Source organism: Colobus angolensis, unplaced genomic scaffold, assembly GCF_000951035.1.
Source record: "Colobus angolensis palliatus isolate OR3802 unplaced genomic scaffold, Cang.pa_1.0 Scaffold41, whole genome shotgun sequence".
Taxonomy (NCBI): domain Eukaryota; kingdom Metazoa; phylum Chordata; class Mammalia; order Primates; family Cercopithecidae; genus Colobus; species Colobus angolensis.
The window spans coordinates 1,464,603-1,531,017 of record NW_012117488.1 but is presented as its reverse complement, the minus strand read 5'-3'; the positions used below and the strand labels follow the sequence as shown (position 1 = coordinate 1,531,017).

Sequence of the window (66,415 nt, the reverse complement as noted above, 5' to 3'; positions counted from 1 at the left end):
AGGATGGTCTCGATCTCCTGACCTCGTGATCCGCCCGTCTCGGCCTCCCAAAGTGCTGGGATTACAGGCTTGAGCCACCGCGCCCGGCCGGTTCATTTCTTTTTAATGCTGCATAGTATTCTCTTGTACAGATGGATCACTATTTATTTATCCATTCACTCATTGATGGATATGTATATTGTTTCCATTTTGATAACATATAAAGTTGCTATGAACATTTGTGCAGAAGACTTTGTGTAGACATACGTGTTCATTTGTCTTCCCTATGAACTTTATAAGAAACTGACAAATTGTTTTCAATGTGGTTGTACCATTTACATTCCTATCAGCAGTGTGTTAGAGTTCCAGCTATTATATATTTCTAGTTTTAGTCATTCTATTGGATGCATGGTAATATATCATTGTGGCTTTAATTTTCATATCATTGATGACTAATGATGTTGAGTGTCTCTTCAAGAGCTTTTGACCATTGGTATGTCTTATTTTATGATGTATCTGTTCAAATATGTTGCCATTTAAAAACAGTAGGTTGTTGTCATCTTATTACTGAGTGGTAAGAGTTCTTTTTCTTTTTTATATTTTAATGTTTGATTTTTATTAATATGATTTTATTTATTTATTTATTTTTGAGACAGAGTTTCACTCTTTCACCCATGCTGGAGTGAAGTGGCACGATTTTGGCTCATGGCAACCTCTGCCCCTGGGTTCAAGCGATTCTCCTGCCTCAGCCCCCTGAGTAGCTGGGATTATAGGTGCCTACCACCACGCCTCGCTAATTTTTGTATTTTTGGTAGAGACAGGGTTTCACCATGTTGGCCAGTCTGGTCTTGAACTCCTGACCTCAGGTGATCCACCATCCTTGGCCTCCCAAACTGCTAGGATTACAGGTGTGAGCTACTGCACCAGCCCATATGATTTTCGTTTATAGTTTTTCTCCAGGTGGAAAGAGGTCTTTATATAATCTAGATACAAGTACCTTGTCAGATGAGTGCATTGCAAATGTTTTTCTCAATCTGTGGCTTGCCTTTTAATTTTCTTAACAATGTTTTCCAAAGAGCAACGTTTTTAATTTTAATAAGGTCCATGAATTATTTTTGGAAACATCTAAAAAGAGAGAGAGAGAGAGAGCATGATAGGTTAAATAGTGGTCTGTCTAGTTTTAATATTGAGCACATACAAAATTTCAATTCCTTGAAAATTGTCAACTATGTATTAATTAAAGTGTTGGATCAATCAAAACTTTACTTTTTCTTATTGCCTTTGATAACACAATTTGCCGTATTTATGTGTCCTCATGTAATGACTCTGAAATTTAAACGGTATCTTAAACCTTTTTTTGTTTGTTTTAAGATGGAGTCTCACACTGTTGCCTGGGCTAGAGTGCAGTGGTGTGATCTCCGCTCAGTGCAACCTCTGCCTCCCAGGTTCAAGCAATTCTCCTCGCTTTAGCCTCCAACGTAGCTAGGATTACAGATGCCTGCCACCATGCCCGGCTAATTTTTTTTTTGTATTTTTAGTAGAGACAGGGTTTCACTATGTTGCCCCAGGCTGGTCTTGAACTCCTGACCTCATGATCCACCCACCTTGGCCTCCCAAAGTGCTGGGATTATAGGCATGAACCTCCAATATTAGCCTCCCAACGTGCTAAGATTACACCTGGCCTCCAATATTTTTTAATGCCAATGTTTTATGCTATTAATAGATGTATAGTAACCAGATATTTCATCTCAACCACATTTATTTTTAAGTAGTTTTTATGTGGATGTCTCATTATCCTTATCTAGGCATTCACTGATTTTGAGGGCAAACTATTTTGAGATTTTTAAAATATTTCATTGTAGCCTCAATAAGAATTTTCTCAATGTAGGGACTGAAGTTTTAAATTCATATTTTGCCAATATTCTCAAGTAAAAAATTAGAAAATTCTAGTATTGAACCTTTTAATTCACTGGCAATGTACAGCTCTCAAGACAAAAATCTGGGAGGATGGAGAGAAGCTGCTTAAGGGAGACGAGGTGTATCCCTCATAAATAAGAAATATTGCTAAGTCACAGCTGTCCTTTGTTTTCAGATAAATTAATGAGAATCAATGGAAGCTCTCAGTGCAGCACAGGGTTGCCTCCTAGGAAGGGGTGTATTTTCAACACAGGATCCAAAGAAATGGTTTATAGCACATTAGTGCCATGGTTTTTGAAGGTTGAATACGGCTTTGTTATTCGACTCTCCAGTTACATCCTCTAGAGGATACTCTCACTGTTGCCCTGGGGGAATATCTCAGTAGAGTTACAGAAGGCAATTGTAGGATATGGAGGAGGAAGGACCTCTCCCTCATTACTTTATGCTTTAAAAATTAAATAAACAGTCACGTGTACTGTTAGCATGTTTCTTTTTCTTCTCCAGTTTCTGGAAGCAAAAAACAATAACGAATTAAAGATTACGGGAAAAAATTCATTTTGCTTAGTAGATATGATTTTTTTTCTTTTTTTTCTTTGGACGGAGTCTCACTCTGTCTCCCGGGCTGGAGTGCAGTGGCACAATCTCAGCTCACTGCAACTTCTGCCTCCCGGGTTCAAGCAATTCTCCTGCCTCAGCCTCCTGCGTAGCTGGACTACAGGAGCCATGCCTGGCTAATGTTTTTGTATTTCACTCATCATGTTGCCCAGGCTGGTCTCAAACTCCTGAGCTCAGGCAATCCACCCGCCTCGGCCTCCCAAAGTGCTAGGATTAACAGGCGTGAGCCACCATACCTGGCCCCTTTTGCCTAATATTAATTTACTGCACTAAACATCATACACTTATGGCCTTCCTTCTTTTAGTAATTCATATCAGCATGAATATTTAGGAATAAGAAAACTTTGAGGAGAAAGATTTAGTATGTAAATATGAACACCTGCTATCCACCTGAAGAGAGATATTTAATTCTAAAGCCAGGACATATATTTTGTAAAAACAAGTAGAGCCAGGCCTGCTGTCTGTATCAGCCCTACCCAGGCAGGTTTGGGATAAGGGAGGGAGTGAAGAAGGAAGGTAAGTCCCCAGAGTTCTCTTATCTCAGCCACAGCAAGTAAATCCCTGGAAAAAGCAGGAGACACTTTCCCGGCTAGTTCTCCTAGCTTCCCACCCTACCCCGCCCTCTCTCTAGGCCTCTTTTTAGAATTTCTGAAAAAAGGATATGGTCAGAGAGAAGAAGGCTGGAGAGAAACAAATGGGAAACAGCGATTCCAGGCTCAGTATGGGGTGTGTGTCAGAAAACTCCTCAGGTCACCCTTTTTTTTTTTTTTTGAGACGGAGTCTCGCTCTGTCTGCCAGGCTGGAGTGCAGTGGCGCTATCTCGGCCCACTGCAACCTCCACCCCTCCAGGTTTTAAGCAATTCTCTGCCTCAGCCTCCGGAGTAGCTGGGATTACAGGAGCGTGCCACCATGCCTGGCTAATTTTTTTTGTATTTTTAGTAGGGACGGGGTTTCATCATCTTGGCCAGGCTGGTCTTGAACTCCTGACCTCATGATCCATCCGCCTCAGCCTCCCAAAGTACTGGGATTACAGGCATGAGCCACCGCGCCCGGCTACCATTGTTTGTTTTCTAGTCATAATGCTTTCACTTATTTTATTAGCTGAACGACCTTGGACAAGTACTTTCACCCTTTCTGTTAAAACAACTCATTTTCCTACCATCATGTGCCTCTTTAAAAACAAGTAAGAGAATTGTATTGATCAGAATAACTTGCTTCTAGAAATATCTGGGGCAGGAAGGTCACTAACTGATGGAAAGTACTATTTCTTTTTCCTTGAGTACTAGAACTAGCCCAGTATAACACTACATACACTTTTTCTTTCTTTGAGTCAGATCTCAGCTAGTATACTCTAGTAAGTATTGATGAAATTGTATGAAAGGTGAAGTAAATTTCTCTTTTGAGACAGGAGAGTGAACCTATGTGCACTCACCTTCCCCCATGACCTCACAGAAATAAAAGTAAATAAGCACAGGGGGGGGGGAAAAAAAAAAGCATGTAGTAGGGAGAAGTAAAAAGCAATAAACTGGAAATTTCAACAAATTCCTAAAATAAAGTGAAAGGGGAGAGTTAATGGTTAAAATGGGTAGAAAATGCCACAGGCTAGAATACACAAGATAAAATGACAATTGGAAACTTGAGAGAAACAATTCTGAACAATAAAGTCACAGACCACACATGAAGCAAACTACAATTGGACAGGAATATAAGCAGTTAACTGAGTGTACGAAAAAGCAATTCATTTGACCTTCATGCTAGAAATAGCCTCATTTGAGAGACCCAGGGGTTATAACATTAAGTCCATGGAAAAGAAAATATCCTAGCACATTAACATTGAACAATGTTTATATTAATCATAATTGAGTATGTGTAGTATATTGGATTCTTTTTTTCTTTTTCTTTTGGAGACAGAGTCTCTCTCTGTCACCCAGGTTGGAGTGCAGTGGCACAATATTGGCTCATGGCAACCTCCATCTCCCAAGTTCAAGGGTTCTCCTGCCTCAGCCTTCCAACTAGCTGGGACTACAGGCGTGCACCACCATGCCCAGCTAATTTTTTTGTATTTTTAGTAGAGGCAGCGTTTCACCATGTTGCCCAGGCTGATCTCAAACTCCTGAGCACAGGTAATCACCTGCCTTGGCCTCCCACAGTGCTAGGATTACAGGAGTGAGCCACCTTGCTCAGCCTGTTTCTATTTTTAAAAAAATATTTTAAATAACTTTATTTTTTAGAACTATTTTAAATTTACAGAAAAATTGCACAATAGTACAGAGAGTTGCTATATACCCTGTAGTTATTAACATTATTAACATCTAACATTAGTATAGCCCATTTGTTACAATTAATGAATGAGTACTGATATGTTATTAATAACTAAAGTTCATAACTTATGCAAATTTTTAAATTTTCTCCCTCATGTCTTTTTTCTATTCTAGAATCCCATTGCATCCAGGTTATCACATTTCATTTCGTTGTCATGTCTTCTTAGGCTCCTCTAGGCTACAGCAGTTTCTCAGGCTTTTCTTGTTTTTGATGATTTTGAGTTTTGAGGAGTACTGATTAGGGTTTTGTAGACTGTCTCTCACTTGGGATTTTTTTATTATTTTTTTCTTATTATTGGACTGGCGTGATTGGTTTTATGAGGAGGACCGCAAAGGTAAGGTGCCATTTTTATCACATGAAATCAAGAGCACATTCATACTATGTATGGATAGTACATACTATCAGTATGACTGTTGGTCCTGACCTCAATCACCTGATTGAACTAGAGTTTACCAGGTTTCTCCAATGTATGGTTACTTGTCCTCTCCCCCTTTCCTTACTATACTTTTTGGAAGGAATTATATAGATTTTTAACTTTTAAAGTCAACCTATAAAACAAGTAGAAAATAGTTTTTTATGATGGCAGTACACAATGCAAATATTAACCATTTCATTAGTTGTAAAGGATAGCGGACAAAAATGGAAGAGAGAAGAAAAGTTCAGGAATGGGAAGGGGAGCCACTACAATTTATAGAACAGAAAGCCCACAGATATGCTATTAAGAAGAAATAGAAATTTGAGTACTTATTGAAAAATATAAAAAAGTAGTTCCAAAAGAGGAAATAAAATAAATGATTACTGTTATTAAACATTGGGAAGAGGAGGATAATATGAGAGACGTGCTCATTTTTATACTGTGGAATTAACTGCTATTGACTAAAGTTGGTAAACTAAGAAGAGCAATATATAGTGCAATGGAAGTAAACACCACGTGATCTCATACCAGATGAAACAAGGAAGTTTTTCTCTGCAGAAGAACTGGAGCTGAGCAAGAAGGGGAGGGAGGAAAGGCTATTGCTTTTCAATGGAAATTCTTTTATACAATGTGATTTATTACCACATGCACAAATTATTTGCTTTAAACAAAAGATGATGTATAGGGTAGTACCAGGACTCCTACTGGACAACCTGGTATGACCCCTTTTTTGGGCAGCACCCACCCAGCTTCAGTTATACAAGCAAACCGGCGAACTGCCTAACCCTTCATCCACATTACAATGTGGTGTTTTGTTGGAACCTCACTTGTGAGATAGTGAAAGGAGCAACCGTCTTAGGTTTTTGATTTGTAGGAAAGGCATTAAAAAAAAGAACTTCCTTTGTTTCCCTGGGATTAAAGATTAGGAAGATTTCAGTTGCAAAAAAAAAAAAAAAAGAAATTGGCTGAAAGATGTGTCCAGTTGTCTCTGGTTGCAAAGTATTGGCAATCAGTGGAAATCCTCTGTGTGTTTCCTGTGTTTAGCATTTATATAACATGTTTCAAGTTTAAAAGCCCTTTACTGTCATTAGCTAATTATCTCCCAAGGGCTGCAGGGTAGTTAGAGGAAATGCTGGAACCAAGCCAGTTTTTAGAGCTGTAAGTTGTATACACACATACAACTGTAGCAGCCCTGATTCAGGGTGTAGTTGTTACACCATTTCCCACACATAGATCAATCAGTTAGTGTGTGGATATTCAATCTCTGAAGTTCTTTTTCTAGACTTCACATTTTCTTCTTAAGAAGTACAACTTACTGAAACAGAAGAGCACTCATTCTAATAGCACCGCTCCTAAGTGTCTTGAAAATAAACATTGTTGATAGTTTTAGGTTCATCATCAAATCAGAATCCCTGAAGTGAGACCTGAGTTTGGCACTGGAGATGTGCCCTGGGTGATTCCAGCGAAGAGCCACTATCAAGAACCACGGACTTAAATGGCCAATAGAGGTTCCCCACACCCACCATCAATAAGTATATCGCCAAAAAGAATGAAACACAATATGTGGCTGCAGAGAACTTTTTATACACGCTAATCATTAATAAATATTAAATCTTATTTTATGCCAAATATATATATTTTACATTATCAAAGTGCTCAAGAAATTTGGAGGATACAGAAAAATAAATATGCATGTATATCTAAAAAGTCATCACAAAGAGAATCATTGTTCATGTTTTGGAATTATTCTTTCCATCATTTTATTTCAATGCTTTGTCTTTTTTTTTTTTTTTGAGACAGAGTCTCGCTCTGTCTCCCAGGTTGGAGTGCAGTGGCCTGACCTTGGCTCACTGCAACCTCCACCTCCTGGGTTCAAGCAATTCTCCTGCCTCAGCCTCCCGAGTAACTGTGACTAAAGGGATCTGCCACCACGCCCGGCTACTTTTTGTATTTTTAGTAGAGATGGGGTTTCACCATATTGGCCAGGCTGATCTCAAACTCCTGACCTTGTGATCTGCCCGCCTTGGCCTCCCAAAGTGCTGGGATTACAGGTGTGAGCCACGGCGCCCGGCCTTTTCTTTCTTTCTTTCTTTTCTTTTTTTTTTTTTTTGAGACAGGATCTCACTCTGTCATCCAGGCTGGAGTGCAGTTGCGTGTTCACAGTTCACTGCCACCTCGAGCTCACAGACTCAAGTGATCCTCCCGCCTTAGCTTCCCAAGTAGAATAGCTGGGCACACACCATCATGCCAGACTTGCTTTGTCTTTTAAGAAAATTTATTGACATAGCAGTTATCAGATTCCATATTGGCTCCATACACCAATAGACCTAAGCAGTTTTGTATCTTGCTTTTCAAATTTGCCATTATAATAAGCATTTTTCACTGTTTCATGCTTTAAAAGTCATCTCTGAAAATGAAATGAGGCAAACAGGAAAAATTATATCCGTGATTACACCAAAATAGAAATACAGGTACTTGCAGAGCACAGGCCAACAATATTCTCTGCTTTGGTGTCCATTTAGAATCCTTCAGATCAGCAGAAACTAGAACTTGAACTCAATTTCTGTAGCCACATTCTGACTATATTTGGTGTGTGATGCCCTCTACTGGCTGTTCTAGGATGGTGCCTTTTCCGTTTGTAAACTGTTGTAAGGACTCTAAAGAAAGGGGGTTTAGATTATGTCCGTGCTTGTTTGAATGTTCTGTGGCTGTATTTTTATTTATAGGTGTCGCCTTCATGTAGAATTGAAGCTATATGAATACAGGAGCTGGCTGTGTGTCTGTTTCATTTTTTTCTTTCAAGAAACGTTTTTAAAGAATCTACCACATGCCAGGTATGGTGCTAGGAGGCTGGAGACACAAAGATGAAATCTCCTCCTTCAAGTGGCTCATTATCTTAACTACTGGGAGAGACACAGTCAGGCAGCGGAACCTACTCAACATGCCTTGAGTATTCCAGCAGAAGAACTTGATTCTCTGTAGACAGTGGTCTTTATCTAGAAAAATCATCCTCTCCAATGAAGTGTCCAGCTTTTGGAAAAACACACGTGGCAGAGTCAGGAAGAAATGGGACACCGTCTTAGCAGGACAGATCCAGCAAATCAATTCTGGCAATCAGTGGGGTTGACAGATGTCACAACCAGCTTGCTCTCAATATACTTGGTAAATTAAAATTTATGATGGAGTGCGACGCAAGAGTAAGATAAAATGAATGGCAATAAGTCAGAGTTGTAATTGAATTCCTATAGGGAAATAGACTTCATTTTCCAGAAAAGTGTACTTTATATAATATGTAACCAATGAAGGAAGGTATAATTACATTTTGAAAGCACTTTGTATTTAGAACTTTACCTTGCTTTCTTGGAAAACAAATTCATATAAAATTAACCAGTTTTTTTTTTTTTTTTCAAATCTGAGGAAGACCTGGAGCATAGGACCAAGCATTCATGATCACTTACATAGTTACCTGATATGTATTAATAGTTCTGTTTGACTGCATTATGCACAATTATATAAAAATCCTCTATAGATTAGCAAGGTCTCTCTCTCTCTCTCTTTTTTTTTTTTTTTTTTTTTTTAAACCTGAGGACCCTGATGATGGTATTGACTCCACAAGGTTGGCTCCATACACCAATAGACCTAAGCATGACTAAACGGTATCATAAATACGAAGCCAGAATTGCTGATTGTGTGGTCTTGGGTGAGTTACTTAACTTCTCTTCAGTTTTCCTTGTTTGGGAAAGGATATAACCTACCTTATTGTAAAGAAATAGGCTTGTAAAGTATCCATCAAAATTCCTAGTAGAGCACAGTAGGTACGTCAAAATGACAGAGATGCAAGCTTAAGCTCTGGAGCCAAGCTGACTGGGTTTGAATCTTGGTGCTACGCTTTATTCGCTTTGTGACTTTGAACAAATCTTTACCTTTCTGGGTCAGTTTCCTTGTTGATAAATTGAGGGTGATAATAATACCTACAATCATAGCATTGTTGAGCAGATAAAACGAGTTAACACCGGTAAAGTGCTTTGGAACATTTATGAACATATAGGGCTTAATAAGAGTTAATTATAATTTATATTGCTATTCCTTTCAGCTTTTAGAGACACTTGCATCTTTTTGTAGTCTATATTAACACCAGGGAGAGACATCTTCCCATGTATAAAATAACATTTCACTCAATGCTGTCACACCAGCTGTTTTCAGCAGTTTCCCACTATTGTGACTCTGTAACTAGCTCTCCTTTGATATGACCTCAGATCCTCAGTAGAAATTAAGTTTGGCTGTTTGGTTATACAACAGTAATAGTTAGCTCTTGACTTCCCTCTCTGAGCGTCTATGGATTCTCTAAAGAACACGGAGGAAGATGGCTGGGCGCGTTAATCTCAGCACTTTGGGAGGCCGAGATGGGCGGATCACGAGGTCAGTAGATCGAGACCATCCTGGCTAACACGGTGAAACCCCGTCTCTACTAAAAATACAAAAAATTAGCTGGGTGTGGTGGCGGGAGCCTGTAGTCCCAGCTACTCGGGAGGCTGAGGCAGGAGAATGGCGTGAACCCGGGAGGCGGAGCTTGCAGTGAGCCAAGATCTCCACTGCACTCCAGCCTGGGCGACAGAGCGAGACTCCATCTCAGAAAAAAAAAAAAAAAAAAGAACATGGTCTGGTGGCAAATTAGGAAAGCATCGTGTAATCAAGACTCTCCTTTGCAACTCTATTGTCACCTTCTCTCCAAAGTAATTGTATGACACAGTGATTTTCTGCAGAAGAAGTTCTGAGACCTCATTTCAGTCTAAGTTTTTTCATCATTTCATTGATGCTCCTCCCCTTCAACATACATAGTGACAATTTGCTATGTACAGGCCATACAAAGGGTTGCAAAGAAGGGTCGCCACACTCAAAGAGTGTGAACAAGGAGCAAGGCAAGGATGTAACTAATTCATTCACTAATTATAGCAAAAATCCAACTGTGAGAACCACTTATAACGTTACACAGAGTGAAGGGGATTCTGATTAAGAACTTTGGAAGAGGTTTACAAAGAGGCAACACTTACATTGAGCCTGAAGAATGGCAAAGCTTTGAAGAGGGGAAACATGGTAGAGGCAGAGTTCAACAGGAGCGAAGGCCGGGAAATGTGAAATACACAGCTTGTTCGGGGAACAGCAGATGGGCCTGTGTTGTTAGAGCGGAAGGAATGTAGGCGGAAGGTTAGGAGATAAGGAACAAAGGTCCCTGGCTCCTCAGGGAGTCCACTCACCTAGCTCTTCTGAGGTTCCAGGGTGGGGCTTCTCTGACAACTCCCTCAGGATCAGGTCCTAGGTGTAACCTCACGTTTCCTCCTTCTCCCAGACGTATTCTCTTGACCTCAGACCTATGTTCTTTTACAGCTTCACATAAAAACCCTATGTTTTATTTTACATCGGACCTTTCTGGTCTGGCATTATTTACCTGCCACCTGTTGTAAAATATATATATGGAAGATGAAATGGCATGAGACTTTGTACAAAGCATTGGCCCTTTAAGATAAAAATCTGAGCCTAACAAAGTAAGAGCAGGTCAGGCAGCCTAGCTAGACTGTGGGGGGTGGGGGGCAGTGGGTGGGAGAGAGATAACTATGAAGTAAGAAAATGATGCTTGGTACATTGTTGGTGTTCAGTCAATATTCATTGAATAAATGAATTAGGAGACAGCTTGATAGACTCTCAAGTATTGTGGGGTGTCTCTGCAGTATGGCCATCTGCCTCTGGAACAGCACCTCCTATTTGGGAAAGAGGAAGGAAAGAGGAAGGAAGGGGAGAAAATATATGTGTATTCTGGCTCTCCATGCATTTGTGCCAAGGTTAGGTTTGTTCTTGAGTTAGGAATCCCTTGTCTGGCAGTCTTCTCTTTTAGGGAAGAAGGGCGTGTGTGTGTGTGTGCACAAAATCATTTCTTTGCCAGAAGGTAAACTGGGAGAAAATGATAAGAAAAAAAAGCTAAGAACATTCAGTGAGAACTCAGTTTTCTTGGTAAACATATATATATGGCAATTAAGATGCAAAGAAGTCTTGATTCTAATCCCAAAGAGCTTTTAATGTGGGAAGACATAAAGCCAGAGTATTTAATGCATGTGAGATAGTGCAGGCACAGAACCCAAGGCCTTGTTACTCCACATGTGGCTCCACGAGTGGCAGCACCTCCTGGAAGTTTGTTAGAAATGCAGTCTCTCAGCTGGGTGCAGGGGCTCATGCCTGTAATCCCAGCACTTTGGGAGGCCGAGGCGGGCAGATCACGCGGTCAGGAAATCGAGACCATCCTGGCTAACACAGTGAAACCGCATCTTTACTAAAAATACAAAAAAATTAGCCGGGTGTGGTGGTGCGGGCCTGTAGTCCCAGCTACTGGGGAGGTTGAGGCAGGAGAATGGCGTGAACCCAGGAGGCGGAGCTTGCAGTGAGCCGAGATTGCACCACTGCACTCCAGCCTGGGCGACAGAGCGAGACTCTGTCTCAAAAAAAAAAAAAAAAAAATGGAAAAAGAAATGCAGACTCTCCAGTTCCATTCAAGATTGACTGAATGTGATTTTGTTGTAACAAGTCCCTAAGTGAATCATATGCATATTAATATTTGAGAAGTACTGACCTAGGGGGTGGGGATGGGATCTGGGACTGTTTCTTAGAGGAAATAAATCCTGAGCTGTGTTTTGAAGATGAGTACGGTTAACCAGGTGGTGTTCCAAGTAGAGGAAAACAACATAAGCAAAAGTTCAGTGGTATGAAAAAGCACAGGGGCGTTTTGGGAACCTGTCGCCTAAAACTGCTAATCAAAAAAGAGAGTGTGGGAGAGAGGAGGCGAGGGAAATGCAGAGAGATGACGCAGTTCAGGCAGTGGCCAAATCCTGCTGCATGTGTTCTAGGGTAAGGAGCTTTGATTAGACTTAATCCTTGATAGAGATGCATGATGACATGTTCAGATTTGCATTTAGATCACTGCAACCCTGAGGAGGCTGAAAGGCAGAGAGATTAATTAGGAAGCTGAGGCAATAGTTTTGGAGAGAGATAATGAGAGTCTAAACTTAGGTTGTGGCAGTGGGGATGAAGAGGAGGGGGCAGGTTTAGGACATTTTAGGAGCTAATAAACAGATGAAAGGCTTCAGAATGGATTGGAGGTGGGAGAATGAGGGAGGGCTGAGTCTTGACTAGATGACTCGTAAGCTGGGATTAGTGCATGGCTGTTCATGATGCCACTAACAGAGATGAAAGGATACAGGAGGATGAACAGGTTTGAAATTATGAGTTCGGTTTTCAAAATGTTCAGCTCAGGTGAATAGAAAACATGTATAGATGGTCTCTGACTTACTATGGTTTGACTTTATAGCTGTGTGAAAGTGACATGCATTTAGTAGAAACTATAGTCCAATTTTGAATTTTGATCTTTTTCCAGGCTAGTGACATGAAGTAGGATACTCTTTTGAAAGGCTGGGCAGCGTCTCCCAGTCACCGACGTAATCACAAGGGTAAACAACTGATACTCTACAATGTACTGTGCTGCCAGATGACTTTGCCCAACTGTAGGCTAATGTAAATGTTCTAAACACATTTAAGGTAGGTTAGGTGAAGCTATGATGTTCAATAGGTTAGGCATATTAAATGCATTTTTGAATTGTGATATTTTCAATTTATGAAGGGCTTATTGGGATGTAACCCCATGTAAGCGGAGGAGTATCTGCATAGAAGGGAAAAAAGGAGGAAACAAGAAAAGGATGGAGAACAGGGTGAATCAATCAGGATGGAGGAGGAAAAAATGCCCTGCCCATTTTTGGGGCAACACAAATACACGTAGTGTATCTGTGAGCTTTTCTTGTAGTTGTATTTCCAGAGGTTGCCTTCGTGGTTCCAGCAACTGGGTGGACCCTGAAAAAAAGTAAATAATTTGATTCATGGTTTCCTATCTGGTGATCAACTCATTGTTGCCACTGTTTGCTCTATGAAAAAAAAAAGTCTTTTGATCTGTGGTTCAAACTGCTCCAATGTCAGTTTGTCTTTTTCCAGATTCCTGAATGTATAAATAACTTTGTCCATGTCGCAAACACTGTTTCCAAAGTGGCAATAATACAATCCAGTATGTGTGTGTGTGTTTCTAGAGGTCATCCTTCAAGCTCTGGATGACTCTTCTGCCACAAATCTCACCCATCTGTGAATGTTACAGCTCTTTTATTTGCACCTTAAAATTCAGAACTAGATCATAGCCTGTCTCTAAAGTTATTTTTTCTAGACTTGACATTTTCTCAAGGAGTACAGGTTACTGAAACAGAAGAGAAATTAGTCCAATAACATCTCTTGTAAATGTCTTAAAAATAAACATTGGTGACAGTTTTATCAAATTCATTATCAAATCAGAAACCCTGAAGTGAAACCTGAGTATTGGCACTTACTAAAAGTGCACTGGAGGATTCCAGAGTAGAGTCACAATCAACAACCACTAACTTAAATGGTCAAGGGAGACCCCACCTCCGCATCACTAAGCATATCTTCAAAGAAAATGAAACATAATATTTGGCTAAAGAGAACTTTTAATAAACACTAATCATTAATAAATATTAAGTCTTGTTTTATGCCAAATATATATTTTACATTATGAAAGTGCTCGAGAATTTGGAGAATATAGAAGAATACATAATCATGTGTATATAAAAAGTCATCACAAAAAGAATCATCGTTGGTGCTTTAGAATTCTTTCTTTTTCTCTAGGCAAGAACTTTAATGAATTGAACTGTTACCGACAACATAAAAAACCAGTATAATATATTAAAAATTATCATTTTATTTCAGGATAAAATTTATCATGTTGGCAACAGAATATGTCCTGCCGACCTCTAAGTGGCTGGCATAGTATATCCACCCCATGACAGGCCCACTGGGACTGTGGTGAACATGCCTGTACCTCAGTACAAAGTCCCCTTTCCCTGAGAAATGTACAGGAGAGATGAAGAGCGTGTATCCAAAAGGAAGAGGCAGAAGCTGGGTGCTCTGTGCCCTGAGCTCAGAACTTCAGGGGGATGGCCCACTGCTTTGGGTCACAGTGCGTGTCAAAGCTCAGCTGCACCGTAGCCTCCATGGCCTGAATCTTGGCGGCGCTGTCCCAGCACAAACGCTTCATCTCGGCCTGGCGCCGCTCACCAGGCCTCTCAGTTGGGGCCTCTACCGACCGGCGGGTGTTGCAGTACAGGTCGTGGTCAGCGTTCACAAGCTGTCCAGGCGCTTTGCATCCAGCTGCCGCCGCCGCCGTCGTTCTTCTCTGTGCCTCTCGGTGTCTGCAAAGCACTGGCGGAGCTCTTCGGCGATTTCCACGTTGCTCAGGTCACATTCTACCTCTGCATCTGACTCGATCTCCATCTCTTCCTCTTTGGACAAAGCTTGGTCTTGTCTTGTGGATGCCTGGATCCTACTGCTGCCATGTGGATGCTGCCCAGACCCTCTGAAAAGTGAAGAACTGCAGGGGGAGTCCCGCTAGGCCACATGATGGTCACAGAAGGACTGACGATACGCAGCCTGGTTATCGTAAGAGCTTTGGGGAAGAAGTGCAGGAAGGAAGTACCATGGAAGACTGAAACAGGATTCCGCCGCCTTCCTGTAGGCATTGTGGTGGCTTTGCATCCAAGCCATTGCTTGATGGTAATGTTGCCAGTATCTTGCATATACTGGATGAGGATACCAAGGCCTGGTAGCTTTTGATGCTGATGCCTTCACCGCTGCCATCTCCGATTGTTAAAGTCCAAATGGGTGCCAAAACTTGTGGGCATGCAGCTTGCAGATCCTGCGTGGTGGCCAAGCAGGCCATATTTTAGAAATCTTTCCAGGCAGGTCGCGTTGGCTCACGCCCGTGATCCTAACACTTTGGGAGGCCGAGACGGGGCTGGGAGTGGGGGGATTGCTTGAGCCCAGGAGTTGGAGACCTGCTTGGGCAACATGGCAAAACCCCCATCTCTATAAAAATAATTTAAATTTTTTTAAAAGAATTATTATTTCCATTTATTTCAATGCTTTGTCTTTTAAGAAAATTTATTGACATAGCGATAATCAGACTCCATATGCAATTTTGTATCTTGCTTTTCAAATTTGCCACAGGGTTCTAAAAACGTCTCAGACTTCTGTGTCTCCATGGAGGAAACTCCGCAAGTACTTACAAATGTTATGATTAGTCATCTGTAGCCAATACAAAGCAAAAGGTAGGCTTGCAGTTTTATTAGTTAGGGCAGGAAGAAGGCATTCCAACCGGCTTCTTTCGCTATTGCCAGGTTCAAACATGGCGGGCCGCAGCCGGCCCTTCCCGTACACTCGGCTTGCTTTCCCACAACCCCTGCCAATCTTTTGCGCTCCTTTTTCACCTTCCGTCCCCATCAGCGGCTCCAGAGGGTCAGCACCTCCGATCATGACAGCGGACCTGCTTCCCGCCCCCACGCGAGGGCCCGCCCACCAGCCCGCGCCAGCCAATAGCAGGCCGCGCCGGGAGCACTGGTAGCGCCGGTCGGCCCCGCCTCCCCAGCCTCGCTGTGGCCTGCGGCTCCCGGGCTGGTAGCGCCTCTCTCGGTCGCGCGGACTGATCGTGTGGAATCGCGGGTCGCGGACGCTCGCCGCCGGCCATAGCTCAGCCTAGCGCCTCCAAGGCCGACGGTCCCCAGCCTCTGCCATGGACTTCGAGGACGGTAAGCACTGCCTCTGGCTGGTCGGCGCGGCTGGCGGGAGGCGGGGTGGCCTGCGCTGGGGGTCTGTTTACCGTCTCAAGATGGCCGTGTGGGCTTTGTTCTGCGGGCCCGGAGGCCGCCGGCCCGCCCGCCCCGGGCCCAGCGCCCGGAGTCGGCCTCTTTGGGGACCCGCGCTCCCCGATTCGGCCCGCTCGGCGCCCGCTGCCGACGGAGACAGGAGAACTCGGTGCCCGGTAGGACGCGCCTAGAGCGCGAGAACCTCCGGGCTGGAGCCCCAGACTCGCCTTGGCCCCTGGTAGTGGAAATTGCCCCGACGTCTCCAACTTCCCGGTCTCGGCCAGACGGGCGAGTGCGGCCTCACCCACCTAGTCTCGCGTTCGCCCCGCAGGGCAGCGACCCAGACCGTCCGCTTAGTTAATCCTCAGCCTCGGGTTACTTCTTGCCAGATAGAATTTTCAGAGGCTTGTTCACAGTGATGTTTCTGGTTGTCCCGGTTTAAGATGAGTGTCTTTAAGTGATGTGTATAGATAAATATTTATGCAAATGGAAAGCAAGATGTTTCCTGGTTAGCAAACTGGGGTGTTTATCATCAAAAATTAGCTGCTTGTTAATCCCAAATTTGAAAAATTTATGTGAACCAAAGCACTTTTCTTTGGATCGTGTGTAGATGGGATTTAAGTTAGTCAGAATTTTGGCACAGCAAGCATCAAATGTCCTTCACATTTGGACCTGTACACAGCCTTGTAAGTGTTCGACCTATGAATTAAATAAACTGTATTTTAGCAGTACCTTTCAGTTGTCTCAGATACTAATTCTTTAAACCACTTTTACAGGGTCACAAAGTAATATTCATTTGGTCTTCACTTTTATTTTCAAACCTTGCTAGGAATTGGTGTCAAAATAAAGTGGTATGTAGTGACAGCATTAGGGAGACATGGGAAAGGACTTGTATGATTAAACTGGATTTAATCCTGAGTAACCAGGCATGCTTAAGTAAAACCAGTTCGCTAAGTAGGCTGTAAACCTTTGACCCCACCAAAAAAAATGATCTTTAAATGAGGTGTGATCTCAGCATATGTCTTACTCAATGAGCTTTTGATTTTTCATAAGATTTCATGCAACAAAGAATTAAAGCTTTCACATCTAGGTACAGATTTTTGAAAGGGGACTGGAATCGCCCTCTTGTAGATACTTTTCAGTTACTTTGAAATAGTAAATTTAGCTCTTAAGAGTAGCACACTCTTGTGGTTTTGTTTGTTTTAGTTGGACTTTGACCCATTTTGATGTAGATACCTTTAAACTGTGACTCTTTGGGCCGGGCGCCGCTGTAGCTCACGCCTGTAATCTCAGCACTTTGGGAGGCCGAGGCAGAAGAATCACTTGAACCTGGGAGGCAGAGGTTGCAGTGAGCCGAGATCACGAGCCTGGGCAACAAGAGCCAAACTCCGTCTCAAAAAAAAACACAAAAAACAAAACAAAACAAAAAAACCCAACAACAAAACAAAAAACTCCGAATACTTGAAGTGGCCAGAGTTGGGAGTGAAAATAAGGAATATATTATTGTATTTTCATGCTAAAGTTTGATGATAATGCCAACACCCAAGGTATAGCAGAAGCTAACAAAGTGGAAATGGGGCAGTGCAAACAGTTCTTTCCCCTCCCCACCCAAGGCAATAAGGGAATCCATTTTCTATAGAGAATTGAAAAACAATAATGAAACGTAGTATGTTTGCTTTCTATTAGTGCCATATGCCTACAGTTCTAAATAGTGTCAGTGAAAAAAATGCTAAACAATATTAGTGATGAAATATTCCCTCTCTCACTGTCCAAATACACCACTGCTGTATTTGGAAGATGGAATTTGACTAACGCCATATATGAATCTATTCCGGCGTAGTGTAGCAGGATTCTGTTGTATCCAGATGACCGCTATATTAAATTCTGTTCTTCCAGTATATATTTGTAAAATTAACTAAGTATGTATTTGTAAAATTAACTAAATAATTTAACAGTTGTTAAATTAGTTTTGACGAGGAAATTGGCAATATGGTTTTCAGTGATGACACATTCTGGATGAATATAGAACACAGTCATATACGTATATGCATATGCATGTCTCAGATGAGATCTTGAAATCTTTTTTTTTTTTTTTTTTGAGACAGAGTCACTCTGTCGCCCAGGCTAGAATGCAGTGGTGCAATCTTGGCTCACTGCAACTTCCGCCTCCTGGGTTCAAGTGATTCTTCTGCCTCAGCCTCGCTCATAGCTGGGACTACTGGCGCGCACCACTATGCCCGGCTAATTTTTGTATTTTCAGTAGAGAAAGGGTTTCACCGTAATGGATAGGCTGGTCTTGAACTCCTGACCTCGTGATCTGCCCACCTCGCCTTCCCAAAGTGCTGGGATTACAGGAGTGAGCCACCTTGCTCAGCCAAGATCTTGAAATCTTTAAAGAGCAAATTAAATGGTGAAAGAAATTAACTTAGCAAAAATGTCATGTTAGGTACAGTTCTCATGTCTTTGCTTTTGCATTATTTGATACATAATTTAATCTTTCTTCCTTTTGTTACTTGGTACAAATCAGTGCTGAATCCCCTCTTTTGGCTATTACTATGTATCAGGTGTTGTAAACTAATGTTTACCATACTTTGGATAATAAACCTACCATTTGGGGAGACAGTGAAAAAAATAGAGATACTTTTTCCCAAATGGAGTATTGGTAATTATTTGTTTTAATTATTCTCAATTTTGCAGATAATTGGGTTAATGTCATTTTAAAAATTGTACTTGTTTTTGACTAGATGGGTATATACTTTTGAACTATTGCTAATATCACACTAATTCCTTTTTGTTAAATGTGTCTTCATAGATTACACACACTCCTGCAGGAATACTTATCAGGGTTTTAATGGTAAGTATCCTCTTTCAGCTTTTCTCTTCATGCCCATAAAAATATAGTATCAATGTAAAAAGCCAGTTCTACCTATTTCAGTCCTTGTTTTGGTTCTTGATATATCACTTATGTGTTAATATTGTCTTACCATATATAGTATTTGAATTGGGGAATTTGCTATCAGAAAATGTTAGGGGTTATTCACGTTAGTTTAATATATTTTTTTTTTTTGGTCCATTTTGTTTGAATTGTGATCATTTTAATGTGTTCCAAAGGGCCTAACTACATTCTGTGTGATGAATCACAAGACACTGGTTGAGTTATTTTGGTTGAATTAGAGGCTTTGATATTGAGTAATGTAGACTAAATGGATTATTGGCTTGGTTCTATGTAGCTTGTATTGTAATGTATTTTGACCTTGTTTTTGAGGTCATTTTCTTCAGTGTGTCCAAATGTGTTAGTATATAAAGAGCTGTCTAGAGGAGCACATAAAGAAGCTTGATTGTTTATTGACATGAGCATGACATTAGACTTGTGACTATAGAGCTAGATAGAATCATGAGAGGTATGTAGAATACAATTGGATGTCATTTTGATAGTTATTAGAGTTAGGGCCCTGCCACACAAGATAATAATACGAAAAAGATCAAAGAACAATTAATACAGGTTAAAAAACATATGAAGGACTTGAGGGAGTGGCATTAAATATCCTGAGTGCCAGAGATGTAAAATCCAACTTTCGTACAGAATAGAATATATTCGCAAAGTAAAACTGAAGCAAATGTACTACTAAAGACTATGCCATTGATGGGAATAATCACTGAACAGTTGATTTTTATTTTACCGTCTTTGAAGATTAAGTTTGGATTTCATGTGGGCTAAAAGGGCTTAGCATATAGGGAGTTAGTACTGAAGAATATATTTGTGAGCTGGAAATTGAAAATTACCAAAGGAAGTTTAATTTGCATCCACATGTAGGTTATATTGAAAACTGGAAAATTAACGAGAAAGCCGTTTCATAAGTTTTGATATAAAGATTTTAAGGCCTTGAACTTGGGAGGTGATAGTAGTAATCTTAAAAATGAAGAGCAAATTAGCAGAACTTGCAGGCTGACTAGTAATGGGCAGAAAATTGAGAGGGTTGAATAAAGACGAATCCAGAATTTTAAACTGGAATGTAGGACTAGTGCTTTTACAAGGGAGAGGGGGAGGGGAAGGGGAAGTGGGAGATAATTTGTAATGATAAAAGGCCATCTAGGATTTACTGGACAGTTGGATTTAATGTCTAAACATAGGACTTGAAATGCAGACTCATGCAGGGCTAGACATTTATTTATTATACGGTGTTGCAAAAAGATCTAATATTATGACTTTTATTTTTTTCTCCTAATTTTAGTTATAATAGTGATTCTCATCTGAGGGTGATTGTTGGAATCTCCTGGGGAGCTTTTTCAAAGTCTCTGTGTTCAGACATAGCCTATACCTCTTGAATCTTAATTTCAGTGCAAGTGGTCTTTGGCTGTGTATGTTGTGTAAAACCACTCTGATTTTGGAAGGCACCTCTGATTAAAGGCCAATGCTTGACAGTACTTCTAGGTCTAGATTATTTATATTTTACAAATGAGGAACTTAATTTCAGGGATTTTATTTGACATTGTTCAGCGAATATTTATTTAGTGCCTGCTGGGCATCAGATATCGTTCTAGGAGGTGGGAATATAGCAGTGAACAAAATGGACAAATATTCCTGCCTTTGTGAGGCTTTCAGTCTAGTGGGATGAAATAGTAAACAAGATAAGAAATAATATATATGTCATAATTTAGTCCACAGGGGAAAAAAGGAGTAATATATATTGTATGTTAGATGATGATCATTGCTAGGGAGAATAACAGAGAAGGAGGATAAATGTGTGTGTGTACTTGTATGTGTTGCAATTTTAAAGTCTCTGGGGAAGGACTCACCAAAAAGATGACATTTGAGCATAGATTTAAGATAGGTGAGTATGTAAGCCATGAAGCTATTTTTTTTTTTTTTTTTTTTTTTGAGACGGAGTCTTGCTCTGTCTCCCGGGCTGGAGTGCAGTGGCTGGATCTCAGCTCACTGCAAGCTCCGCCTCCCGGGCTTACGCCATTCTCCTGCCTCAGCCTCCCGAGTAGCTGGGACTACAGGCGCCCGCCACCTCGCCCGGCTAGTCTTTTGTATTTTTTAGTAGAGATGGGGTTTCACTGTGTTAGCCAGGATGGTCTCGATCTCCTGACCTCGTGATCCACCCGTCTCGGCCTCCCAAAGTGCTGGGATTACAGGCTTGAGCCACCGCACCCGGCCGTAAGCCATGAAGCTATTTAGAGGAAGACTTACAGGCTTTAAGAAATAAACAATGCGTAGGTACCAAAAAGCCAAAAATATATTTTATTGTTAGCACTGTATTTTCTAGGAAGTGAAATGAAGTAGAAGGCATTGGAAAACATGGCACGATACAGGTTTTCCCCACACTATTTCTTGGAAGGAATATGTGTTTCCAGTGTCTCCATATTTTCCTTCTTGCTTCATAATACTTTTTATATAAATAGCATATAGAAAAAGGGGAGAGAAAAGGGTGCGCTAGCTCATGCCTGTAATCCTAGTGCTTTGGGAGCCTGAGGTAGGAGCACTGCTTGAGGCCAGGTGATTGAAACCAGCCTGGGCAACATAGTGAGACCCTGTCTCTACAAAAAAATTTTTTAAAAAAATTAGCCAGGCATGGTGGTGCCCCCCCTATAGTTCCAGTTACTCCAGAGGCTGAGATGGGAGGATTGATTGAGCCCAGGAGGTGAAGGCTGCAGTGAGCTATGATTGTGCCACTGCAGTCCAGCCTGGGTGACAGAGCAAGACCTTAACACTGGCTTGACTAGAACAGATGATTTTTTGCTGAGCAATCTTAAGACAAGGTTAGAGTGTTGAGGTGTAGCCAGAAAGCATTGAAAATCAAAGATAATTTGCTTATATATCAGAAGCAATAGCAAGTGAAGACCTGAAAAAGTTGAGGGAGTAAACAGTGCAGGTTCAGGGGAATGAGCATTCCAGGCAGAGGGAACAGCAGCTGCCAAAATGGGTATACACCTTGTGTTCTAGAAACATCAAGGGACCTGGTGTTGTAGGAGTGGAGTAAACAGGGGTGTATAAAATTGATAATGAAGTTAAGAGGTGATGAGGCAGATCATGTAGGGCAGGGTTTCTCAAATTTCTTACATTTTGGACTGGGTAATTTTTTGTTGTAGGGGGATGTCCTGTGCATTGTAGAACTTTTGACAGCCTCCTTGGCCTCTATATGCTAGATGTCAGTAGCATCTGCCCCCTAGTTGTGACATCCAAAAATGTTTCAGACATTGCCAATGTCCCCAGGGGGTGCAAAATCTCCCCTAGTTAAAACCACTGGTATAGGTTCTTATATGTTATTTTAAGCTTTGGCTTTTACTTGGAATAAGAGGAAGCCATTGGAGGTTACTGAGCATTGAACATGATTAAACTTACATTTTATCAGAATTATTCTGGCTATTGTCTTCAGAATAAACAGCAAAGGAGCAAAAGTGGAGCAGGAAAACCAGTTAGGAGACTTTTGCAATAACCTAGGTGGTAGATGCTGGTATCTTGTATGTAGGGTGCTGGTAGTGTAGACTTGCTAAAAAGTAGTCCCACTCAAGACTTAATGTCACATAGCTAGTTATTTTGGTCATAGGTCAGTTTTTAATTTTTTTTTTTTTTTTTTTGAGACGGAGTTTCTCTCTTGTGGCCCAGGCTAGAGTGTAGTGGCGCCATCTCAGCTGACTGCAACCTCCGCCTCCTGGGTTCAGGCGATTCTCCTGACTCAGCCTCCTGAGTAGCTGGGATTACAGGCTCCCACCACCACGCCTGGCTAATTTTTTTTGTATTTTTTAGTAGAGACGGAGTTTTACTATGTTGGTCAGACTGGTCTTGAACTCCTGACTTCAGCTGATCCACCCACCTTGGCCTCCCAAAGGGTTGGGATTACAGGTGTGAGCCACCTTGCCCAGCCCATAGGTCAGTTTTTTCCCCCCAGTATTTTGCAGCTGCTTCTTTGTGTTTAAATTAAAAATGAGTTTTAGCATTTTTGAGCATGTGTTTGATTTAAATTATTAGGTCAGTTTTATTTTTGTTGGTGAATTATTTTCATTTAAGAGCTACTACTATGTTCTCACAGTTTTATTTATTTATTTATTTTTTGGAGACGGAGTCTAGCTCTGTCGCCCAGGCTGGAGTGCAGTGGCGCGATCTCGGCTCACTGCAAGCTCCGCCTCCCGGGTTTACGCCATTCTCCTGCCTCAGCCTCCTGAGTAGCTGGGACTACAGGCGCCCGCCCTCTCGCCCGGCTAGTTTTTTGTATTTTTTAGTAGAGATAGGGTTTCACCGTGTAGCTCAGGATGGTCTCGATCTCCTGACCTCGTGATCCACCCGTCTCGGCCTCCCAAAGTGCTGGGATTACAGGCTTGAGCCACCGCGCCCGGCCCACAGTTTTATTTTTAAAAGTGATTTTAAAATTCATTTTGGTGACTGGAAGAAAAATTTATATAAAAGCAGTCATCTTACAGAATCTATAGCTGTATAACTACACTGTATACAATATAAAGACTTTTCCTCCTGTTTAAATGAGTAGTAACAGTTCTATGAGCAATCAACCAGAATCATTGCTATATAAAGGTACCTTTATTAATTTTTGTACATTTCAGAGTATCTAACACATGCATGGTTAGTGTGCAATAAATGTTAATAATTTTGATTATAGTGAAATAAAAATAGAATAAAAAACTGAAGGTTTTAGTGTTCAAAGGCAGCCAATGCTAACTCAAAATAGAAACTAGCAGAAATAAAACATAAGATTTTTTTCTCTGTGTACCTGACTAAACATAATCTTATTTTTAAATATGAGGCCTTAGAGGAAAACTTTCCATTTTTAAAACTTTATTTTAATCTTAGAATTATCCTCTAATGTATGAGCATATATTTTACTATATACTTACCAACTTTATCACAAAAAATTAACGATTTTATTAATCTGGAACTGTGTTGTCCAGTTTGGTAGCTGCTAGCCACGTTACTATTTAGCACTTAAAACATGGATCGTCTGAATTGAGATGCTCTGTAAGTGTAAATTACACACCAGATTTGAAGTCTTCAAATGAAAAAAGCAGTAAAATATCTCCATATGTTTTGTGTATTGATGCACTTTTTGTACTGTTATATTAAAACCCATTAGTATGTCTTGTACTTTGAATGGATCTTTTTTAGCATATATTATTTTGTAATATCGACATTATTTGGAATGCAGATTTTCCAAATATTGATAAGTTTTATGGCACAATATTTAAAAAATCATATTCAGTAATACCACCACCAACCTTATCAGAAAGTCTTTAAGTATTGGGAAGCTGTCAAGCTCAAGGTGGTAGATACAACTTTTAAAAAATTCTCATGTTCACTTAAAAGCATGAATTTTATCATTGACAACAAATAATGTCAGCTGTTTTCGTTAAAACAATGGTTTCACTTAGTTCATTTTTTTTTTTTCCTTTGAGACGAGTCTTGCTCTGTTGCCCAGTCTGGAGTGCAGTGGCATGATCTTGGCTCCCTGCAAGCTCCGCCTCCCGTGTTCACGCCATTCTCCTGCCTCAGCCTCCCAAGTAGCTGGGACTACAGGCGCCCACCACCACGCCCGGCTAATTTTTTGTATTTTTAGTAGAGACGAGGTTTCACTGTGTTAGCCAGGATGGTCTCGATCTCCTGACCTCGTGATCCACCCGCTTCGGCCTCCCAAAGTGCTGGGATTACAGGCGTGGGCCACCATGCCAGGTCACACTTAGTTCATTTTTAAGAAAATATCTGCCAAATGCCCAAATCTGAAAACCATCGTATTTGTCTGTCAGTCTTTCTAGTAAAAAGAGTGTTCCTTGTAAAAAGTGGCTAATTCACAAACCAAACACTTGCACAGTAGCTTTTCCTGGGAGAGCTATGGTACTTTGGTAGGCAGCCAAATTGCTTGATATGTTCTTCCCTTTCATTACAGAGAATATAAAAAAAGGTGTACTTAAAGGTCATGTTTTAATAAAATTGATAATTCTTACTGCTTCATCAAGGACATTCTGAGGAGAAATTGGCATTTGTATTTTAATATTTTTACTGTGAGCATGTAATGTTAAAGAATGTAATGACTACCAGTACAATCTGTTGCCACTGCCTTGATCTGTGCTAGGTCACCAGCAGTTTTATCCACCAGTGCTTTTGCACCTTCTGTGCAAGTGTCAACTCTGTGAAAAAGGCAAATAATGTTCAGGTGTTATTTATAAAAATATTTTGACCTTGTGGATCCCCAGAAAGGTTCTCAGCAACTCCCAGTGGTCAGCAGCTGCCTTGACAACTGCTGTTCTAAGATAAAAATTGGACTTTACCACAGGACCAGTAAATTTAAGATGAGACCACAAATGGCAGAGTAAGGCAGAGTATCACAAGCACCACGTGAGAGTTATAGGCTTTTGTGAATATTCAGAAGAAAGATGACACTCAGCTGAGAGAGTATCAGTAAAAGTTTTCTTGAATGTATTAGTATTTGAAATGGACTTTAAAAGATTAGAAAGTTTCAATAGGCCACTATTTAGGGTAGTAGAGGAAAATATTTCATGTAGAAGCCATAGCATGAGACTAGACAAGAGGGATATCTATGGAATTTTGGGAAAATCATTTCATCTCTTTGGACTTCAGTTCCCCATATCTATAAAATTAGAGGATTCATTTTGAACATTTAGGTTGCTGCCAGGTTTAAAGTTGGATGACTTTGAGTACTATTTTTATAAAGTTGTTATTGTTGTCATTATTGTTAGGACTAGAGATATTTAAATGATTATATAAAATTTAATGTTTTAAAAATATAAAATTAAGGTATTTACTCTGTGTGTACCATTGTATTTATTTGTGTATCGCATTTGGGGAGGATAGTAATGAGGGATTTTTAAAGTACTTTATAGAAAACAAATTGTAAATGTTTGTTTTACTTTATGATTTTTATAGTCATCCTGAATTGATTTTGTTACCTCTTTTGTTGTATTTATTTTTCATATCAGAGGTTGGTATATAGGCAGAATTGCAGTGTAATAAAATAGACAATATGCTTATTGTGTATTAGTTATTTTTTTTTTTTTTTAGTGTTCACATTGCTAGAATTTGCATTCATTTGTTGAGTCATCATTTATAGGCACCGTGCCATAGATTGGTCTCACTCTGTGATTTTACTGTTTAAAAATGTCTATTTCAATTACTGTGAACAAGGCTAATTGGAAACGTGGCTGCTTCTGAGTTTTCAGACATTTAGAGAGGAGTTAGATGCATAAAACAAGTATAGTCTACTGCTGTCATATAGGACAAAAATTTCCCCTTTGACATTATTAAATGCTGACTTTTCTTAAGAATAGGAATGATGTATCATTAATTATATATGCTATAGTGCTTAATACAAGGCCTTATAGTAGTCCCCTAGTCAAATAAATATTGGTTAAATTGAAAATAATTCTGTGGCCAGGTGCAGTGACTCATGCCTGTAATCCCAGCACTTTCGGAGGCCAAGGCGGGTGGATTGCTTGAGCCCAGAAGCTCAAAACCAGCCTGGGCAACACGGTGAAAGCCCATCTCTATCAAAAACACAGAACTTAGCCAGTCTCATAACCAGTCTCAAAAGAAAATCAAAAAAGAAAATAATCCTAATGTAGAACTTTTAGTTGAAAATATGTTTTTCTTTGAAATATCAGGCTTTTTTTTTTTTTAAGCAAATTTGATTTAGTAGCTTCTCATCTTTGTGTTTTTCCTTTCAGCATTTAGTGTGAATTTAGTTTAAATGTTAATGGTAAATTATTATCTCAGGAGATAGATAAGAATATCTTGTGTTTTGTGCAAAGATCCCTGAAGAAAATGGTGTATTTTACTGACAATTTCTTATTGACTCTCTTTTAGGAATGGATCGTGATTATGGCCCTGGATCTTACGGAGGTCTGGCATTCAAGGATATTTATCTAAAAATTCTTCTTTTGAGTGCCAGTAAAGGTGAGCATCATATAACTTTTTTCTTTTTAAACTCTTATAGGGATGGATCGTGACTATGGCCATGGATCCTATGGGGGTCAGAGATCCATGGAGTCCTACCTAAACCAGTCATATGGCATGGACAATCACAGTGGTGGTGGTGGGGGTAGCAGGTAAATTGCTTAATCATTTGGCCAAATAATTAGACAACTATAAGATTCTGGATATATTAAGTATTCTTTAGGCATGTTATGATACTTGAACTTCACTGTTTGCTATTGAATCATCACCTTAAATGTTTAAAGGTGTTAATTAATGGGATAAAATTTAAATCAGGATTACTGGCAGACATTATTTTAGGAAAACACCAGATAACTATATCATGTCAATACAATAGAGTAAGATACTCTGTTTTTAGCAGTGAACTTTTTAAAAATTCTTTTACTTCTAACTTCTTGTCAATCAAAATATCCTGAAAAATGATATAAAAATGTTATTGAAAATATTATTTATGAAGCTTTTTCTTAATAATTAAAAAAATATTTTCTAATGTGGGGTGCTGTGTAAATTAGCAAAGCAGTCTAACTAGAATGGATTTTACTGAAACAGTCTAACATTTGCTTTCTAAGAAACATTCAAGACATATTCCTTTAATTCTAATTTTAAAGGAAGAGCATATTGCAATAATATAACTATTTTTAAAATTATGTTCAGGTTATTTATTGGCAGGTACTACTTACACCAAAGCACTTGTGCTCTAGGCTAGGAGCGTTGTATTAAAGCCATGAATACTATACCTTTGACTAGTCTAGATTGTATTTATATTTTACTGTTACTACTGTATAAAGCTTAAACCTACTTAACTTTAAGTAGGTTTAAAGCTTTAAGGTTGACCATATTTCAGGAGAAGGGGTGTCTACTTTTTGAGGCACAAAGGTTCCTGCTGAATATAAGTAAAACTAGTTAGTAGACATGTGAAACAGTCATCCTTCTTCATAAATTGGAGGATCCGGATTCCTTAATGATGGACTGAATGATGCTTACTTTCCTCCTTTCTGCTTCCAGTGTGCCACTATGATTTATAGTAAAGAAAAATTAAGAAAGTGAACAGTTGCAACTGTTTTGCTTATGTGATAGATGTTCTGAAAAATGTAGTTGGAAATAGGAATAATTTTTATATGGTTACTAGGATTCAGAAGTAAATAGTACCTTCTATTTAGTGATCTGTAAATAATTGAAGTAATGTAACAATGTTTTAATATGTCAGTTATTGCCCTTTTATATTGTGAATGTAATGTGCATAAGCTATTTCTGTAGATGTTATTGTTTTATCTCATGTGTAATTGTGGGTCTTTATAAAATTGTGTTGTAAGATATCAAGCAACTTTTGTAATCCATGCTTTGGGTTTGTGAGAAGGAAGATGATTTATTTCTTCTGTTAACTCTCTTAAAACCTCGAGGAGACTGTGTGCTCCCTTTTTAAGGATAGTTTTATGTGATAATTTCCTGAAGGATATAATTTTTCAAATAATTGAGTATATTATAAGATGTATTCTTTTTCATCTGCCTTGAAAATTCATGTGCAGAGGGTATATGTTGGTGATCTTTTACTTTTATGTTTTATCTGTTTATCCTTCTAGATTTGTTAGATTTTCTAGTCTATAAGTAAAAAGTGATTGAGGATTGATTAATTGACCTTGGCTGAAGTTTGGCAGATTGTCAAATTTTTATAACCAGAGATAATTCCCCAAATTTTGACTCCTACAGACACAATGAAGCAGTTTGTGATATAGATTATTGGGAGTGCAAAAGGATCTCTCTGTGTCACAAATAACCTACATCTAAGTAGACTTCAATTTGTGTCCCTATTGAAAGCCAAAATATTGTAAATGTTTTGTAATTTTTAATAATAGAGATAGATTCAAAAAAGTTTGAATAGTTTGTGAACTTTAGCAAATGACCTTTTCCAAGACTAGGGCTGGGCTTAAATAATGACAGACAAATCTTTTCTTCTTCATAAAATAGAAAAGCTGCTAAGAAGCAGATTTTTAAGCTAAGTTTTACTAAACTCAATTCATGTTTAGAATCTGACTCAGATAGCTTTCTATCTGGTCTCACGTTGAACTGCCCAGCCCTAATCAAGTGTGAACAAAAGTAGAACTGTGCAAACCAGTATGATATAAATGAATTTTAGTTGATAAATGTCATCTGATAATTTGTCTTTTGAATTGTCTAACATTAGTAAGCTTACTTTTGTTTTTTCCCTCACTGTGCAACTTTTCCAGGTTTGGACCTTATGAGTCTTACGACTCCAGGTCTTCTCTGGGTGGGCGAGATCTGTACAGATCTGGCTATGGTTTTAATGAACCCGAACAAAGCCGCTTCGGAGGTAGTTATGGTGGTCGATTTGAGAGCTCCTACCGGAATAGCCTTGACTCTTTCGGAGGTAGAAACCAGGGCGGGTCTAGCTGGGAAGCACCTTACTCCCGTTCAAAATTGAGGCCTGGGTTTATGGAGGACAGAGGAAGAGAGAATTACTCTTCCTACAGCAGTTTTTCTTCACCCCATATGAAGCCTGCACCTGTAGGCTCTCGGGGGAGAGGAACGCCTGCTTATCCTGAAAGTACGTTTGGAAGCAGAAACTATGATGCTTTTGGAGGACCATCAACAGGCAGAGGCCGAGGCCGAGGAGTAAGTACAACAGAATCTTTTCAGATTCTTTTCACTAGTCACTCTTTTAAACCCTTTCAAGACCATCGCTTTCAACTAGAATAAACACTGTTCATCCCAGTGTATTTTGAAGCAAAAGCTGAGTCATAAACATAATTTTTAGGTTGACTGTAAAAGTTTTTCCAGCACCTCAGAAAATAAGTGGCAGTTTGAGATGATCTTAAAGTTGTGCCAAATCTCCCTTTATTAAAAAGGTGAGGCTGTTAGGTTTGGTCTAAAAGGGGTTAAAAGGAGTTGCATTTTTCCTTGTAAACACTAGCAGTTTTGCTGGTGGAATAGTTTGTGGATTATTGTGAAAGGTCACTGAACCCTTTTTGAGTTTTTGAGTAGGTTAAAGGTGCAATGTATGATAAAATGTTTATACTTTGTTGCTAAACTCTAGCAAGTAGAATTTCTTCAAAGCTCCATGTTTCACATTAAACACAAGAGACTAAAAGTTGATGATAGATCAGGATAGCTTAGCCATGTTTATGTGGTGAAGAAGTTGATGTGTATAATAGATTGTACTATGATTTGTGGTCAGTGTAATTTTGCTAACTCACTCTTACAATATGTCCAGTTGCTGGTTGTTTAATTTTCCCTCGTGTTACTAGTTTTACTCTTGAGAAATAATTTCCACCTGTACAGATACGTTTATGATTTCTTCTTAGGAAGTAATATTTTGTAAATTATTGCTTAAATGAGTAAATATACTAGTCCACAATTGTTTAACGTTAGGGTGCATAGTGTAAACATTATGCTTTATGTTCTTAGGTCACTTGATTGACATGAAATTTTACCTAGTGTGTGTAGATTGTGGGGTTGTTATATAGTCTGATCATTTAAAGAGTGTTGTATTTTTGTTATAATGTAAGAATCCTTTTAAGTCAGCTGCTCTTAATATTTTCTTTGCAGAGGAAAGTATTTCTAGTAAAAAATGTAGTAGGGTACATACACGTTTTTGACTGGTTATTAACCTTTGGTATGTCAGTGTAGCTTGTTATACTTGTGTAGAAATTTTGCATTTTTAACAGTTGCTCTTTACTTATGTAAAAATGCATTGCACCTTTAATGTGTAATTAAGGGAGATTTTCCTGATATGACTTTTTAAATTACCTGGAAACACAACTAGGTTAGATAGGCATTCCTAAGCATAGTATACAAATGTAAACACCTTATACATTACAGTCCCACTATATACTTCATGATCATAGGTTAATTGAAAATAGTTGGGATGACAGGCTTTGGGTTTTGAATTGAAAATCCATTCTAGTTTGAAAATTTGGAAAACACTTAATATTTTCCATGCTGTATATTATTTTAGGCAAAGTGTGTTTTCTTAATGAGGCTTCAAAAGTAAATTTCGTTTTCCTAATAGTAAAGCAAGTATTCTTGTACTTTGTATTTACCATTCTAGTCTGAATGGACTTTTCTTTCTTTCTCCTGTTAGTGAAGTAGATGAGCCAATAGGACCTACATTTTAAATCTTCACTTGTACAATTTCCCTTGGGTCCTTCTCTTCAGATTACTCCTCCATCTTTATCTTCTAAAAGTAAGAGTAGCAGAGTAAATTTCTGTGGACATGTGGCCTCTTGGTGTAGATTTGGATAATGACAAGAGAAGAGGAAGGGACACAAAGAGTCGTTTGGTTGCATGACTCTTCATCTGTAAACTTTTGTTTCTTGGGCTTCGGGGTCAGAAAATGTTTCTCTAGGTAAGAATGTGAATGGAACGTCAGATGCAATTCTTTATCTGAAGTGTGTCTTGGAAGTTGATGCATGGTTATGCTTTAACTCTCCTATTTCATACTAATGTTCCATCTCGCCTTCTCATTCCCTTTTTCAACAGGGAGAATACTAAATGATTTCTGGATCTTTTTTACTTCAAACTACAAATATGGTCTTCTTTGTGTATCTTAGTTTTAAGCCAGGTTTTAGTAAAATAAAGATTTCTTTTAGGGTCTTTTCATGGGAAAACATCAATTAGGAACTCTGAAGAGGAGTTGTCAGAGAGTTGTACAAGTGGTAACATTTGGACAGGCACATATGTTGTCTATAATCTCAAGTAATTTTGAAATGTAAAAGTAAAAACATAGGTAGCAAATATTCATTATTTGTTCTACTGGAAATAAAAATACTAATTCAATGGATTTGAGTTTATGTAATAATTTACAGAGTTTTTCAGTGTGTTTTTTCAGAATGGACATGTAAAATTTAGTTACATTCCAGGGAATTTTCAGGTGAAAATTAGTAGATAGTTAACATGAAAATTTTATATGAATTCATAGTTTTTCTTGGACAATATGCTAATACTTATTGATTTCACAAATTTACAGCATATGGGTGATTTTGGAAGCATTCATAGACCTGGAATTGTTGTTGACTATCAAAACAAATCCACCAATGTGACAGTTGCTGCTGCAAGAGGAATAAAGAGAAAAATGATGCAGCCATTTAATAAGCCCAGTGGAACCTTTATCAAGAAACCCAAACTAGCAAAACCTATGGAGAAGATAAGCCTCAGCAAATCACCCAGTAAGTAAGAAAACATAATTGCTATGATTCAGGATACTTTTTATTTTTTTTAATTCCATACTTTTAGGTAATTTTTTCATGTTTATATACCAAAACTACTTAACAGTTGTTTGTGATTGTAGAAATTAGATCTGTAAATTCCCTATTGCAGTTAATAATTGGTCATGAATACCCAAAGATCCTTTAAAAATGCACATACCCTGGTCCGTTCCTTTTTCCTGAATCCTGTGTGGTTGTGTATCAAACCCTCTACAGCCGAGAAAACAGGCATAGAATAGATAAATAATTTGCTGCCTAGGTCAAACAACCAGTAAGTGGTAATGCCAGGATATATTCCAGAGCAAGTAATGCTCTAGAAATCCTGTTCTTAAACCTCCCTATGATTGTAACAGAAATTTGCTTTGTATTCATTTTTCCCTTTTATTTTAAAATAACTTTTTTCCCTGATTATAACATTATAGACATTTTATTATGTAATATTTGAAAAAACTGAAATTGCAATGTTAGATTCTTTCCTCAACATATATTTTCTATAATATAAAATTTGAGAAAAGTTTAAAAATTGTACTTAAATTACTTTCTCATCATGCCTTATTGTTTAATAAGAAACAATATTCTGGAATTTCTGGAATTCCTGGAATTCTGGAAACCTGATACTAAGCCGAGTATGTGTTGTCGGGATACCTTTAACAGTGTGTCAGTTGATAGACTGTTATGTATCAAATTTGAAATTTTATTAGACGTTACTATAATAGAAAATTCAGTTGATTCTCTTGGGACCTATTTCAAAGATATATTTTCTGTGTATGGTTAAATATTGCAAAAGTTTGATAAAGAAACTGATTTGCCATTACAGCAGATAATATGTATCCCTCCCCCATACCCTCTTTTTTATATAACAAAACTTGAGAATAGTGTTATATAGCTAAGAATGAAACTCAGATTCTTTAGTTAAATTATGACTTCTCTGCCAGGTGTAAAATGGGCATTTAAAAAGATGATTGCTGAATTTTCCTCAATACAAGGTCTTGCTATGCTATAGTATAGACTATATGACTTTATAGAAAATTAGTAGGAAAGGAACCCTATTCTGTCACTTGGCTAGAAGTACAACATGTCATAGTTTTAGCATATGAAAGGAAGATTAAATTACTTATTTGAGGTAATATATAAATAAGTAGATTTTTCAAAGGCCATCCAAAAGGATAAGCAGGGCATAAAAGGAAAAATTTAAGGGCAAATAGTTTTTTTTTTTTAAGTATAAAGTTAAATGTATTACAAGAAAGAACCTGCTCACAATGAGATACCACTCCATACCCACTAGGATAGTCATAATAATAAAAGGAAAATAACAGGTGTTGACAAGGATATGGGGAAATTGGAACCTTCACACATTACTGATGGGAATGTAAAGCAGTGAAGCCACTGTGGGAAGCAGATTGGTGCTTCCTGAAACAATGAAACATAAACTGCCCATATAATCCAGCAATTCTACTTCTAGGTGGTGTTCTACTCCAAAGAATTTAAAATAGTATTCAAACAAAAATTTATTTATTTATTTATTTTTATTTTTGAGACAGGATCTCACTGTGTTGCCCAGGCTGGAATGCAGTGGCGCAGTCTTGGCTCGCTGCAACCTCTGCCCCTGGGTTCAAGCAATTCTCATTCCTCAGCCTCCTGAGTAACTAGGACTACAGATGTGCACCACCACGCCCAGTTAATTGTTGCATCTTGAGTAGAGATGGTTTTGCCATGTTGTCCAGGCTGGTCTCGAACTCCTGGCCTCAAGTGATCCATCCACCTCAGCCTCCCAAAGTGCTAAGATTACAGGCATGAGCCACTGTGCCTGGCCCAAACAAAAATTTGTATATGAATGTTTATAGTAGCATTATTCATAGTAGCCAAAAGGTAGAAACTATTGAAATATACATCAACAGATGAATGGTTTTAAAAATGTGGAATATTCATATAATGGAATATTATTAAACCATAAAAAAGAAGGTAGTACTTACTAATACATGGTACAACATGAGTGAGCTGTGAAAACATGCTAAATAAAAGTCAGACCAAAAAGGCAACAGGCAGGATGATTCAGGTATATGAAATACCTGGAGTAGGCAAATCCGTAGATCAGAAAGCAGATTAGTGGTTACCAGGGCCTTAGGGTAGGGTTGAAATGGGGAGTGACTGCTTTATGGGTTGATGAAAAGTTCTGCAACTAGATAGTGGAGATGGTTGCATAACTTTGTGAATGTACTTAATGCCATTGAATCGCACATTTTAAAATGGTTAAACTAGTAAATCTTATGTTTTGTGTATTTTATCACAATAGAGAATTTTTTTTTGAAACGGAGGCTCGCTCTGTCCCCCAGGCTAGAGTGCAGTGGCCAGATCTCAGCTCACTGCAAGCTCCGCCTCCTAGGTTTACGCCATTCTCCTGCCTCAGCCTCCCGAGTAGCTGGGACTACAGGCGCCCGCCACCTCACCCGGCTAGTTTTTTGTATTTTTTAGTAGAGACAGGGTTTCACCATGTTAGCCAGGATGGTCTCGATCTCCTGACCTTGTGATCCGCCCGTCTCGGCCTCCCAAAGTGCTGAGATTACAGGCTTGAGCCACCGCGCCTGGCCTACAATAGAGAATTTTTTTAAACAAAGAGAACAAATGTGCTTTCATTTTGGAGATTATAAATTTTAAGAAACTTTCCGAGAGCTCCTACAATATGAACATGAGTTCTTGCATCCAGGTCTCTGCAGTGTTTACTGGACTTCCATTTTCATTCTGGGGCAGGTTGCTTTAGTGTTTCCCAAAGTATGCGGTGCCCAAGATGATTTTAGGTGATAAGGATATTATTGCTTAGAATAAGGATAGGACAAATGAGCAGATTTAAAGAAAAATATGTAGCAAATAATCACATAGATGACAAGCAGATGTGACGGAATTCGTGATGATGGTATTCAAATGAATGAAGTTAATTTAGTGAAGTTTAAGAAATACTGGATAGTCTCCAACTCCGATTTTTTCAGTGAGTTCAATTTTAGATTACAATCACTAAGTAAACCTCATAAGTATGTACTTTATGAACTGATGATTGGAAAGAGAGAATGGAAAAATGAATTTTAGCTTTTACTTTTTTGTGTGATATCGTAGCAAAAACTGATCCTAAAAATGAAGAGGAAGAAAAGCGACGAATTGAGGCTCGGCGAGAGAAACAAAGGCGCAGAAGAGAAAAAAACAGTGAGAAATACGGAGATGGATACAGGTTTGTGCTTAGAGTCAGAAAATTAGGCTCATTAAAAAATGATTTCCTAGAAAAGGCAAACACATCAATTGTAATATGAAAAAGTTCTTAAGATTCAAATGAAAAGACTTGTTCAAAGATATAGAGGAATGCTTTTGATTTTTGATATTTATATGTAATCACTACTTAGAAAACATAAGAAAAAAGGCATTCTATTTATAATGGCAATTCAGAAATATAAAATATCCAGAAATAGCAGCATTCTTAAAAAGACGTACTTGTCATTGAGGTTTGACTATATGCAGACATAGTGATTTTCATGGTCAGGAACTAAATATTACAAATATGTAAGTTCTTTCCAGTCCAGATCCCAAAGGAAATTCTGAAGAAGAGTAAATGGGTAGGTACTGACTTTTTTTTTTTTTTTTTTTTTGAGACAGAGTCTTGTTCTGTCACCCAGGCTGGAGTGCAGTGGCAGGATGTCAGCCCACTGCAAGCTCCGCCTCCCGGGTTTATGCCATTCTCCTGCCTCAGCCTTCTGAGTAGCTGGGACTACAGGTGCCCGCCACCACACCTGGCTAGTTTTTTGTATTTTTTAGTAGAGACGGGGTTTCACGGTGTTAGCCAGGATGGTCTCAATCTCCTGACCTCGTGATCCGCCCGTCTTGGCCTCCCAAAGTGCTGGGATTACAGGCTTGAGCCACTGCGCCCGGCCGGTACTGACTTTTAAGATAATCTCATTCATTAAAAAGCTGTAATAGTTAAAAATACATGGTAATACACAAAACTAATTACTATACCAGAATTATTAGCCTGTGAGCAGACTGTCAGGAAGAATGTAATATTTAATAAAGAGGATATTAGAAATAAGAGGGGAATTGGTTGAACAATGAAATAATAAAAATAAGTTTAGAGCTTCCTCATATGACACCTGGAACGAATGTAGTTAAAAAAAAATGAAATTACAGAAAAACAAAATGTTCTGCAAGGAGATTTTTTTCCCAGGCTTAAAAGTTATAGAATAAATTACAAAGGAAATGATGAGCAGATTTGGCTAAATAAAAACTTAAAATTTGAAAGGAAAGGAAAGCAAACAGACTTGGAAAATATAAACTTGAGAAATGATTAATGTCCAAATTAGATTAAAACATCACCCAAATTATTTTAAAAAGTAAGAAAACTAAGATGTTTAATATTTAATATGATGAGGAAACAGCAGCTAGTAATAATTTTAAGGAAATTGTTTAAACTTAACAGTAATTTAAACTAAAAATTTAAATAATAGTATGCCATTTTATTACTAAGGAGAAATTTGATTTGCTGATTAAGGAATGATCAAAGGACACTTACAATTTCTTGGTGACGTTATAATATTATAACTACTAGAAAGCAATTTAGCAGTTTTTTAAAAAATGTCTTAATTTTTCTTAAAGCCTTGAGCCCTGAAGTTTGAGGCCAGCCTGGGCAACATGGCAAGACCTCATCTCTAAACAAAACAAAACAATCCATAAAAAGAAGAGTAGTTCTAGTTTTAAGAACTACTGCTATTTTTAGTCCTTGTGAGTTCTCTGTCCCACTCATTATCTCTTGTGATTCCTTCTTTTGGTAGAAGCAACAGTCATAGTTATATTTTGGTGTAGAAATGAATTTTAAATTATCAGCCTCTTGGAGTGTAAAAGTCATTTTACATTGTAAGATGCAATTTTTAAAATTGCCCTATGAATACTTTTCTCATTAAAAATTTCAGATCTGAATTACATTCATGTTGACATAATCTGGATTATGTTAATGTTAATATAATATATAAAATTGTGATTTGGAGAAAATGAAAGAACTGAACTTTCATTTAGCTATGTTCTCTAACTCTAAATATAAATCTGATGATATAACCAAAAAAATGTCAACTCATAAATTATCATTGTAGGATATAATTTCTTTAAAGTAGTCTAAATTATTTTCACTTATCAGAGCAGTTTTACTTTGAGTTATGAGGATTCGAGATTGAGTAAATCACTATTCTTGTGATAGGTTCCTTCCCTTGGATATTTGAATGCTTTCACCATAATAAAGAGCATGGAAAGATTTATACCTACCCTTAAGGGAACCTAGGGAGAAAGAGATGGATGTGTGAGAGATGTACATAAATAATAGTGTATGACGAAGGATACCAGAAGAGAAGTACAATGTAGTCTCATGAGAAATAACTTCTAAATAAGAGTGTAGGAGGCCAAGCGTGGTAGCTCATGCCTGTAATTCCAGCACTTTTGGAGGCCAAGGTGGGTGGATTGCTTGAGCCTAGGAGTTCAAAACTAGCTTGGGCAACATGGTGAAACCTTATTTCTACAAAAAATACAAAAATTGAGCCAGGTGTGGTGGCACGTGGCTGTGGTCCCAGCCACTTGGGAGGCTGAGGTTAGAGGATAGCTTGAGCTTGGGAGGTGGAGGTTGCAGTGAGTTGAGTTCGCACCACTACACTCTATGGCCTCGGCAACAGAGCAAGACTCCCTGTCTCAAAAAATAAGTAAATAAGGGTGCAGGGAAATCATGGGAGGTGACCATAATGGACGTGGTATTTGAATTGATCTGGGAATGGTAGGATTACAGGAGGAGTTGTGAGAGGCAGCCCAGGTAGAGGCCATGGCTTGCCATCAAAGCAAATAAATAGGAATGTGTTATTGTTATTTAGAAAATTGAAAGCAGTGTAGATTGAAGTGACTCTAATGAGGTGAAAGGTATAATCTAATTTAAACATTTAATGGAGACATGCTGTGCTGGATATTATTAAAGGTATTGGTGAGTAAGCCAAAAAGGAGAGATTAGGAAATTTCCTAGATGGCAGCAAAAACATTTTTGTCTTTGTTTTTTGAGCTTACAGAGCTAATGAAGCCCTTTGAGCAGTAATGTGCTCTTACCTGCTATAGGAAGTAACAATAATTAATTGAGTAATTGTGTGTTGGGAAATGTTCTAAGGGCTTTGTATGCATTAATTTTTAAAAATCCTCAGACACCTCTGTGAGCGTTCTCATCTCAATGTAAGAAAACCAAGGCCTAGAGAAGTCAAGTAACTTGCCCAAGATCACAGAATGGAATTAGGATATGAACTCAGCAGTTGGCTCCAGAGCTCATACTCTCAACCAGGAAAATAAATCTAGTAGCATTGCAAAGAATTAATTGGAAAATGGAGACTGGAGACAGAAACCAGTTACGTGACTGCTAGCATAATTCAAGGAAAAGCAAATAACGTAAGATAGAAACAGTTACGCTGGGCACAGTGGCTCACACCTGTAATCCCAGCACTTTGGGAGGCCGAGGCAGGCAGATCACCTGAGGTCAGGAGTTCAAGACCAGCCTGGCCAAGGTGGCAGAAACCCCATCTCTACTAAAAATAAACAGTTAGCCAGGTATGATGGTGCATGCCTGTAGTCCCAGGTACTTGGGAGGCTGATGTGGGAGAACCGCTTGAACCCAGCGGGTGGAGGTTGCAGTGAGCTGAGATTGCACCACTGCACTGCAGTCTGGGCAACAGAGCGAGGCTCCATCTCAAACAAACAAACAAACAAAAGAAACAATTAGGTGGGACTGTTCATTATGGAGTGGCTCTTGAGCTTACAGATGTATGCATTTGTCCAGTCCAGGCCTATTAATTATCCCAAAGTGAAGTAGTCTTTAGAAGGCAAGACTTTTATCACCCAAGAATTCCATAGGAGTGAGTCATGATTGTCTAGTGGTGTGCCACTTTGCTTTGTTGACACTACCATTGGTTTAGAAGCTTGAGGATGGAACAACATGTAAAATAAGTTGCAGAACTTCGGAACTTGATACTTCTTGAGGTTTGCTTTGGCTTTTTAATTGGTCCAGGCTTGAAGTGCATAATTTATAGATCCACTGGTTCCATTTTTCCTACCCGGAAGCTCCAAAGTGGGCCAGAAATGCAAAGTGGTGTATGGGTGCGGTCCGAAGAAGTACTTAAAGAAATAGTTTTTTTGGATTTAAGCTAAGTTTAATTCAGTCATAAAATGGAAGAAAGGAAATCATTTATGTTGGTAAAATTAGTTTCAATGGTATATTCTTATGAACTCTTTATAAGTGAATAAAGTAATATTTAAAGGAAAACTTTTTTTTCTCTTACAGAATGGCATTTACGTGTTCATTTTGTAAATTTCGAACATTTGAAGAAAAAGATATTGAACTGCATCTGGAAAGTTCTTCACATCAGGAAACATTAGATCATATACAGAAACAAACAAAATTTGATAAAGTAGTTATGGAGTTTTTGCATGTAAGTAGCTGTTTTTGAAGTGAGAAGCATTTTATTGATATGAATTTCTTATGATTTCATTTTTCACTTTCCCCATCTCTTGCATTTATGTTTCTAAAATTTTAATTTACTATTTAAAGAAAGAGTTGCTTTAAAATTAACTCAGAATTACTTGTGAATTCCTCTATAATAGAATTTGTATTCGTTATTTCAGAAATGATTACATTTTTCACAGTTGTTTCTGGAGGAGGTGTCCTTTAACAACTTTATTGATGTAGAGTCAGCTATCATCCATTAACTGGAGTTGTGCTGGTTACATTCATTCGTTATTTCAGTTGAGTCCTATAACAACTCAATTTTTATCATGAAAGATTATGCTCAGAGCAGTTAAATGATTGTCAAGTGCCAATGCCAGGAATTCAGAAGTACCGTAGGGGTTTGGCAAAGGGAAAGACGATTGGGAATGTTAAGGAATGCTTAAAGAAAGGGCTTGAGCTAGACTGCTAATTGTACATACATAGAATTAATTTGGACAGAAGAGATGGAATTATTAGAAAGTTAAAAATACAATGATCATCAAGTATACATATGTAACAAACCTGCACATTGTGCACATGTACCCTAGGACTTAAAGTATAATTTAAAAAAAAAAAAAAGGTCAAGAAACAATAAGTGCTGAAGAGGCCGTGAAGAAATAGTAACACTTTCACACTGTTGGTGGGAATGTAAATTAGTTAAATGATTGGGGAAGACAGCATGGAGATTCCTCAAGGATCTAGAATCAGAAATACCATTTGACAGAGCAATCTCATTACTGAGTATATATCCAAAGGAATATAAATCATTCTACTATAAAGACACATGCACACATATGTTTATTGGAGCACTATTTACAATAGCGAACTAATGGAATCAACCCAAATGTCCATCACTGATAAACTGGATAAAGAAAATGTGGTACATATACACCAGGGAATATTATGCAGCCACAAAAAGGAATGAGATTATGTTCTTTGCAGGGACATGGATGAAGCTGGAAGCCATCATCCTCAGCAAACTAACATAGGAACATAAAACCAAACACTACATCTTCTCACTCGTAAGTGGGAGTCAAACAATGAGAACACATGGGCACAGGCAGTGGAACACCACACCCTGGGCCTGTTGTGGGGTTGGAGGAAAGGAGAGGGAATTTATAGGACTAGTCAATAGGGGTGACAAACCGCCATGGCACATGTATACTTATGTAACAAACCTGCACATTTTGCACATGCATCCTGCAACTAAAAGTAAAATAAAAAAATAAAGACACTGGCTAACAACAACAACAAAAAAATACAATGATCAGGCTGGGCGTGGTGGCTCACACCTGTAATCCCAGCACTTTGGGAGGCTGAGGCGGGTGGATCACGAGGTCAGGGGTTAAAGACCAGCCTGAAAAACATGGTGAAACCCCATCTTTAATAAAAATACAAAAATTAGCCAGATGTGGTGGCGCGTGCCTGTAATCCCAGCTACTCAGGAGGCTGAGGCAGGAGAATCACTTAAACCCGGGAGGCAGAGGTTGCAGTGAGCAGAGATCGTGCCACTGCACTCCAGCCTGGGTGACAGAGTGACACTCCATCTCAAAAAAAAAAAAAAAGTGAACATTCATACCACCATAATCCTCATAGAACTAACTGTGACCCTTAATTTTCTTCTGTAATTTACTTCCTTAATGGGTTTCTGTGTGTCCTTTATAACTTAAATACCCCCCTACTCTGGAAGACCTCTTGAAATATTCTAGCTCCCTTTGATCCCTTTCTCTATATGCTTAAAATATGCTTTGAAAAGTGAATAATTTTTGTAGGTTCCTAATATTTTATGATTATCTTTTCAACTAAATTGTAAACTCCTTGAGAAAAGATGTTAATTCTTATATAGCAGATATTGTATCTTCCGTAGGATGAACATGGTGCTAAGCATTATATTGAGTAGTCATTGAAAAACTGTTTGGATTCTTTCTGTTTTGTTTTCTAGGAGTGTATGGTGAATAAATTCAAGAAAACATCTATTCGTAAGCAACAGACAAATAATCAAACAGAAGTAGTTAAAATAATTGAAAAAGATGTTATGGAAGGTAAGTATTTAAAACAAATTATTTTAAAATTCTACATGTATTTTTATATATCATAACCTGTTTAAATGTAAATGATAGCCACTAGAGTGATATACTACAGTCATATATACAGTAGCTCTGAGTGAGTTACCAGAAATGAACTTCTTTCTCTTCCTGTTCTCATGCTTACAAATTTATCATTACCTGCCATTACTTTCTTCACTACAGTTTGAGAGGGAAAATTACCTTTTCCTCTGGATGAAAGATACTTCTCTCTGTTTTCTGTTTCTGTTATTCTTTCTCCCAAAATTCAAGTTATGAACTCTTCTGTTTTTTAGTCTTTCCTTCTCTTTTGATTCCATCTCTGGAGTCTGTAAATACACTTTTACTTAAAAAAACAAAACAAAACAAAAACAAAAACCAACCAAACAAAAAACAGCCAACAAAAGGAATAAAAAAAAGGAAAGAAAAATAGACACTAGTTCTCCTAAATAACCTATCTTCTTTTTCATTTTAAATAACCAAATAACCAGGCTTCTTTAAGCATAATCCACACTAGTCTCTGCTTCTTCATCTCCCATGTATTACATTAAACAACTTTTGACTACTGGTAGTCTACTGAAACTGCTGTGACAGAAGCTACCAACGCCAACTCCTCTAGGTTCTTTTGAATCATTATCTTCCATAATATTTTTTACTAACTACATTATTCATGAATCATTTTTCTTGCTTTGTTTCTGTGGCACTTCACTGGCCTAATGTTTTCTTTATCCTTTTGTCATTTTTTAGTCTTTATGCTTTCTCTGCTAGTCTTTTAGAATTTGATGTTTCTCAGTACCTTGTCATTAGCTCCATTACCATCTCCTTTTATATTCCTTCCTAATAAATTCACTTACTTACAGAGCTTAAGTTAGTATCTAGATGTTCATTACTTATACATCTATATTTCTAGCACAGATCTTTCTTCTGAACTCAGTCTTACACATCTGCCTACTGACATCTCTCTACAGTAGTCACACAAAATCAACATATCCAAAAAATTTATCATCTCCTTGAGCAATATCCTACCTTACATAGAAAGCAAAACAAAACCTCACAGTTTTTTCCTTCATTTATCTTGAAAAGGGCCTGCACCATCTATCAAAGCCGGAAGTAGAGAGTTATACGAGGTACTTTTTCCTTACTGTATCTTGAGTACTGATCAATTGATAACGTCAATTCTATCTTTTAAATATTTGTCAAATCTGTTTCTCGACGTCTCCTTTAAATACTGTATTTGTTCAAATCCTTGTCTATTGTCTTGACAATTGTAGTATTTCCGAAGTAGTTTCCTTACTTCCAGTTTTTCTTATCTATGATTTTACCACATGATCTCGTTATTTCAGGAACTTTCAGTGGCTCCTCTTCCTCTCCAGGATCAAGTTGCAAATTCCTAGGCATGGCACATAAAGCTCTTTATTATTTAGGCCCTTTTTTTCTATTTTCATCTTTAGTCCCTTCTTCTCTGTTCCAGTCGTACTAACTTGCAGAAAGTACCATTTTCTTTCATCCTTCCCTTGCATATGTTTATACCTTCATCTGTAGTAAACCCTAGTCACCATTTGCAAGATCCAGAATATCTTTGTTCCTTATGAATCCAGTTTTGACATCATTTCCCCTTTTCTTACGCATCCACATTCATAATCATGGAAATTCTTATTTTACTACAAAATCAACATTTGTTTTCCTTTATATTATAGTTTTGGGAGGGTGAATGTACAGGCCTCAGAGCATGGTTGTTTAACCTGATTAGGAACTATAATGTAATTATACCTTAATAATTTTAATTAGTTAGCGATATATTAAATCTACATATGTAGATTTATGAGATGTGGTAGAAATATTCAACATAAACCTGTACACTCTGATCTTTATTTTGGAAGAAGGGATATGGAAACTAAGTAGTAAAAACTTCATTGGTCAGAAATAATACATGAATCATTGATTTCATAATTGGATGTCTTTTGTAGGTGTTACAGCAGATGATCACATGATGAAAGTAGAGACAGTTCATTGCAGTGCTTGCAGTGTGTATATCCCTGCTTTACATAGTTCAGTTCAGCAGCACTTAAAGTCTCCTGATCATATCAAAGGGAAGCAGGTAAAATTTTGATCTGTCTTAATAAAGTTGCTGGATTATCCATCAATATTTTATTGTTCTTTGGCCATAGCTTCACACCTTTCTGCAATTTTATCAATTTATCAATCTCATATGGAAATAACTATGAGTATACTGAGAGAGGCAGTATACAGTGGGTAAGAGTGAACTCTCGAGTAAGATTCCCTGAGTTGTTCAATCTATAACATGTGTTAAGCAAGCAAGTTAGCCTTTCTTTGTCTAAGTTTCCTTATCTGTAAAATGAGGGTAGATGATCATTCTACTCTTACCTGATTTTTTTAAAGAATTAGATTAACCAAAATGTATAAGGCAATTAAAATAGTGTCTGGTAATGGTAAGCATTCAGGAAATTGTAGCTTTTATTGAACTGTTAGCTTTTTAAAAAGTCAGTACGAAACAGTTTTGTGAGAGAGTGTGTGTATTGTGTGTGTGTGTGTTTTAGAATAAAAAAGTAAAGATTTGATTATTGCTGATAAATATTTCTGATGGTTGGGAAAAATACATTTAAAAACAGCATTACCAGCTAGCATCTATTGTTACATTTTTTAGTAGAATATCCCTGAAAAATTTACTGTCTTTTTGGTTAGTGTGTTTCTGCTTCTCTATTGGCATGGCTGGTTTTATTTAGTCAGATTTACTTCAGGCAATACAAATGTTTATATTGTGGAAAATCGGTTTCTTTGAAAAGCATATTTAAAGATTCAAATATTAAAGCCTTAAGTTTTAAGTAGAACATACCCAGTGTTAAACTTGTATTTTGTATTAAAGTGAACCTCATTTAATTCAGATTTCTTCAAGCGTTTTTGAACACATACAGTCTTTTCTTAATCTATGTCTTTTTCTTCTCTTGATATTCCCTTGACACCATTTTGGCAATTAGACATTCTATATTGTTATCTTTCTTCCTTTGTGTAATAGTCTTGAAATAACCACAGCCTAGGGGAAGACTAGATACTCTTGTAGTATGAAAAATTATTCTTCATTTTTTGATAGCATGAAAATTAATAGTTGGGGCCTGGGTAGGCAGATGGGGAGTGGAAAGAAGAGAAGGCAGCTATCTAGTAGAATCTAGACTTGTAGATTTGTGGGACTGAGTGTTTTCTGTTGAAGCTGATTGGCTTGAATCTTCACTGTTTTAATTCATAGATTTAGATTGTGGTTACAGTAGGTACTGTTGCTCTATAGTTTGTAAGAAGATAAGTCATTCAAATCTGAGGGTTTGAGCATGAAATGGTGTTTTAATTATGGAAATATTTTTCATAGCATGGTTTTCAAGAACCCTCAGTGTGTTCTGTTTTTTGTAGGCTTATAAGGAACAAATAAAAAGAGAGAGTGTCTTGACTGCTACAAGCATTTTAAATAATCCAATAGTGAAGGCGCGATATGAACGTTTTGTTAAGGTAAGATATTAGGGCAAAAACCTTTCTGATAATATTGTGGTTTTGCAGTAATTAACTGGTGACATAGTAACCTTTTGTGATACTTGAATATAGTTTAACATATTAAGAATTTTACTCAGAATCTTGTATATAGGTAAAACATCTTTTTTCCTTATTGTTGGGTTGGTCAAGATGGGAGCAGTGATTCCACTGATCATCTTTATAGCTCTGAATCAATTGAGAAATACACAAGAATTAGATAGAAAATCAAAATGTCAGCTTTATTCTTGATTTAAGAAAAAATTGACTTGGAGAATATATCTTAGGTATGTAGTTGCTGTGAACTTTTAGTATTTCACTTCTGAATTAGGTAGACTTAGATCCTCCCAACTTCTGTTACCAGCCCTGATGGAGAGCAACAGGCTTCTCCTCGTTTACCACAGGGCATAGAACAGACTAGGATGTACCTTTTCTGTCACTAGGAGGACCCAAAAGAGGGGACCCAGAAGGGATTGTGTTGTGTACACCTAGTTTTTTCTTCCAAGCATACTAATTGCATATGTCATTTCTTTTCTTTGGGTAAAAGTTGGAGGGTAGCAGGAAGGTCAGATATGTTGCTCCAGAAGAAGGAATCTCATGGAATTTGGAGGGCAGGAGAAGAGAGGTTTGCTTCTAATGTTAAGAAACTCAGATGTGAACTCTTTACTCCTCAGGGTTTTTGCCGTATGTTATGGCTTGAATCCATCTTTACATAAAATTTATTATAAACACTATACAAATAAGAGCTTACTATGATTCAGGAAATTAATAGAGATCAATTTTAGAGGTTAGTCTTTTAGTTTTGTTCTGTTTTTACTTTTCTTATAATACCCAGACTGGTCTGATAGAAGTTATTTTTCAGTCTTTACAAAATAATACCTACCTTAAAATCATTATTCTACACTGAACAGAGCTGTTGTGTTGAAGATTTACAAGTGTGTTATTTGCATTAGTAAGTATAGATTAAAGAAGTTTTGTTTATTTTGTCTGTTGTGACTGTTAACAGCTACTCTGAAGAAAACCTGATACATATTTAATGACCACTAAATTGTACCTCTACCAGTTCTTTCCAAGTTAAATAATATCAGTTCTTTCAGCTTGTTCCTTAGGGACCTATTTTCTAATTTGTTAATTTAATATTTGTTAATATTTGTCGCCGTTTAGTACATTCTTTTTTTTTTTTTTTTTTTTTTTGAGACGGAGTCTTGCTCTGTCGCTCGGGCTGGAGTGCAGTGGCCGGATCTCAGCTCGCTGCAAGCTCCGCCTCCCGGGTTTACGCCATTCTCCTGCCTCAGCCTCCCGAGTAGCTGGGACTACAGGCGCCCGCCACCTCGCCCTGCTAGTTTTTTTGTATTTTTTTAGTAGAGACGGGGTTTCACAGTGTTAGCCAGGATGGTCTCGATCTCCTGACCTCGTGATCCGCCCGTCTCGGCCTCCCAGAGTGCTGGGATTACAGGCTTGAGCCACCGCGCCCGGCCTACATTCTTGACACTACTTTAAAAAAAAGGAATGCAGCCCTGAATTGAAATCCAAGTTTATGGGAGGTATGACATCAAAAAGAAGCGTCATAGGTAAAGAAGGAAAGATTAGATTTTTATTTTTGCATTGTCACAAACTTCTGAGAGTCAATGGTTTCTATTGATATGTGAAGATAATTTTTAATGAGGGAAGAATGCAAAATTAGAATTTCTATATAGTGTTTTCAGGTTACACATAGAATTTCTATATAGTGTTTTCAGGTTACACAATTGAGTCACTTCATGGAATGGGAGATGTCACTGATGGGAGTATGCTGCTCATGCACGTATTGTAGAGAACGCACCTGAACTGAGAACTCCTCTAGAACTTTGTTACTCAGAATGTGATCTGTGGATCAGCAGTATTGGCATCACTTGGGAGCTCATTAGAAATGCAGAATTTCAGGTCATACCCAGGACTACTGAATAAGAATCTTCATTTTAATGAGATTCCTGTTGATTTATATGCATGTGAAAATTCAGGAAGCACTGGGATCACATTACTCAATGATGGCCCTTTATTCGGCAGGCCTGTCTGCTCTGTTCCCTGTTGTTGTTCCCCAGAACATCTTCTGCTCATGGTCAGCTCTGGTCATGGCTTAAAACTCCTCCACTGTCAAGTACTCTCTGTCTGACAAAATGCCCTTGTAAATCTTTGTCCCTTAGAGACACAGCAGAGAAGACAGAAACAAAACAAAACAAAACAAGTTTGTCCCCATCGAGATGATCATATCATTGCATCAGTTTCTCCTAATTCTCCAACTGTATCATCTTGTTCTGCCTTCAGTCCTTGCTGTGGGCACTGATAATCACCCTTTCAGTAGGGAATGGTGCTGTTCTAAAATTCCTTATTCGTTGTAGCTCTATGGTTAGCTTTAATGTTTGTCTTTCTAAAAATTGTAGAATCATGCATGCCAGTCCTGTGTTTCCGAGATTTTTACTCAATTCACAATAATTTTACTTATTAACTACCAGTGTAATGTGTTCCCTGTAGTGACTTTTCCAACCTTTAATAACTTCACATCTCAGATTGCATTCTTGCTCTCTTTGCTTCCCATATTGTTTTTCTTATATGTATATATATTTTAAGACAATCTCTTTGTGTTGCCCAGGCCAGAGTGCATGGTGTGATAATAGCTCACTGCAGCCTTGAACTCCTGGGTTTAAAGCCATTCTCCCCCCTCAGCCTCTCTAGTAGCTGGGATTACAGGCACACGCCACCGCCTTCAGCTACTTCCCATATTCTTATTCTCCTGCATTAGGGAGATTGAGACCATTAGATGTAAATTCAGTAAGTGTTCGCATTTCTGCCTTAGATATATCTTTCCTTCACCTTTATTATCTGTGAGGAAAAATCATTGCCTTTCATATGTGTCCTAATTTCATCATTATTTCTTCCCTTACTTGCATCTGATTTTTTTCCAATTTTTTTTTTTCTAATCTTCCTCAAATAGACATGCTTATGAGTTCCCTAAACTAAAAATGACTTAACTTTTCCTAGACTTTGGCCCACCCTATTTTATCATCTTTTCTCTTCCCAGAATACTTGAAATGGTAGTTTACTTTGCACATGCTCTTTGCTTCCTCTCTATTATTCACTCTTTAAACTAGTAGTTCTCAACCAGAGGAATGTGTTCAGTCACCCGTGAGGCTAAGATAAATGAAAAGCTGCCTAAGCCCTTTTTTTAGGCTTTCTGAATTAGGGTTTCCCAAACCTCACTGATAAATATCTCCTAAAATGCTTCTCTTATTTTGAGACAGAGCCTCACTCTGTTGCCCAGGCTGGAGGACAGTGGTGCGATCTTGGCTTACTGCAAACTCCACCTCCCAGGTTCAAACGATTCTCCTGCCTCAGCCTCCTGAGTAGCTGGATCTGTGGGCGCGCACTACCACGCCAAGCTCATTTTTGCCCTGAAATGCTTCTTAAATGTGCAAGTTACCAAGCTTCTCCTGGAAATTTTGATTTAGGCTGTCTGAGATTGATCCAGGAATTGGTGTTTTCAGCAAGAGCTCCAGTACAGACTCAATGAAAATCTCAGGGTGTTGGAACCAGGGCCTGTGGTTTTTGACAGCTTCATAGGAAATTTTAAAGATACATTCTTGGACAACTGCTGCTGTCTTAACTGTCACATCATACTTTTGAAACTGCTCTGCCTAAGATTGCTAATGATGTCATTATCAAATCTAGTGACCTTTAAAAAATTATAACATACTATTTAAAATGTATGAAAGTAAGGGGATAGTACAATAAATCCTCAAGAACCTCCATTCTATAATGATGATCAACTCTAGTGACCTTTTTCAATTGCTTTCTGCTTTTTTATACATATCATTTGACACTGTTGATCTATCACTTATTCTTGAAACTCTTTCATCAGGTAGTCTTTTACTGTCCTGGGTTTTCTCCTACACCAAGTGTTCTTTCACTTCTGTTTTTTCTTTTTTCTTTTCTTTTTTTTTTTTTTTGTGATGGAGTCTCGCTGTGTCGCCCAGGCTGGAGTGAAGTGGCACGATCTCGGCTCACTGCAAGCAAGCTTTGCCTCCTGGGTTCACCCCATTCTCCTGTCTCAGTCTCCCGAGTAGCTGGGACTACAGGTGCCCACTACCAAGCCTGGCTAATTTTTTGTATGTGTAGTGGAGACGGGGTTTCACTGTGTTAGCCAGGATGGTCTCGATCTCCTGACCTCGTGATCCGCCCGCCTCAGCCTTACAGGTGTGAGCCACCACGCCCGGTCGTATTCCTTCACTTCTAACTTCTGCTGCCCCCACGTATAGAGTAGGCATCTTCCTGGGGTTTTTATTCCAGCCCTTTTTTCTACTTAATCCAGCAGTCCCATCCCAGGGTCTTCCCATTTAAGAGTCTGGCTTCACCATGCACTCTATGCAAGCAGGCAATTCATTAATGTAAATATCTTACTTTGAACTCTCCTGTCTTTTTTGAGTTGCAGATTTATAGCTGCCTATTAGACATCTAGATATCTGAAGTTTTAATTATATATATTAATAATGTATACATACTTCCTCCCCTTTTCCTTTCCATTAGAATAGTGATGTAACTTACCTGTTCTGTGAATAATGTCACCACATCTTTTACATTTCTGGTCTGGGGTATTAGAGTAGCTTCCTCACTAGTATTTCTTCTTTTGGTTCTCTACTTCATCCTTCACATTCCTGTGTCATTCATCTTAGAGGGTAGTGCCAGTCTTAATGTTTTCCTGCTTAATAACCTTCACTGTTACTTCATTTCTTACTACATTAATATAGCCTTCTGATAATGGTCAAATTTGTGTGAGATTTGATCCAGATATATAATTCAAATATTAAAATAAAGTTGTACCTGTGAATGTTTACTGAGAGGTTTGTCTACTTTTTACAAGTAGAAGTAAGGCATGGTATCCAATAGATTAGGCAAGGTACCTGATTTTCATTTGAGTTTTAAAGAGATTCTGTAACATTAAATACTCATATAATTAAGTAAAATGTAAATCTTTGTGTCATCTCTTTTGTTTCTACCAAAAACAACACTTTCCTTTGTCATATATATATGTATATGATTTTAGAAATACAGTTAAGGGGAAAATATGCTGCTCTTGGGAGTGAATATTCAAGTGTGCATCAATTTTTTGAATATTTACCCTAGAAGATTCCAGTTATGGAGTATAAAGTAATGGCTTCAGTAAATTATATGCTCACATTGGTATGAACTGGACACTCAGCAAATACTTAATGAATTTGTTACGATTTATAATGAAAAGTTTCAAAATGGCATTTACTCCTCATGATATGGCAAGTAAAAATTTCACTTGCCATAGCATGTAATAATGCATGTGCTGATTTTAAAACCCATTTCTTATGTTTTTAGGGTGAGAATCCTTTTGAAATTCAAGACCATTCTCAGGATCAGCAAATAGAAGGAGATGAGGAGGATGAAGAGAAGATTGATGAACCTATTGAAGAAGAGGAGGATGAAGAGGAGGAAGAAGAAGCAGAGGAAGTGGGGGAAGTAGAGGAGGTGGAAGAAGTAGAGGAAGTGAGAGAAGGAGGAATAGAGGGTGAGGGAAATATAGAGGGAGTGGGGGAAGGAGGGGAAATAGGGGCAATGGGAGAAGTAGAGGGAGTGGGGGAAGTAGAGGAAGTAGAGGAAGAAACAGCAAAGGAAGAACCGGCTGATTTCCCTGTTGAGCAACCTGAAGAAAATTAAATATAAGGTATTAACTTTAAAAGGAGCTTTACATTTCGGTTCTAATGTAAAAAAGGGTAAGACATTTAATAGCTTAAAACATGAATTAACACCCATGTTGCATGCATTCCACATATTAAAATTTGTTTTATATAATTTCTAAATGTTTAACATTTGTTTAATAAAATGAAGGTAAAACTATTTTAGTTTAGTTTTTATAGCTACCAAACTTAGATCTGATAAATTGTTTGTATAATTTTTAAGCTTAATTTTTATTACTTTATTGGTGTTAAGGATAACAAATGTGTATTGTTAGTATAGCTATTCTAATAATTTTATCTTAAATGCTGCTCTTGGGAGTGAATATTCAAGTGTGTATCAATTTTTGAATACTTACCCTAGAAGATATAAACTGGGCAAGTATTTTGTGCTCTGTGTATTTTTTTACTGCATTGGACATTGAATAGTAATTTGCGTTAAGATACGCTTAAAGGCTCTTTGTGACCATGTTTCCCTTTGTAGCAATAAAATGTTTTTTACAAAAAATATTCTCCCTGGATTAGCAGTTTAAATGAAACAGAGTTCATCAATGAAATGAGTATTTAAAATCAAAATTTGCCTTAATGTATCAGTTCAGCTCACAAGTATTTTAAGAGGATTGAGAAGACTTGAATTAAAGAAAAAAAAATTCTCAATCATATTTTTAAAAAGTAAAACTAAAATTTTTTTTAAAAACACATTTCAAATAGAAGTGAGTCTGTAACTGACCTTATTTATACTCTTTTTAGTTTGTTCCTTTTCCCTGTGCCTGTGTCAAATCTTGAAGTCTTCCTGAAAATACATTTGATACAAAGTTTTCTGTAGTTGTGTTAGTTCTTTTGTCATGTCTATTTTTGGCTGAAGAACCAAGAAGCAGACTTTTCTTTTAAAAGAATTATTTCTCACTCCGGAGGCTGAGGCAGGAGAATGGCGTAAACCCGGGAGGCGGAGCTTGCAGTGAGCTGAGATCTGGCCACTGCACTCCAGCCCGGGCGACAGAGCAAGACTCCGTCTCAAAAAAAAAAAAAAAAAAAAAAAAAGAATCATTTCTCTTTCAAATACTTCTCTCCTTTTTTAAAAATTACTTTTCATGGCTTATATACCTACATATATAAAAAGAGAACTTGAGCTTGATAGAGGATCTATTCTTAAGTCATTTGTTTTCAAACAACCATCTATCTATGTCACTAATAAGTAGTGCTCTTGTTTTTTTCAATCTTTATTGTGGCCTCTTTTGAGAGTATGGTCCTTTTTTTTTTTTTCTTTTTTGGGACAGGGTCTCACTCTGTCGCCCAAACTGGAGTGCAGTGTAGCCTCAACCTCCTGGGCTCAAGTGATCCTCTAACTTAGCCTCCCACGTAGCTGGTACTGTTAAGTGTGAGCCACCATGCCTAGCTAAATTTTGTAGTTTTCGTGGAGACAGGGTGTTACCATGTTATCCAGGCTGGTCTCAAACTCCTGGGCTCAAGTGACCTGCCTGTCTTGGCCTCCCAAAGTGCTGAGATTACAGGTGTGAGCCACCATGCCTGGCGTAGGGGGCTGCATTTCAGTGAAATTAAATTCTTAAAGTTTTGAGGCATTGTATGGATAAATGTATTATATCAGATTGTAAGGCATTAAGTGGGTGAATATATGGACATTTGTAGAATCCCACAGATAATTTATCTTTTTGTATAAAATAAGGCTTTTAAAACTAGACTTTCTGGACCAATACAGTTTTTTTTTTTGAGGTGAACTAAGTTTGCCTACCTTAAAGCTAGGAATATCCAATAGATACTTGCATCTAATTTTAGGGATTTGGTGCCAAATAAGAGAAGGTTAGTTGAAGACTAGAGAAATTTGGATACTCTCTAGGAGTCTGTATTTACTTAGCAGGCTTTTGAAAGCCTTTTTGCTTAGTTCAAATTTTAGGGATAATAGGACTTGTTACCCGCTTGTTTCTCCTTTATTTAAAAATATTTGTGGAAGGGCTAAGGTAAAATAGTAATAAATTCCTCTAGTTTATTAGTATTTGGTTCTTTTGATACTAAGCTGAGTGATTTGTTTAAAAAACAATGTCTCTGGTAATCTGATTGAGATATGAAACTTTTGGAAAGAAGACTGTGTAACAAAAATTCTATGTAACAACTGGAAAAATGTTTTAGAATGAGAGATAGGAAAGAACATCTAAGTAGTGTTTTTTGTGGGACACATGAGCCTTTATACAGACTAGCTAATTTGCAAGGTAATGATAAAAGTGTATTTTATTACTGTGCTTTTTTCAGAAATTCAAATTCTTGTATTTCCTATTGGGTAATTTGTAGATGGTCAGTTTATAGGCAGGTTAGTTTTTTTGATCCTTAGTGTTTATATTTTCATTGCTTTTGTAATAAGGATTTATATAAGATCTTAAACATCTTTCAACTTCTGTTTTCCAAGTATCACTTGTTTTCTCTATTACAAAGTGAGATGCGTAGTTCTAAATAACCAAAGAAATTTATTTATAACCTACACAGTTGTTTCAGCTACATGTAGGGACTATCCTGTATTCTTCCCTTTTTATCACTTCCTACCTCCAGTCTATCAAAAAGTCTGTCTGTTCTATTTCCAAAATTTATCTGCCCACTCTTCTACCTCCACGGCAACCAACCCAGTTCAAGTCATGATCGTTTCTTATTAAGTAATCTTGATTCCACCCTTACTGTGATAGATTCAGTTTTCTACACAAGTATAAGCTTTTAAAAATGTAGTTCAGATAATGTTAATCTCATGCTTTTTTTTTTTTGTACCTATACAGTTAGAACTTCTTATCATGTTGATCAGACTGGCCTAGCTTTCCAACTTTATAGCATATACCATTCTTCTCACCAGCCATAATGGCCTTCTGTTACTTTTTTGATGAAGTTCTTTCCTACAAAGACCTTTGCATTTTCTGTTTCTATAGCCTATATCCATCAGCTTCCCTTGGCTGATTCTTCATCCTTCAGGTCATCTTAAATGTTAGAAAACGGGAGTAGTTCTAAAATGTTTGTAGAGGCGAGGATTTGGGGGTACCAACCTAGATTTTACTAGAGCATATTCTTTGGAGGTGTTCTTTTTTTTCCACTTTTTATTTATTTATTTTTTTTAGATAGGATCTCTCTTTGTCATGCAGGCTGGAATTCAGTGGCACGATCATGGCTCACTGCACCCTTGACCTCCTGGGCTCAAGTGGTCGTCCCACTTTAGCCTCCCAAGTAGCTGGGACCACAGGCGTGCACTGTCACACTCAGCTAATATTTTTTTTGTAGAGATGGCGTCTTGCTTTGTCGCCCAGGCTAGTCTTGAACTCCTGGACACAGGCAGTCCTCCCACCTCAGCCTCCCAAAGTGCTAGGATTATAGGCATGAGCCACCACGCCTGGCCTGGAGGTGATATATTTTTAACAAATATCTCACATGATTTTGAAGGTGGTCAGTGATTGCACTTTGGGAACATTCATAGGGCCCTCAAACAAATTTCTGGTGCCTGTAACTCTCCCCTATCAAGACAGGAGTTTCTGCCCTTTTGAATATAAACATAGGTTTGGGGAATTCTTCATAATATTTTCTGAAAGCACTGGAATCTGTAATAGACCTGTGGGAGTCAGAAAATGGGGCCTTCCCCCCCTCATTTAATACTTACAACTGTATTGTGAAGTTAGTAGGAGTAGTACTTTTCCCATATAATAAGCTTATTCTTGTACATGTAGACACAGAGAAAAGAACTACAAAGGTAAATGTTAGTGCATGTTGAAATGTATTTAAGAACTCTGTTTTTGTTGACGAGATTGTTCTTATGTAGAAGTGGATATTATCAGATTATTTTAGATGTTATTTAACATTTGATTTATTTACCAAATTGTCCTTACTTTGAATATAAGCAGACTTTTTTATTGTGGTAAAGTATGCATAGCATAAAATTACCGTTCTAATCATTTTTTAATGCACCATTTAGTGGTATTAATTACAAGCAAACTTTTTTTTTGAGACATAGTCTCACTCTGTGACCCAGGCTGGAGTTCAGTGGCGCTATTTCAGCTCACTGCAACCTCTGCTTCCTGGGTTTAAGCGATTCTCATGCCTCAGCCTCCCGAGTAACTAGGATTACAGGCGCGCACCACCATGCCTAGCTAATTTTTTTGTATTTTTAATAGAGATGGGGTTTCATCATATTGGTTAGGTTGGTCTTGAACTCCTGACCTCAAGTGATCCGCCTGCCTTGGCCTCCCAAAGTTCTGGGATTATAGGCATGAGCCACTGTGTCTGGCATACAAACTTTTGATTACAGTTTGATACCTGTTGATGGACAGAAAATGGAGTAATCACACAGGCAGAAATGTTCTAGTCTGCGTGATAGTTATGGTTCATTTTATAAATAAACCGTTTGACTTTATTTGTTAGTTATGGTTCCTATCCTGAGAGTGCTGGATCTCTATTTGGTATTTGAACAAATCCAGGGAATCTGCAAGGCTGAAAGGCAGATTCTTGGCAATGGTAAATTCAGTAGGTCCTGCCACCATTTGAGGCCTCCTTGGAGACAGCCATACTAGTCTAATCTCTGCTTGACTTTCCCTTCTTTTTCCCCAGACCTCTAAATCCCAGAGGTCTGTTATGAATTCTAATGCTTTCAGAACATACTACGGAGAATCCCACAATGAGAAATTTTCCCAGTTTTTGTTTTAAAACAAAGTTTAAAAATAACTATATTAGGGGTTAGGGTGAGGTGATGTTGATGTTGACAGATGGCCCCCTTGGTGACAGGGAGGTATGAAATAGCATGGAGTGTGGAAGGGTACTATGAGTAGTTTATTTATTAGATCAGTATAAAGTATAGATTTAAAAGAGTTAGATTAAAATGGCATGCTTGATTCAAGTCGTTATATTCTAAAGTTCTATTAAAATTATAGAGGAGGTACAGTAATACAAATTTCAGTAATAAGGATAGCTTTATAATCACACTAGAAAGACAAGCGTGCTGTGAAATATTTCTAGAAGATTTCTAGAAAACAAGGAATTAGATGTTGGTGAAACCAAGAGAGCCAAGGAACTGACAGCCACATACAGATGATAATTAAAGAATTACCTCCAGTTGTAGAGACAGCTCTGAGATGGGGTGTCTGTAGTGTGCTAAGCCAGATTTTTAAAGGACTAGATAGTTATTCTTGTCTCTGACTCAGAGCTACTGGTCCACAGAATTCCTCTAAGCTAAAGCTATAACACAACTTGATGTTTGCCAAATAAGGTGAGACTCACAGAGTATATATGCAGAGCATATAAATAGGGGTCGTCGAATTGTGGCAGTGCCCTAGGTATATTGTGATTACCGCAAGGAGCTTTGTTCCTCATACTTAGAAAACAAGCAAACAAAGAAAAATCTGCCAGCTGTCTATTTCCCAGTTTTCCTTCTGACTGTTCCTTTCTCCTTTCTCACACAATTAAAATGCTAGGTTTCCTGTAATCACAATCTTCAGGGAATTTTTCACTCAAGCCCAGAAAATAAACTCCAGATAATGATACTGAGAAATTTATTGGTTGGAAAACTATCTGCGGCCTCCCTATTTCTTAGTAGATTTTACATTTTTAAAGGGTTGTAGAACACCAAAACAATATACGACAGATACTGTGTGTGCGCCTCAAAGCCTAACATTTATATAAAAAGTTTGTTGACTCCTAGGCTCTAATTTGCAAATAGACAAACAAATGAGAAACAGCAAAAACTTACGGAAAAGAGCAACGTGAAATATGTACAGCAAATTTAACAAGCCGAAAGAATTCCTGGGGAAACAATTCAGGGGGAAAAAAATGACCAAGTATAATTAGTATTATATGGAATAATAATTGGCACTACTTATAATAGTTTTATATGTAATCCTCATCATATTATATGTCATTATAATCTTCAAGTATTTTAGACGTTATTGTACTAATTTAAAAAATGCAAGTTGCTATAAAGAAGTATCCTGGAAATAAAAAACAGTTGTGAAAATACTCTGTTTTAGGCTGATTGGTTGAATAAACATGGCTGAGAATCAAATTACTGAGCTAGAATTTTGAGCTGAAGATATTTCCAGAGGCTTACAAGAAAAGATAAAAAATATGGAAGTAAAAGACAATAGAAGATGTATCTCTTAAAGACATAGAAAACCCAGAACACCATCTGTTAAATTAAGCTTCATGAGATTAAGAGCCATATGTATAGAGAATTCACCATTGAATACCCTGCATGTATCACAGTGCCAGGTAAATACTATGCAATAAATATTTTTGAATGTATAAAAATATGTATGTAAGTATAAATATATAGAGGAGTTCCAGAAAGTGAAAAAAGAAGTGAAGGATCAGAAAAAAAAATCTTCTGATGAAAGATTCATATTAGAAGTCTCCAGTGCTGAGCAAAAACAATGAAAAAGTCATACTGGATGAATACTGACAAAATATGTGTAATCTCAAGCTTAAGAGAAAAATCTCAAAATGTCTAAAGAGAAACAGTGTACGTATAAGGGGAAAATAATCACATTGGTCTCAGACTTGTCATCTCTACATTGGAGTACTACAAGATACTGCTATTTTTGAAGTTCTGAGGGAGAACTATTTTGAATTTAGACTTCTGTCTTGAGTGAAACTATCAAGAGTAAGGGCACAGTAAGGACACTCTTAGCAATTTTAGAACATGCAAAGATTTCAGAAATTAACTGTCATGAAACACACTATGCACACCATGATATCAAATTATGTAAAGAAAAACTTTGATAAACAAGAAATTGATATAGCTACCTATTTGAACACAGCTCTTAGAAATTGTCAGATAAGGAGTTCAAAGTAGAGGAAACATTTTGAATTATATAGTGCACAAATTTTAATAGCTATAGAATATTTCTTTTCAAATGCCATGAAAAGATGACCATGAAGCAAACCACAATTTTTTTTTTGTTTGTTGATAGGTAGGAATTCAGGGTCCATCCTGTCATCACAATGCTATGAAACTAGAAATTAGCAAGTGGATAGCAATAAAACAATTTTAAACAATAAGACAAAAGAAAACACTCCTTGTAATGCTTGCATTTAAAGGGAAATGAAAACTTAGGAAAGAGAATCCCTATTTTATTTAAGCAGTTCTAGATTAAACAAAATGTTGAAACATCTCAATTTGGTCTCTGAGGCTAGCCTAATCCTTATTCTAGAAAATTGTTCATCAGAGATAACTATGGACCAGTCTCACTTATGAACAAATGTAATCATTGAAAAAACAAGACCAATTAAATACCCCGAAATAATGTGTCATGGTAGAGTAGGGTTTATCTGAAAAGTGCAACATAACATATTATGTAACTCAATCCTTTAGGAAATTTATTACTTTAACTTAAAAAAATAACACAATAAGCTTGATAGATGCTGGAAAAACATTTCCTAAGATTTAACACATTCCAGATTTAAATTTGTCAGGCTGAGAATAGAATAAACCTTTTAACTTGGCTAAGGAGTAGGGAGGTCTTCCAGAAAGCTTCATCAAACATCTGCATTCAAGTCAGGATTAAGACAGTAATGACCGTTGCCTATGCAACAATCATTTAACCCTAGGAAATAGAAGTATTAGGAAGAGACAACATAGTCCTTATTTTGAGCAGTGTGATTGTAGAGACAAACATCCAAGAGAATCAACTGAGAAACTATTAGAAATGATAAAAGGTAGTTTTGTTTAATAGTTCATCATGAAAATCTGTACTACATAGAAAGTCTGTATATAGAATATAGCATTGGCCGATCGGAAATGTAATTTGAAAATCCCATTTGCAACAAAACTTGGAACTGTATACTGTCTAAGAATAAACAATAGGAAAAATGCAAAATCCATATGAGGAAAATGATGCATTTTAATGAAGGAAATAAAATGCCTGAATAGATAAGCACTATATTTCTGTCTGAAAAATATTGTCTATATGCCAGTTATCTTCAGATAATTCATAAATTAATTACCATTCCAGTTGTTACTTAGGGTTAGTGGTGGCGGTGAGAGAAAAGTTAAAGATACCAGCCTTGGGAACATTGAAGTGTCTTTCTCATATATATAAGTTCAGGTAGACGAGGCAGGGCTGGTGTCACCCTTCAAGATGTCAGAGACTGAGGCTCCCTCTATTTTGTTACTTTGCTGTCTTTAAAACCTTATCTTTGACTGGGCGTGGTGGCTCAAGCCTGTAATCCCAGCACTTTGGGAGGCCAAAGCAGGCAGATCATGAGGTCAGGAGATCGAGACCATCCTGGCTAACATGGTGAAACCCCATATCTACTAAAAATACAAAAAATTACCTGCGCGTGGTGGCAGGCGCCTGTAGTCCCAGCTACTTGGGAGACTGAGGCAGGAGAATGGTGTGAACCCGGAAAGCGCAACTTGCAGTGAGCTGAGATCGCGCCACTGCACTCCAGCCTCGGTGACAGAGTGGGACTCCCTCTACAAACAAACAAACAAACAAACCTTATGTTCAGTTGTCCTGTGTATATTCCAGCCAGTGGGGAGGGAGAAAAGGACTGTTCCCAGAAATTGTACTTACTTTTCTACATGAATCTCATTGCTTAAAGCAACCACATGAATACAGCTAGCTTTCAGGATGGGAATTGTGTTTATTCTATATGGCCATGTTCCTAGGTGAAAAAGAAGGGCTTCTATTAGAGAAAAAGGGGAGAATGGATGTTAGCATATATTAGTGTATTACTAGCAGTGTGTACCACTTTTTATTCAGAAACTCATATGCAAAGTCAATAACCAAGAAATTTCTTTTGCATGAGGAACATTTGACTTACATTTCTTACTACAAACATACAACAAAACAATAAGTATATCAAAGATTAATACATCAATGAAACATTAAAGAAACAAACTCAAGTAATATGTAGATATATAGTTACATGCTGAAATCATGGGTGAAAGTCCAGGCACAGTGTCTCACGCCTGTAATCCCAGCACTTTGGGAGGCCAAGGCAGGCGGATTGCTCGAGGTCAAGAGTTTGAGACCAGGCTGGCCAACATGGTGAAATGCCCTCTTTACTGAAGATGCAAAAATTAGTTGGGCGTGGTGGTGCGAGCCTGTAATCCCAGCTACTTGGGAGGCTGAGGCAGGAGAATCACTTGAACTTAAGAGGCGGAGGTGAGATCAGTGAGCTGAGATCAGGCCACTGCACTCCAGCCTGGGCGACAGAGCGAGACTCTGCCTCAAAAAAAAAAAAAAAAAATTGATGAAACAGGATATAGCTATAAGAATGGAGTTTGCAGCATTATTTGTAATAATGAGAAATAGGAAACATTTAACAATAAAGGGAATAATTAAATTATGGTATGGGCACCACAACTGAATACTCTAGCCATTAGGAGGAATGAGAGAGATCTGTATGTTTTGACTTGGAAAAATCTCTAAGATATATTGTTAAGAGGAAAAAAGCAAGTTACAGTATAATATATAGTATATATTAGAGTTTCACTTAGGAAAAATGATATATATGTATATATGCAAGTATACAAATTCCAAACTGTTTCTACAGGATGCATAGAAATAAAAATATATTTGCCTAGAAAAAATGTCTGAAAGGATATATAAATAGTGTTTACATATGAAGAGGGAAGCTGAACTGGGAGAGTGGACTTTTTTTTTTTACTGTACCAATTTGTTATTTTTTTGAATTTTTAAAACAGTAGGTTATAATGATGTGATACATTATAATGTAAATGTTAAATCTAGAAAATATAGAGAAGTATAAAGAATAAAATAAAAATACCTAGAATTTAACCACCAAGATAAATAGCACTATTAATAGTTTTTGTACATTTCCTTATGATCCATTTTCCTTTTCAAGGAGATACATACTGATACTGTTTCTTAAGAGAAACAGGAAAAGCAGGTTTACATGAGGAAGATGATAAATCAATTTTGGGACATGTTAAATTGGCATTGCCTGTGGGACAGTGAAATTGTGTTATCAAGTAAGCAATTCAATATATGGGTATGGCGCTTAGGGGAGCTCATGATCAACTTAGAGTATTAATGCTTTCTCTTTCAAGTAAAGAATTTTAATATTCATGTGTCTGACACAAATAAAAATGTAATTCCTTGGGGCAGCGTAGTGTAACACAGCTTATTAGCCTTGGGCTTTAACAAACCTTCCTTACCTGCTGTTCCCCACTCCTACCCCAGCTGTACCATCTTTTAGTTCTGTCCATCTTGGGAAAAATGTTTAAGAAAAGCCTCTGTTTTCTCATCTATCAAATGAAGATAATGTTACTTTCCTTGCTAGGTTGTTACAAAGATTAAATGAATAAACACCTAGCACTGTCTAAGGTGCCTGGTTGGCCCCTTAATATTTTAGTTTTCCTATTGTTACCTACAAAAAGTAAAAGAAAAAGAAAAACCAACAAAAACAACAACAACAAAAAAACAGAGCTTATTTGTTTGTTCATTTTTAATTAGAGATAAGAGAGAAAAAGAAGTATTGGCCCGGTAAATTCTTATATGAAGTTAAGGCAAAACAATTTTTTTTTTTTCTGAGACGGAGTCTCGCTCTATTGCCCAGGCTGGAGTGCAGTGGCCGGATTTCAGCTCACTGCAAGCTCCGCCGCCCGAGTTTACGCCATTCTCCTGCCTCAGCCTCCCGAGTAGCTGGGACTACAGGCGCCCGCCACCTCCCCCGGCTAGTTTTTTGTATTTTTAGTAGAGACGGGGTTTCACCGTGTTAGCCAGGATGGTCTCGATCTCCTGACCTCGTGATCCACCCGTCTTGGCCTCCCAAAGTGCTGGGATTACAGGCTTGAGCCACCACGCCCGGCCCAAAACAATTTTTTTTTTTCTGAGACGGGGTTTTGCTTGTTGCCCAGGCCGGCAGAAAGAGGCTTAATCTTGGCTCACTGCAAGCTCCGCCTCCCGGGTTTACGCCATTCTCCTGCCTCAGCCTCCGGGGTAGCTGGGACTACAGGCGCCCGCCACCTCGCCCGGCTAGTTTTTGTATTTTTAGTAGAGACGGGGTTTCACCGTGTTAGCCAGGATGGTCTCGATCTCCTGACCTCGTGATCCGCCCGTCTCGGCCTCCCAAAGTGCTGGGATTACAGGCTTGAGCCACCGCGCCCGGCCTCCAAAACAATTTTTTAAGTTCATTTTGACCTTGTTTTGATCTTTCATAACATGTTTTGAAGATTACATTATATCTATTTGTTTCTCTTTAAGGTTTGCACAGACCTTTGGTCAAAATTATCAAAATTATGACCTGATAATTTGATATAATTGAAAGGAAATAATTTATGAAGATCTCATAAAATAATTAATTACACTTATTCTCGATTTTTTTTTTCATTTGGCATCAAAGATCCTCAACTGACAAGGACATTAATAACCTGCTAATAGTGTTTCAAACTTGGCCACCCCTAAAGGGTTAAATCACTCTACTCAAGTGGGATTTGAATTGCTTGTCAGTGCTGAGGGTCACTGCCACGGTTAAATGACAGATGTTTTCCTGAAAATCCCTTGTATCCTTTCTGGTGATATAAAGTTCAATGTCGGCAACAACAGGGTGGTGTTTTTTAATAACTGTTAAATTTACTCTTTAGAGACTTTACAAAGATGTCCTATTGCTCCTAGAGAAGTCCCTTGACACCCAACTCTGCATTTTCTTTTTGCATAATGCCTGCAATTTAGAGCCACCAGGCTCCTTGTTGTGTAACTCCTGTGTCCTTAGTTCAGTATAACCAGAATACTCATAAATCTCCTTTTCTTCCAGTAGCTTTCTGCAGCAGCTGGGGTATGACAGTGATGTCCCTGATCTATAATTCCAGACAGCCCTAGGGTGAACAGATAAACCAATCCAAAGCCACTACGTCAGATAAAATGATGTTGTTTGCACAACTCAGTGCCCTCAAGAGGTAGTCATGTAATACTCCCAATTTGTATTCTGCATAAAACTCGTTTTACAAGTCATAAACTTCCTATGGGGAGCAAACGTATCCAGCTAAAAGATGCTGAACATATGACTATGTAATGTAATTTTAAACTCAAAAGGAGTGGGCTAAGCCTTTTCCATCCTAGAAACTGAAAGCTATACATAAAAAATCCTAAGTATGACATTCTTCAATTTGGAATTCTAATTAAGCAATGTTTTCCTGAGACCCTGGGCTTCATACATAATGTTAGGAATATAACTGATTAATATAAATATATGAATTGTACTTATGATATTTAAGTATCTTATTCGTAGTCATCACAAAAAATTTGATTGTTTTGTTATTTGTACTTTATTGACTTACAGTTGAGGCATCTAATTAAATGATTTCTGTGGTTACATTAATTACATTGGAGAAACTTTGACCAAACCATATATTTGTTTTTATTTGCATGGCACTTCCTAATTCTTCTCTCATTCTAAATCAGGGATTCTCAGTCTTGGCACTATGTGGCCAAAACTGGGTAATTCTTTGTTGTGGGAGGCTGTCCTATGCATTGTAGGATGTTTAGCAACATCCTTGGTTTCTACTTAATAGATTCCAGTAGCATACAGCAGTGAGACCATCAGAAATGTTCCCAGACAGTGTCAAATGGGAGGCAAAATCACTCCTAGTTGAGAACCACTGGTCTAGATACATTAAAGGAAGTTAGGTATGGAATTTGAACTAACTTAGAGCAGAATTCTAAATGTTCTGTTAAAGGTATTAAGATTTCCCTAAAACGAAACAATGCAGTTTAGATTCAGCTGTTCTAGGAAGTATTCCTGGGTTTTCTCAGCCTTCTTTCTCTATATTCGCCAATAACTCTGAGCCCCCTGATCCCCTGCTTACTTCATCAGAACAGGCACAAAAATGTGGAGATGTTTCTTTCTCCACTCTACACTGTGGGCCTCTGCTTCCCAGAAAGGTCTTGTGTCACTCTTTTTTCTATCTCCAGCTTCTAGCACTGTGCCTGCCACATAATAGATGCCTCAGAAAGGAATTTGTTGGATGAATGAATGCTACAGCTATTTTTTTTTCTTTCAGATGTTTCATCTATAAACATACAGACTTTAAAAAAATGTGTGTAGGGATTTTTATTTTGCTTTCTGGTATCTCTTTAACCTGTATGACTTTGTTTTCTTGAAGCATTATTTATTCATCTTACGTATATTGGGTGCTTACTATCTGCCAGATACTGATGCTTGGAGCTAAGTATGTGGTTATGAAGGAAACAGATATAATCCTTGTGCTTAGGAATCTTAAAGACAATTAGGAGGCAACTACACTTCAGGAATGACCTACTTACCCAAGTCTATCTGACAACACTGATTTCCACACAAAATTGTATAAAACCTAGAAACTGCCTGTCGATACACTGTAATAAGAAACATGCCCTGTAGACTTCATGGGTTTCCCTCCTGCTTCAGAGATCCCAAATTATTTCTTCTAACTTCATCTATGATCAAAACCCCACAGCAGAAAATTTGTAGTCAACGGTGGTGGTATGATTGTTAGGAAGTACAGCGCATCTTCAAATAATACTGTTTTGTTATAATGTTGATGAGTGAGCAAACACTGATTCCTGGCTGGGCCACTGTTTGTGTGGAGTTTGCATGTGTTGGTTTTCTCTGGGCACTCCAGTTCCCTCTAGCATCCCAAAGCTGTGCATGCTAGATGAATTGGAGTGTCTAAATGGTCCCAGTCTGAGTGAATGAATGCATATGTGTGAGCGTCCCTTGTAAGGGAATGGCGTCCTGTCCAGGATGGGTTCCTGCCTTGTGTCCTGAGCTGCCCAATGGACTCCATTCACCCACCACCGTGAATTGGAATAAGTGGGTTGGACAAACGAATGAGTAAATGAACAAATACAAATTTCTATCAAAATCAAAATTTGTAAAGTAGACGATCATCATACAAACGCACAACAATAAATGATGTGGTATGGAAGTGCTCAGCGAGCCCGCCGTGTTTGTGATTGGTTTTGAACTGCACGGTGGGAGGAGGTGGTCCTTACAATTTTTGCTCTGCAAACATGTTCCTTGGTTTAATCCACCAACACTATGGGTCACTCACTGATTCACCAAAAATTGGGTAAATAATTATCTTACTTGTTTTTATTAATCTTTCCTAAACATATGTATACTCATATGTATTTTGTGCTTAGTGTCTTTATTTAGTGTTTTTTGTCTTTATTTAGGTATTTGGTGGTGTTTTGTGAGTAGATATATGCCATAGGAACTTAATCTTTTTATATTAATTAACCTGTGGTAAAATTAATTTCCTTATAGTCGTTTCACTTAAAGTTACAGTTTCCAAGAAACCATCCTCTGATGTTAAGTGAGGACTTAATTGTATGTAACATAGAGACAGTGCCCTGTTCTTCAGTTGGTTGCTTCCCACGAAGGGGCCTCCCAGGAAGCAAGAGAGGCAATATTCCAAGGAAGATTTTGAGAGAGGGAGAAAAGGCATTGAATAGCTTTCTTTCTCCTCTAGTTACAAATGTATCCCTAAGTTTCATTCAGATCCCTCAGCTATCTGAGTACGCGTAGAGTCTAGTAAGGAAAACAGGTCAAGCTCTCTAGTCCAGTAACAAAAATAGGTCAAACTCTCTTGTCCTTACCTCTACCTGCTTGCTTACTTTCTTTAATTTCCCTGAAGTTACCACTCCTTATACCAGCTTTGTATATACTCCAACGAGTGTCCACATGAATATTTGCCCACACTACATGTGGCCACTGCCAAACACTGAGTCTCTCTGCGTGCCCTCTCTAAAAGCTTCCTGTGAATCTAAATTTAGTACTATGCCAGCAATATCATATATGATCCTGCCCCTGTCTTTCTAGTCTCTTGCCACTCTTCCCCTTATCCATTATGTCACAGGTACACTGTGCTTTCTACTCCTCTGATATACGACACTTGTTTCTGTCTTTTAGCCATTGTGATTATTGTTTTCTTTGCCCAGAATGCTCTTTTCCCAAACCTTTGCATGACTGGTTCCCTTTCATCATTCAGCTATGTTAAATTGCAGCTTCCTCAGAGAGGATTTCTCATGTAGTCATTCTCTATCCCATCACTCTGTTACCACTCAGCACTATCTAAAATTATTTTATTTATTTGCTTATCACATGTCTCCTTCACTGGAATGTAAGCCCCGTGAGAACAAGAATTTTGTCTTTTAATTCAGCACTGGTACCTCAGCACCTAGAATGGCAGGCACTCAATGAACACAACCAGGGTTTTCTCAATGGGTTGTTACAGCTTTTTCCCTCAGAATTAGTTTCATGATGATTCTTAGTTTAATTTGAATCCCTTTTAGACGTGTAAGACTCGTCCTATATGATGTTTTGATAAGGTATTTGCCTTTTATGCCCTGAAGAGTCTTTGAATAACAGAGCTACATTATCTTTTAAAAATGTTCTCTTACATA

The 66,415-nt window shown here is 37.9% G+C and overlaps 1 protein-coding gene and 1 pseudogene across 2 annotated transcripts; one reads left to right on the top strand and one right to left on the bottom strand.

Moving 5' to 3' along the window:
- Nucleotides 1-14,267: 14,267 nt before the first annotated feature.
- LOC105521747 lies at nt 14,268-15,638 on the bottom strand (annotated as a pseudogene).
- A 139-nt stretch (nt 15,639-15,777) lies between these two features.
- Nucleotides 15,778-51,851, top strand: ZNF326 (zinc finger protein 326). 2 transcript variants are annotated; one of them, XM_011956041.1, is made up of 12 exons: nt 15,778-15,930; nt 18,800-18,841; nt 26,816-26,851; nt 26,946-27,057; nt 29,170-29,575; nt 31,929-32,127; nt 35,275-35,386; nt 39,497-39,644; nt 41,643-41,742; nt 43,731-43,861; nt 45,184-45,279; nt 50,677-51,851. In XM_011956041.1, exons 1-12 carry the CDS (start codon nt 15,915-15,917, stop codon nt 51,013-51,015), a joined length of 1,737 nt encoding a protein of 578 aa, XP_011811431.1. In that variant the 5' UTR covers nt 15,778-15,914; the 3' UTR covers nt 51,016-51,851. The 2 variants fall into 2 exon arrangements, with proteins under 2 accessions (XP_011811431.1, XP_011811432.1); XM_011956042.1 differs by having other exon boundaries at nt 15,796-15,930; nt 29,437-29,575.
- The last annotated feature ends 14,564 nt before the right edge of the window (nt 51,852-66,415 follow it).

Excerpts from the sequence above, each read along its gene's own strand:
- ZNF326 (XM_011956041.1), top strand. Across the intron at positions 27,058-29,169 it reads GGTGGTGGTGGGGGTAGCAG|GTTTGGACCTTATGAGTCTT; the intron begins GTAAATTGCTTA and ends CAACTTTTCCAG. Across the intron at positions 35,387-39,496 it reads AAATACGGAGATGGATACAG|AATGGCATTTACGTGTTCAT; the intron begins GTTTGTGCTTAG and ends TTTCTCTTACAG.